This window comes from Aedes albopictus, chromosome 2 (genome assembly GCF_035046485.1).
Source record: "Aedes albopictus strain Foshan chromosome 2, AalbF5, whole genome shotgun sequence".
Classification (NCBI taxonomy): domain Eukaryota; kingdom Metazoa; phylum Arthropoda; class Insecta; order Diptera; family Culicidae; genus Aedes; species Aedes albopictus.
This window is the reverse complement of record NC_085137.1, coordinates 201,754-273,842: the sequence shown is the minus strand read 5'-3', so window position 1 is coordinate 273,842 and position 72,089 is coordinate 201,754. Positions and strand designations below refer to the sequence as shown.

At 41.6% G+C, this 72,089-nt stretch overlaps 3 protein-coding genes across 3 annotated transcripts; all 3 read right to left on the bottom strand.

Moving 5' to 3' along the window:
- Positions 1 to 24,015: 24,015 nt before the first annotated feature.
- LOC115262030 (odorant receptor Or2) lies at positions 24,016 to 25,382 on the bottom strand. The gene is made up of 5 exons (XM_029863963.1): positions 25,160 to 25,382; positions 25,017 to 25,100; positions 24,444 to 24,959; positions 24,172 to 24,381; positions 24,016 to 24,117 (listed from the first exon to the last, which is right to left on the bottom strand). Exons 1-5 carry the CDS (start codon positions 25,379 to 25,381, stop codon positions 24,016 to 24,018), a joined length of 1,134 nt encoding a protein of 377 aa, XP_029719823.1. The 5' UTR covers position 25,382.
- A 16,973-nt stretch (positions 25,383 to 42,355) lies between these two features.
- On the bottom strand, positions 42,356 to 44,672 carry LOC134288809 (uncharacterized). The gene is made up of 2 exons (XM_062854693.1): positions 42,509 to 44,672; positions 42,356 to 42,451 (listed from the first exon to the last, which is right to left on the bottom strand). The coding sequence occupies exon 1, from the start codon at positions 44,511 to 44,513 to the stop codon at positions 42,750 to 42,752; it is 1,764 nt and encodes a 587-aa protein (XP_062710677.1). The 5' UTR covers positions 44,514 to 44,672; the 3' UTR covers positions 42,356 to 42,451; positions 42,509 to 42,749.
- Positions 44,673 to 44,696: 24 nt separating this feature from the next.
- LOC134288949 (uncharacterized) lies at positions 44,697 to 48,770 on the bottom strand. Its single transcript, XM_062854881.1, has one exon. It carries the CDS (start codon positions 48,768 to 48,770, stop codon positions 44,697 to 44,699), a length of 4,074 nt encoding a protein of 1,357 aa, XP_062710865.1.
- Positions 48,771 to 72,089: the final 23,319 nt, after the last annotated feature.

Below are 72,089 nucleotides of genomic sequence, written 5' to 3'. Positions count from 1 at the left end.
TAGTCCGTTCATGGACTGAAGTACGCAGTAATCCATATAGGATTTATTGCAGAAGTATCTACAGAATCCTCTGAATACATCACTACAGTAGTTCCTGTAGAAATTACTGGATAAAGTCCTACAGGAATACCAGCAAGAATTTCTGAAGGAATCTCAACAGGAGTTCGTCAACCTGGGGGTATCATAGGAAGAATGCATGAATAATTTTTAGGGAAATATCTGAAAAGGTTTTTATAGAAATTTCCAGAAATTTTCTTGGAGGAACTCCAGCAGAAGTTCCAGGACTATCCAAACAGATATGTATGGAGAAATGACAGCAGGATGTCTTGAAAGAATCGCTAGGGAAATCCCTGGATAAATCCACGTAGCAATTGTAGAAGGAATTATTGGAGATATCCTTGGAGAAACCCCTGGATGGATCGCTGAAGGAGTTCATGTAGAAATTTTTTGAGAAAAAATGCTGTCAGAATATCAGCAAAACTTTTGGAGGAACCCTAGCAGGAGTTCCAGAACAAGTCTCAAGAACAGCTTCTGGGGAAATTACAGGAGGAGAAAATCTTAAAGAGACACACTTTATTGAATCGTTATAAAATTCCCGGAAGAATTCATTCAAAAATTGTCGGCGGAATTCTTGGTGAAATACCAGCAAAAATTCTCACAAGAAACCACGCAAAAGTTCTTGGAGGAATCGCAGCAAGAATTTTTGGGGGAATCCCATCTCGAATTCCTTAAGGGTTTCTAATGATTACAATTCCCACAACAATTTTTCAAGCAATCCAAGTAGGAAATCTACAATATCCCTTTCGTGACGAACCAGCACAATTGTGCTGTTGAGCAGTAACATGTTTGCATATTTTTTTCATCTGTTTAGACTTTGTTTTAAGTGATGTAAACTGTTTCCATAATTCTGCCATCACTTGTACTTGTATGTGTGTAAATAATCTTTTGTTTACGTTGCCTGTGGGATTTACCACAACAAGGTAAACAAAAAGTGGACAAAAACCGTAAAACATGAAAAAGTTTTATCTATCGCATATTTTTTATTTTCGATTTATAAAGGCAATCAAAGCTAGAAATCGAAAGATAATGAGTAGTTCTTTTAAATGAGGAAAAATAATTGTTGGTTTGTTGGGATATCTAAGAGTTCTGGAGATCCAAAGTTGAGCAATTTGTATGAAGATTTAACTTTTTTGCGCTCCGTCACGAAAGGGATATACATCTCATAATAAATCTAAACCAACATGTAAGAAAGGGCGGAACAACCATTACATGTCTCAACCAGGGATGGGAACACTCACTTGCAAAGAGTTACACTCACTTGCAGTTTTCTCAGCTCAGAAGCGTGCAATTATAAAACAATGTATGGACGACTTTTGCCTTGTGATTTTGTCTAAAAGTTTGCCGAATAGAGTAGCGAGCTGCGAAGGCAACTCTCCACGAGGTGAATGTAATTTACACCCACCTCGTGGTGAGTCGCTTTCACAGCTCTGTCACGACTTTGGGATTCGTGAACGACTCCTACTCTATTCGACAAAGTTTGAGACAAAACCACAAGGCAAAAGTCGTACATACATTTTTTTCTTGATTGCACGATTCTGAGCTGAGAAAATAGCAAGTGAGTGTAATTCTTTGCAAGTGAGTGTTCCCATCCCTGGTCTCAACTTCTTCCACCCCGTCTTGGCGTATTTCAATTTATTTATTCAAACTTATCCCGTTATCAGATAGAAAGGAGTCTGCTCTATCTGTTACTGGTCAGAGATTACATGAAAAATGAGCCATGTGCTCAGAAGGAAGGGAGAAGCAAAAATTCGAAATGGTTGTTGCGCCCTTTTCAAATGTTAGCCTATCTGGATCAATCCAAACAAGTAAACCTAGAGGAATCCCAGAGATACCAGAAAGAAGTAAATGGATTGACTTGAAATCACAACAACAGGCAGCGTTTATTGTTTGTTCCGTTCCAGAGAAAATTAAGAAGAATAGTCTTTAAGCGCATTAGTGGTAAGCGCACGTGCAATCAGCAAAACCATGCTGAGGGTGACGAGTTTGATTGCCGGTTAGCTCAGAATTCATTTCATAATCGACATTTCCTTAACTACCTTGTATATCTTCATGACTACCACACGATTTATGTACAAATGCAAAATAAACATTGGCTGTGGGGGATCTCAGTTAAAAATTGTAAAAGTTCTCATAAAATACAATGTTGAGGAGTAGGCTGTGTTCCAGTTGTAACGATTCGCCAAGAAGAGAGAGAGCTGGAATCTTTTAGCAATTTAAAACAATATTGGTTTAAAACATTGACGAGGGTTGGGACAAAATCGGGGGCTGACAAAATCGGGTCTCCACTGTATTACAGAAATTCATACATTTTTTCGATATGTGTATCATTGTTATTATGTGATCCAAATAACGTTGCCATTTTCCAGTTATTTCCACTTTTTATCCACATGATAACTTTTCTCATTCATCAAATTACGATCAAACATTATTTCCGTCACACGTACGCTTAAAACGCCAAATGATCACCGACGTTCATCTTTACGAGGAATTAATCTCTGCTCTTTTCCTGTGTCTGATTCGAATGCTTTGTGAACGGGCCTCTCCTTTTCGATGTCGCGTGCCACACACACAGCAAGTGCACAATCCAAGCAGCCGCCCCATAAATCTTGCATTTCCAACGACAGCCGCCGCATCGCCTACTGAGACACAAAAGATTGTCACTGCTTGTTTTTCCTCCCAAAATGGTTGATCACATCAACGGTTCACACCGAGCGGAAAACTCGCCTCAAATGGAAATTATGCGACCTTGAGACGGAATCCAGTTGCGGAGTTTCCTGCTCGATTTTATTTTTGTCACACGTAGGTATTTTTTTGTCGTTTCCCATCCGGTAGTTTGGCGTTTTTGTTTTTCCTTCGTTTCGAGCCATTCAAATCCAATTAGAGAGACGACGAGGAGGGGAAACGACTTTTCCGATACTCGTCGTCCGGTCCAGCATGTTCTTCGCTGAGGTCAGGTCAGTACACACAACAACGTCCGCATTGCACACAAATTTCAGCCCGAGACGAGACACTCACCGATAATCAGTATGATGAAATTTAATCCAAAATGCATCCGGGTCATGGTAATCCTCAAGTTGGCCATGGATAATCCGCCGTGGCTGAAGCGTAACACCTTTATTCGGGAAAACACTATTGAATTATTTCATTAGAACACTCGTTTTTCTCTTTGGTTGTTTGCACGCCACACGAAAACTGCTCTTTGCCTTGTTATGGTTGCGTGTATTTCCTGCTCGTATTATATCAACACTTATTTGCTTCTTGCAGGCAATCGCCGTGGAAAATTTCACACTTAATTGGATTACAACTGAAGAATTATTACAACGCTACATACACTATTATTATATCACTAATCCTGGTGCACTCATCAACATTCCAAATTTGTATGAATCCAATCTCCTCAAGCCACTATCGACATTAAAACTCAGCAATAACGACAACCTCCTTAAATCAGTATCTCCTTAAACACCGACGATTTCCCGCGCGTTCACACTTCTTCCTCTGAAGAAAAACCAACCAACTTTTCCAACTGTTTTTCCCGCTTCGAACCGTACCGAGTGAAAGTCCAACCGATACTGCAGGACTACTTCGTCGTAGTGTGGCGTGCATCCTGCTGCCTTATGCCATGTGCGGTGAACGAGTTTTCATTTTCCATGGCGTTCCTTGTTTCGGCGATGCGGAGCGAGGCGACGATGAACACCCGACGACCGATTGGGTGATAATCGTCACAGCATGCTGTGGAAAATTGAGTGTGATTTGGGATGTCGAAGGAAATGAGTTACTTCGATTTATTGGTGGTGTTCTTCCAGACAGCTGATTGACAACGTGAGGGGTGAGGATATGGAATGTGAATGTGAAATACGACTTAGAGCTGCGACGATTGGAATTGCAGTTGTACTCATGCTCTCGAAATATTTGTGGTATATTCCCACTAAACTACACACAATATAGCGTTATTTCGCTGTAAAACGGTGATCGACCCTACCAGTCTTCAGGAACCAGTTGTGAACAATTAATTGATATCCAATATCGAATAATCTATATATATGAAAATGAATTTCTGTCTGTCTGTCTGGCTGTCTGATCGTTATGCATTCGGAAACTACTAAACCGATTGGCGTGAAATTTTGTATGTGAGTAATCTTAGGGCCGGGGAAGGTTTTTAGCTTAGTGTGAGACCTCTCCGGTCTCTGAAACGGGAGGCTTCCATACAGATGACTTTGCGAGGAACGTCCCTATAGAACTGTTTGTTGAAAAACACAGTAGGCAGGCAGTACGACGTTTGTCGGGACAGCTAGTTGTATATAAGACATAATCGTGCTGCATATCAGTAACTGTTAATAATCGTTTTGGTAATCATTTTGTTATACAATATCGTGACCCTGTTCTAATCGCACCTCGCTTTTACTGAAGTTTTTTTTGAACGCGAAAAAGAAAATTCTTGCAGGAAGTTTTTGAATGATGTCAGCAAAAATTTCTCCAGTGATTCCTCCAGGAATACCCAGGAGTATTTCTGACTATGCATTTCTGAAAGGTTGATTGATTGATTTGTCTTTATTAAAGAGACTTTCAGCCCCTTTCTGAAAGGTTTCTTTCAGGAATTGCTCCATGAATGAGGATATCTTCATAAATTTCAATTATTCAATAGATTCTTCATGAAACCAGGTCACCCGTTTCTACAGATATTAAGAAAATGCAATGCCAGTGGAAGTTTCTTTACAGTATCGTGCAGGAATTTATCCAACGATTTCCTTCATTTCTTTAGAGTATATTGCTGGTATTCCTCTAGGAATTTCTCTAGGAAATCAAATGTTTCTAGAAATTCCTTCAGAAACTCTTGTTGGAATTCCTTCAAAAGTTTCTGGCACCGTTAACCAAAAAGTTAACAGTCTGTTAACATTGAAGCTTGAAAATTTAACGCGTTACCGTTAAATCGTTAACATTTCATAGAAATTTAACGCTCGTTAACGTTGTTTTCCTTTTTAACGAGATTTTTAACCCTAGGCTAGTTCATCTCGGGACCCACGTTTTACTTCCCTTCCGAAGGAAGAACCCACATTTTGTGAGTATGTCGGGAGTGGGATTCGATCGATCGTTAACGTTAACCGTTGATGTTGAATTTCACTTGGTGAAAACAAATCGCCAAACGTAATCTATAAATAAAATGAATGTGCGGATATTAGGACACTGATGTTCTTGTGCATGCGTACAAATTGCGTACAAAGTTGAAAATTTTGAATAATAAAAAAAAATAATAAAACAATATCTGAAATTTAAACATTTTTAATTGATGTAAGCCGGATTTATTTCCTAATTAGTCATTTTATTTTTATTGTCTTTATTAATTTTATGAAGCTAAATGAAAACAAATCTGTAACAAATGAGAAGATCTATAATGGAAAAATAACGTTTGCTTTAACAAGCACGTCGTTATCGTAAATCGGATTTTCAAAAAGTTAACTGAAACGTTAAATCGGTAAATAATATTTAACGCCGTTGATTAACGGTATATGGTTTAACGGAAGTGTGCCCACCTCTGGTCTCTAGGGATACCTTCAAGAATTCCTGCAGAAATTATTCCCAGGCATTTTTCAAAAAAATTCTCTAGAAAATACTCAAGAAATTTTCTGGCAGTTTCTCCAAAAATCCTTCAGGGATTGTTTCATAAACTCTTTAGACCTTAATTCTCCCGAGATTCTCTCTGGAACTCTTTCACAAATTACTCCACGGCTTATTGTTTGGCAGCTGCACGGACTTACTGAAAATACTTCAATTCTTTCATTTAGTCATTCAGAGATTCCTCTAAACATTTCTATTCATTTAGAAGTTTTTTCAGTGATTGCTTCAAGGATTTCTCCAGTATTTTATCTCTCAAGTTTATGCAGGATTCTCTTCGTGAATTGTTTAAGTCATTCCTTTTGAAGCTTTTTATACATTAATTTGTGCAGGAATTGTTCAAGAAATTCTTCTAAGAATTTTACCAGAGGTAATCCCAGGAGTTCTTCTAAGAATTCCGTCAGAAAATCCTCCAGTGATACCTTCAGAAATATATTCAGGGTTTCTTCCAATTTTTTTTTAATTGTTTTTGTCTGTAATTTAACAGGAATTCCTACTAAATGCTTTTTGAGAATCCTTCAGAAATTTCTCTTCATTTTCTTTAATTTTTTTTCCTTGTAAAAATCTTTTCAGGATTCTTTTTCCAAAAATTTATCCAGAAAATATTTCAGGATTTGTATCTCGAAATTACTTCCAAAGTACCCCCATCGTTCTTCAATGAATTCCACGAGAAGAATCTAAAGGATTTCTTGATGAATTCCTTCAGATTTTGTTTAAGGGAATCTCATCGAAAAATTTTCTAGAATTTCCTCTGGGGATCTCCAGAGGTACACTCCCGATCAAAAATTTGGGGTCACCCCCTCAAAAACATGTCATTTTTTAGGCCCATATCTCCGCCAATTTGCGTCCGATTTCAAAACCCTTGGTTTCATTCAAAAGATAATAAGTCAAAGAAACTTTGAACATGATTTAAAAGAAACTTTTTCAAAAAATTATGTACCGTAAAATGGGGTGTTAAGGGACGGACAAATTTCTCGTCCTCATTGCATGGGTTCTACTTCTTTAAACTTTCAGGAAATGCAGTCCGATCATTGTCTTGCTGCCTGCTACGCATATAGATTACAAAAAATGACGATTTTTTGGAGAAATTGAAGATATTTAACAAAATGTGCGAATTTTTAGAAAATTTTAAAATGGGGTGTTAAGGAACTTAAGGGGATAAATGTAAAAGCTCTTATATTTCAAAGAAAGATAAAAATTGATTAATTGTAAACAGTGACTGTAATATTTCTTGAACATCGCCGAGAAAGATTATCATAGTCCTAAAAAAACAGGAAGAGTTTTATTGTCATCTACCTTTGTATATGTGTTTTTTTTTGTTAAGCCTCGAAATCTGAAAAAATACCGTCAATTGTACCTGAATGGCTTCAATTTTGAACATACACATTATGTACAGTTACTATTCAGAGTAACCAAATTGAAGAGTTCAGACTGACCAACAGATTGTAAACCAAGGGTGTGTATTAGCAGTTTTTTGTTCACTTAAAAAGTTTTTTATATTGAAATGCTTTACATGCAAGCATCGTTAGATGGCCCAATGTGTAAACTGTGTATTCAATGCTGATATTTCTACTCTGGAGCATCGCTGATAGGTCATATTTTAGATGTTGGGATATTTTAGCAGCCATGCGTCATCTTCGTAAATACTTGATTTTGCAAGAGTTAGTGACAGTCTGGTTAACATAATATATGGAACAAGTGAGCATAATCCACATTTTCAAAAGACTGTCACGTTTTTTCGCCAATAATTAATGTTATTTAAATGAGAAAACAGATGGAAAATCTATTTTGAAGAATACGCCTCCGTTAAAACATAACATAACACGTTAAGAACACAAACTTCTGTAAAGAGGGGACTACAGCGGCATTGAGTATAAACATTTGATCAATTTTCTAATTATATGTATCAATCTAACACTTGTTTTTAAAGATCTATATTGTATTCGTTGAATTTATCATCCATAGCAACTGTTGGGACGCTTATGACCCAAAATGAAATCCGTAATATGTCATTCAGAAAAGTTACTGTTATACAATGGATCAATTGCCTCAAAACTTTGTGATACAAATAAAAAAGTTATATAAGAAATGTCATCCCTTAACACCCCACCAGTTTATAAAACTAGACTTTTTTCTCAAAAAATGTTGGTGTTCGAAAACTACGTTAGTAACATCAAATATTTTACCCTTGTTTCGTTTGAAATTAGTTGTAGAACACCTTACGTTTACTCACATATTTTTCCTAATAATATTTCTGACCTCACAAATGAATGTTTCAAGGGTAGCAAAATTGAGAGAAAGCAATGCCGTTCTATTTTTGATGTCTAGTATCCAGTTAAAAACGTATTTTCATGAGTCGTAATCCTTATAGTATGCCTTTATTTCCAACACACATTTTAGGCGAGTTTTAAATTAGTAAATCCATTTTTATACGGTTTGGCGATTTTTCAAAGTAGTATGTGAAGATGAATCCCTTAACACCCCATTTTACGGTATGTAAACTTAACCCAAAGTTGGCAAATTTTCTAAAAAATGAATATAAACTTACGGCAGTGCCGCTGGAAATTGGGTCGACCAAATTTTAAGATGAGGGCGATAATATAGCCCATTTTCTATTAGCTTTCAACTGCTTTTAACAGAAAAAATCTAGAAAAAAATGATGTTAAGTAAGTTAATTCTTCATGCCATCGCCCAAAAGTTTGGGGTCACTATAGTAAAACATGAAAAAGTGATTTGTTGATATCTTTGTCATCTTGAATTCAATTTTAATTCTTCTTGGCTTATATATATATATATATTTCTATATGTTACCATTATTTGTGAAATGATTATAAAAAAGGAACAGATGGAAGAAGAATAACATATTATTGTAAAAAGATTATCACTACAAATATTAATGTATATGTTAAGTTGACGATGTATTTTTAACGGTCTACATTGATTGACGGCAAATAAATAAATAAATAAATAATCAAACATGTTAATACGTATATTAGGGTGTTCCAGAACAAAATTTATCAAAAAATCGACTTATTAAGGTTTTTTTGATAACAAATGTGATAATTACACATGTTTGATTCTATTTTATTGGCATGCGTTGTTTGGAGAACTTGTAGCAAACAAGTATATCTTTCAATTTCTGCTGAAAGAATTAAGTTTTGACATGTTTTAGTGTAGTTATGATTTTTTGAAGTTCGAAAATAGTCGAAAAACAGAAAAATGATTTGATGCACACCTTTACTTCAATGGATTTGGCTGAAATTCCGACCAGTTACTTCTTTCAGGATGCCAATCAAAATATGGGGGTGGACTTGAGAATCAGAGAACATTTTTGAAAAGCTGAACAGGTCTATTGTGCAAGGATTCCTTTAGAAATTTGTTTAGTAATTCGTTCAGTATTTTTTGTGCTATGTCTACGAGAGTTGATAGGCGGTACAAGAGCAAAATATTGATTTTTAAATATTTTGAAAATGATCTGTTTCAAGCAAACCGTTTATTCTAAAGTGTTATGTGTTTCGTTAGACTTATCAGATACACAGAACACATTAGTTTTAATATCAAAAATCCAAACTAAGCTATTTCTCTTAGAATGATAGATTTGGGATAACTTTAAGATTTTTAAAGGATTAGTCTAACTTCTTGAATAGTTAACTTTCAAGTAATTAAATGCGTTCAGTTAAAATTTGAAGTCAATCTGTGCATAAGAAGCTTTTTTCATTTTGAATGAAAACCGGGTAATGTGTACTTTATGGGAAATATCACTGAATTCTGGAATGATTCTCGGAGCAACTTTATGGAAAAGTTCTTAAGAGATTTGGATTTGGATAAGATTCCTGAAGTTCGTTCAAAAGTGGATTTTAGAGTTCTTGCAGAAGTTCCTCGGGAAATTTGTCAAGAAGTTTCATTTAGAATTCGTTTTAGAAGTGTTAAACCAAAACCTCTTCAAGCAGCTATCCAAAACTGCCAGAATTATGCCGTAAAATAAAATTCTGAAAGAGCTCTAAGGAATTTCAAAAGAAATTTCTTGAAAGGGATATTTTTCAAAAAATCCGGAAACAACTTCTCCTGGAATATTTTTCGAGGAACTTTCAAAAAACCCAGTTTCTGAAGGAACATCTGGATTGATTGCCTTATATAATTGTGCAATGTCTTCGAGAGCTGCCAAAGAAATACCTGGAGAAATCTATAAAGTAGTGTCAGGAGATATTTGTGACAGAACCACAGAAGCACTTTCAATGTATAAATTTCTGGTGGATCCCCTGAGGACCCTCATAAAAAAAAAAACAAAATATGAAAAACTTTACTGTTCAAATTCTCGAATGCTAAAAATACAAAAGGAGTGTCTGGAGATACTTCTGAAGGAATTCCTCAAGAAATATCTAAATAAAACCCCTAAGCAATTTCTGAGGAAATTTACAGATGAATTCCTTTTGAGATTCCTGGAGGCATTCTGGGAAGAATTCTTGAAAGAATGTCTGAAAAAATCCTCAAGGAAAATCTGGCGAAACTCTTTAAGAAACTCGTGCTTGAATTTCTTGAAAAATTCATTGAGAAATTTAGTGAAACATTCTGAAAAGGCTCATAGAGTGGACGTATTTTCTATTTTTTTTAGAATATCTTGAGAAACAAATAGCAAAACGACTGAAAAAAATCCTGAATGAAATCTTGAAAAAATCGGTGTTTACTGTAGAAATTCCTAGGACTATTTTTGGACAAATCTCTGAATTATTTCCTTCAAGAGCTCTTGAAGCAAATTCTTGAAAATTCATGTAGATATGCAAGGCAGAACTTCTGAAGGAATCTCGGTATACATTTTTGCAGGTATCTCTGAAGAAATTTCTGATTTTGGGGATTTTTTTATATTACCGTACGGGTTTGGGCCGAAGGGTCTCAGATTTTCATGATTTTTTTTCCACAGGCAAGTTTCATGGATATATGAAAAAAATGAGAAAAAATCAAGTCCACCTATTTTTCCGGATAACTTGTCCGGAAAAACTATGCCCGAACTCGTCGAAAATTTTCACAAAAATATTTTTGAGAATGTAATTTCAGCCTGAGCTTTAATCACTGAAATTTTTGGAATGCATTTTTTTCGTTCCTGAGTTATGGCCAATTTGTGAAAAAAGACCATATAACATAGGCTTAGAGGATAGGGTCATAATGGACACCCTAAGCAAATGAGTACTTTAGGCCTGTATAGTAAAGAAAAACATAACATATTATCAGTTGGCTTACAACTACGTATTTCAATGATTTACAGTAGGTATAATGCCTTTTTTCTGTAGAAATTTATGAAGGAATTCGTAAAAAAATCTAAAAGGAGCCCATTTTATACGAATTTCATGGAGCAATTTCGGTAGAAATGCATGAAAGTATTTATTAAGTTATAAAGCTCTTAAGTAAATTTCTGGCGAAAACTTCTGGAAGAATCTCTCGAAAATTTGTTAAAAGAATCAATGCCAGATTTACTTAGTACATCATTTGGAAAATGTACGGGGAATGATTTGTGGAATTTCTAAAGATCGATCCTCCGAAAAGCAATAAGATGCCCTTTCATATCAAAAATAACGACAAAGAAAGTTTTCTCAAATCCAGGAGGGCGGAAAACAAATCTCAATTCCTCTACGGACAATTTTTCCTTACACGTCAAATCGCATAGGTAATTTTTATTATTTTTTCAAGGGCGCTAAAAACTTAAAAATATCTGAAAGGCTATATATGTATTATTTCTACTACAGGTCGGACTCGATTTATCCGGAATCAGTTCCAAACTGAAACTGAAATTTCTAACTGAAATTTTGACATTTTGTCAAACTAGTTTGATTAATACTCAGTCAAAATTTCTTCTTTGTACAGCATTTCGTTCGCCAGATAAATGTTTGAGAAGCTTCAGAACTCGACTCCGGCGAATCGAGTCCAACCTGTATCTAGGAAAGTTTTTTTTAAATTTTTTTTTAAATATTGCAGAGACGTTAGCGCAGAACCATTTCAAGATCCACATAAGTGAAATTCTTGCAACTAAGGAGGCCCATTCAAATCATTAAGGGGGTTCCTTGAATTGAAGTAAGAAGTATTATGTTCAAAATTAAAAAAAAAAGCATTTTCTCACATGCATAGAGGTGCAAAAAATGGAAAACTCACAACGTTTATTAAGCAAATCGAAAAGTACAATTATCCATGGACAAAAAAAGGATAAGACAACCTTCTCAAACAAGTGCACTTGGAGTAAAAACTTTTTATTTCTAAAGAACTTAATAAGCTGTACTTAATCAGTGCGTAACTTGGAGTAACCTCGAAGATACTGAAAAGTGTAGAGAAGAAATTTGTGATAAAAAAAAACGCAATCTGGTGGGATTCGAACCAACGACTCCGTATTTGCTAGACCGGTGATTTAACCAACTAAGCCACAGAACAGGCAATGATTATGTGGGATAGAAAGCCAAACTGACTCCGAAGCCACACCGTGAACACTCCTTTTTCACAAACCCACCTCTCTTTCGGCTTAGATGCCAATCTACAACACACCATAATCATCAACAGTCGAAATTCGAATAAACTTCTTGATGAGATGTTTTGAACCAATTTAAATCTTGATTTGTACTGGCAACAGCAGCTCGAACAACTCATCTTACAAGGATCTTTTAATTCTCATGACTATTTCTCAATTGGCACTGGAATCTCAGCCCAGAATGTTAGAACATCTTCACGAATTTTGAAACAAAATTTTGAACAGTTAATCCCCCAACAGCAAACAAAGCAACCACTAGCGCAGTCTGTAGGTCAACACTACAAGTTAGCCCCGTTAACTATGTAGTTCAAATCAAGATAACCTGGTGTGATGGTTAGAACACTTGACTATCACGCCGAGGTCCTGGGATCGAATCTCACTTCCGACAAACTCGCAAAATGTGAGTTCTTCCTTCGGAAGGGAAGTAAAGCGTGGGTCCCGAGATGAACTAGCCTAGGGCTAAAAATCTCGTTAAAACAGATAAAAAAAAATTATCAAAGCCTACTAACTAATTAACCTAAGGTTTGCTTATCAACAGTTTCTTGAATGAAGTCAGCAAGAGTTTCTCCAATGATTCCTCCAGAAATACCTTCGGAGTATATTTATGTCCATGTATTTCCGAAAATTTACCTAGGAACTCCTCTAGGGTTGCTTCCAGGAATTCCACCGTGGATTTGGGGATTTCTTCATAAGTTTCACATGAAATTATTCATAAGAATCTTCTTGGAATCAACTCACGATTTCTTACGAAAATGCAATTCTAGTGGAAGTTTCTTCACACTATAATGCAGGAATTCATCCAGAGATTTACACAGAAGTTTCTCAATAGATTTCTCCAGAGATAAGAGCAGGTATTCCTTTATGAATTTACACAGCAAATCAGACTTTATCCTCCAGAAGTTCCTACCAAGGTTCCTACATCTATTCCTTTTTATGACTCCATGAATACCTTCAAGAATTCCTGCAGAAATTATTCCTTGGTAATTCTCCAGACATTTCTCTAGAAAATATTTAACATATTTTCTAGAAGCTCCTCCAGAAATACTTCAGAGATTGCTTCAGAAACTACTTATAGGATTTATTCAGACCTTTCTTCTCCCGAGATTCTTTCTGGAACTTTTTCACAAATTACTTCACGGCTGCGTTATTCATTCAGAGATTCCTTTTAACATTTCTATACCATTAGAAGTTTTTTTTCAGTGATTCCCTCAAGTATTTCCCCAGTACTTAAGCCTGTATCCGCAATAATCGGGACACAGAAGTAAAGCTGTAACTCTGCAATAGATACATTAAAATTGCTCAAATTTGGCCTAATAACATCTTAAGATGTCCTTCGAATGAGTGTAATCAGTTTCGTACCTTTTAATTCCGCCCTAATTGCTTATCCTTTGACAGATACACGCATTTCAAAGGATAAGCAATAGGGCGGAATTAAAAAGTTCGAAACTGATTACACTCATTCAAAGAGGGTATTCTGCTTAGAGGGTTCGAAAAGTCGGTACAAGATCTTAAGATGTGTTGATTTTACCTGCAAAATTTTATGTGAATCGGTGCAGTACTTTTTGTTGTAGCAATGAAAGAGTAAAATTTTGTATAGCCTCTAGATTGGCTTATTAGCGCTGTAACTTTTCAACTTGGCAAAGGAAATAGCTGAAATTTTGAACACAAACTTCCCAATCTCATTTGATACTTCGGCAAAATTTCAAAAAATCGATCTAATTTTTAGTCAAAAAATGTATTGGGACTGAACGTGATTTTAGCCCCTCAGACAGCAATTAGTCAGCACCCTTTATAGTTTCGAGTGTACTATTGAAAGTAAAGGGTGATACGGTCAAAATTTGGTCAAACAATTTTTTTCATAACTTTAGACTGCGTACACCAAAACAGCTGATTTTTGTACCAGTAATGCTACATTATATGTAGCTTATACCATAAAATTTTCATCAAAATCAATTAAGTAATGGATGATATATAGATAAAACCATCGAACTACCTTTTTAAAATTTTGTACAAAGGCGCTCCATAGTAAATTTTCGGAAATTTATGGTCAGTAAAGCACAATTTTGATTATAGAACTACCAATACTGCTCCGATTTTTCTCAAAATTTTACAGTATAATACTATTATGTAAATATGTTCTTAGTAAAATTTTGAGCCATTTTGAATGAATACTTTCAAAGTTGTAACAGTTTGAATATGAAAAAAACTGACCGGGAGCCACTTAAGCAAATATAACTATGTTACGGCTGGATCAAATTGAATTAAATTTTTACATTACATTTTGATATGCATACTTCACATACAGAAAAATTTTCATTGAAATCGGTTAAGTATCTCTGGCTCTATAAATAAAACAGTAAAAATGTGTGAATCCTCTTTGCACAAAATTTTAAAATTGCCGATCTCAGGGACCGATACTAGACCGATTTTGATGAAAATTTTATGGTACAAGCTACATATTATGTACCATTACTGATCCAAAAATCAGCTGGTTTGGTGTACGCAATCTAAAGTTATGAAAAAAAATTGTGTGACCAAAATTTGGCTTGACTTGACAAAATTTGACAAAATTTGACCACCTAAACAAATATAACTTTTTAACGGCTGGATCGAATTGAATGAAATTTTTACACAACATTTTGATATGTATACTTTACACACAGACAAGTTTTCATTGAAATTGGTTCAGTATGTCTGGCTCTAGAAATAAAAGAGTAAAAATGTGTTCTTATTTTTTAATCCTCTTTGTACAAAATTTTAAAATTGCAGTTTTCAGGATTCACAATATCTCCGCAAATACTGAACCGATTTTGATGAAAATTTTATGGTATAAGCTACATATAAAGTACCATTACTGGTCCAAAATTCAGCTGTTTTGGTGTATGCAATTTCAAGCTATGAAACAAATTGTGTGACCAAATTTTGACCGTATCACCCTTTACTATACCAATAACCATCAAATATTGTAAATATAATATACACATAATCAACTACCTTCTGAGAAAAGCAGCCGGTCTTCTGTGTCCGGATTATTGCGGATACAGGCTTTATATTTCTAAAGTGTATGCAGAGTTTACTTCATAAATTATTTCAGACATTGATTTTGGGATTTTTGTGCACTAATCCGTTTAGGAATTGTACAGGAGAATTTCTAAGAATTTCCCCAGAAGTAACCCAAGGAGTTTTTCTAGGTAATCCGTCAGGAAATCCTCCAGTGATCTCTTCAGAACTTTATTCAAAGTTTCTTCCAAGATTTTACCCATAGCTTTTGTCTGTAATTTGTACAAGAATTCCTTCTAAATGTTTTTTGTGCAATAATTCAGGAGAATGTGGCAAAACCACAGAGCCTATTTAAAAGTAGAAATATCTCTAGTTTACCCAATGGGTTTTTTTTATGGATTTCATAGAGGAATCTAAAAAACAAATCCAACAACTGAGGAATTACCTTGTTGATATTCTCGTATGCTTAAAATTTAAAAAGAGTCTATGGAGATATTTCTGAAGGAGTTGCTCAAAATGTTCTAAAACTGCCTTAATCAATTTTTGAAGAAATCTCTAGACGAATTCCTTCGGAAATTCCTGAAGGAACTTTTGCAATAAGGGAACGTTCAAAAATTACGTCCAACATTTGGGGGAGGGGGGGGTCTACGATAGTGTGACAGTACGTGTATTAGGTATAGGAAAATAGCGTGACAGAGGGGGGAGGGGGGGTCTAGAAATCCTGGAAAATGATGGACGTAATATTTGAATCTTCCCTAATTACTGGAAGAATCCATTCTCGACGGAGTATCTGGAGAAACTCTTAGGGAAACCCGTGGTAGAATTTGTTATAGAGTTCATTGAGAAATAAAAAAAAATCCTGCAGAAGTACTGTAAAAATATAACCAGAACTTTCTAAAAAGGCTCATGGAGTGGAAGTATTTTCTTATCTCTTTTGGAATATCTTAAGAAACAAGTAGCAAAACGTGTGGACAAATCTCTTGAAAAAATCGGGAATTACTGTAGAAACTGCTTATTTTTGGATAAATTTCTTTAAGAGCTCGTGATCCTGAGAAATACATGTAGATAAGCAAGGTAGAACTCCTGAAAGAATCTCGGTATAAGTTTCTGCAGGTATCTCTGGAGAAATTTCTGCTGGAATCACTAAAAATAAATATAAAAAATCTGGAGAAATATCTGCAGTCTTTAAAGACATTTCTGGAGACAATCCTGCGAGAGCTTCCACTGGAATTTCTGAAGAAATCTTTCCCGGAGCGGATTCTACGAAATCTCTGGAAGATTTTCCAAAGGAATATGAGACAGAATTCCTGAAGTATTCTCTGGCAGAGTTTTTGGGAGGAATCCACGCAATACTTCCTTAAAGAAAAAATTCTGAATGTTTAAGGGAATTCCTGTTTGTATTTCTAAAGGAATTAATAAAAAAAAAAATAGAAATTCTGAAGAAAACTTTGAAGACGTTTCTGACGGAATTATGGTGACGATGGGTATCATCGGCAGGTTTGTTCTCTTCGTCATGGGAGGTTTTTGTGGGCCGAATTGCCTGAAATTTGGGCATATAACTCTGGTTGGGAAGGATTTGAAGCAAATTCTGAGACCTACAGGTTAAAAAAAAACTCATAACGAAGAGAACAAAACTGCCGAGAATACGTAAGTTCCCCTAATTAATTTTCTTTCAGGAATTGTACAAGAAATCCTTCTGAGAATTTCCCTAGAAGTAACTCCAAGAGTTCTTTTAGGGATTCCATCAGGAAACCCTCCAGGGATCCCTTTAGAAATTTAATTAAGGTTTCTTCCAGGATGTTTTCATAGTTTTTGTTTGAAATTTGCAAGGAATTCCTACTTTTTTAGAATCCTTCAGAAATTCATCTTCGGTTTGTTTCGAATTTTTCTTCTTATAGAAATCTCTTCAGGATTCCTACATTCCATGTAGGAAATTCCTACATAAATTCTTTCAGGATTTTGTTTCTCGATATGACTTTCATAGTTCCACAAGAAATTTCTCACAACGTTCTTGAATGAATTCCTCCAAAGAAATCTTAAGGACTTCTAGATGAACTCCTTCAGATATTGTTTCAGGGAATCCTTTCAGAAAGTTTTCAAAAATTTCCTCCAGGAATCTTCAGAGATATATCTAGGAGTTCTACCTGTGATAATTTTAAAAGATTGTACAAGGATTCCTTCAGTATTTTTTGAGCAATGTCTACTAGAGTTTCCGAAGAAATACCTGGAGAAAGCTGTAAAGTAGTGACAGGGGATAATAGCGACAGAACCACAGAAACAGTTTCAAAGTATAAATTTCTGCAGGAATCTCCAGACGAATTACTTTGGAAATTCCTGGAGGCATTTTTGGAAGAATTCCTGGAAGAATGTCTGAAGAAATTCCTGAAGGAATATCTGGAGAAACTCTTTGGGAAACTGGTGAATTGATGAACAATTTTTTGGGAAATTTACCGTTATTTTCTGAAAAGGCTCATGGAGTGGGCGTATTTTCCAATCTCTTTTGGAATATGTTTAGAAACATGTAGAACAATGTCTGCAAAAAATCCTGTACAAATCTCTTTAAAAAATCTGGAGATACTGTAGAAATTGCTAGGACTGTGTTTGGATAAACTTTTTGAATAATTTCCTTAAGTTATTCGTGAAGCAAATCCTGGGTGAACTCATGTAGATAAGCAAGGCAGAACTCCTGAAGCAATTTCGATATGTGTTTCTGCAGGTGTCTCTTGAGAAATTCCTGCTGGTATCACCGAAAAAAATCAACAAGTAAATTTCTGGAATATTTGCAGGATTTTCTGGATAGGGACCCATGAGAAATTCTTGGAGACAATCCTTCGAGAACATCCCTGGAACATTTTCTGGAAGTCTTCATTTCTGTAGAACCCTTTGGAGAAGGTTCTGAAACAAACTCTGTAGAAATGTACACATGAAGAAGTTCTTGGAAATTTCTCTGAATGAATGCATTTTAAACGAATATTATGAAGTAATTTCAGTAGAAATGCATACAAGGGGCCATATAGCCGAGGCGGTAAACGCACGGGTATTCAGCATGACCATGCTGAGGGTGACGGGTTCGATTCCCGGTCGGTCCAGGATCTTTTCGTAAAGGAAATTTCCTTGACTTCCTTGGGCATAGAGTATCTTCGTGCCTGCCACACGATATACGCATGCAAAATGGTCATTGGCAGAGGAAGCTCTCAGTTAATAACTGTGGAAGTGCTCATAGAACACTAAGCTGAGAAGCAGGCTTTGTCCCGGTGAGGACGTTACGCCAAGAAGAGAGAAGAGAGAGCATACAAGGGTTTATAAAGTTATGGAGTTCTTGGATAAATTTCTGATGGAAATTCAAGTAAACTTCGGAGGAATTTCTTAATGAACCATTATAAGATTATTTTAAAACATTTTTCGAAAGATTTTTTTAAGGAACCGCAGGAGGAATACAGAATAAAGAAATACATGGATGCTTTTCCCAAGTAACATTTTTGGTTTTATGATGTTCTACTAGTGGTTCTCCCGACCAATTTTATAAAACTGCTAATAAAGCCAACTATTCCATCATAACCTTCTGACAACCGCTATAAGATCGTCTTTCGACCAAGTGGACCACCTTTAAAGTGGCTTTCCAAGCAAGATTTAGAGTGACAATAAATCGACAATAAAACTAGCATGTTGTTCATTCGTGCTCGAAAAGTTTGACAGCCGGAGTTCATTTTTCATCAGCGGAAAAAATAAAATAACAATGTTTACATTAATAGCAGCATGGAGTGGTTTCTTATCACAAATTACCAGTGAAAATCTAATTAAACATGTGACTTTGTGGCGATACCTGATACATTGAGGTATGTGCGAAAGCAGATTTCCGGTGAAAGTTATAAAAATAGCCGTGAAAAATAAACGCGCCTCTCAAGAATTGTGATATTGTTGAATAAACAGTTTTTATTTAAAAGTGCAGTGGATTATTTCTCAGTTATTTCGCAATAAAGCGCTTTTTCCCGAATGAGTTTTTGTCCAAGCACGCAAAAATCATCATCTAATATTCAAGGTATGTACTATTTTGTTAAATTTTCAATTGAAAAAATCAAAGTGCTGAAGAAAATTTACAATTGCAATATGGCAGCAGCAGCAGAAGGCATTCTCTTCGTCACATCCCCCATATGTTAAATTTGTCGAGCTGTTACCATTTTAAGATTACTATAAAGCAAATTTTGATTTCCGCTATTCCATATGAGATGGCGCTCCTGTCGATAACGAATGACATTTCACTGTGGTCGTCTGCAAACGGCCAAAAATATTTTATCAGTTCAACTCGAGGATGTTATTGTGTAATGTAATGTAATATAATGTAATGTCAAAGAATGTATTTCGAGGTAACAAATAATCATGCTCATTAGAATATGTTTAGAAAATAAAAAAACAACGATTTATTGTAATTATTAATTGACGAATAAGGAATATTATTCAAAGCAAATATTTTTCAGTTCTGGCCACCTAATGTATCACAGTGCACTCGCTGACAATAGGAAGTAAGCAGCTGCGCCTATGCTAAAGTGCCGGTAGTGGCGCTTTTCTGATAAATGCGGTAAACGTGATAACAGTGTAAACAAGCAGAAAAGTTTGCGCTATGGAATTATAGACAGCGCTCGTGTTCCATGTGTTTTTCACATATACAGCGGCGCCGCCTGGCACCTATCCACTCAAAACATCATGCGCAACACGGGTGAAAAATGCCAGTCAGAAAAAAAGAAGTAAACAACTTGAAATTTGTATGGTGATGTAATCAATTCTCTGTTACTGCAATGAATCCAGAAGAAACGCGTAGGGATAATGATTTTGTTTCTAATTTGCAACTTTTTGCCCCAAGCCACAAATCGCTGCGATGCGGAACAAGTGCAAGCCAGCGATTTGTCCATACAAGAAAAATGATTTTACTTTTAATGTGGTGGCGCCATCTCTGAGAAAAACAAGCTTTGATTTCCTACTATTCTGGTACATTATACTTTTGTGAGGTTAATTTTATAGTGTTCTTTACAACCATCATAAAGCATATTATAAAACAAATAAGTAGTTGCTTTGATTAGTTTCATCACAGTTACATGAAGGTTTTATAGAATTCTTCAAGTGCCTCATAAAATAACTTTTGATAGCATTATTTATTACTTGCATAAATTCCTATTGAAACTTAAATAAATCTTATCAGTTTTGAAAATGTTACTTGGGTTCTCAATGAACTCTTTCAGAAACTTCTGAAAAAAATTCTCGAAGATTATTTTGAGAAACCCATGCAAGATCTTCTAAATTATTTATTTAGGAAATGTTGGAGGTACAGTTTGTGGAAAATGTGCTTCCTCTGGTGGAAAATGGTTGAAATCTGGGATTTTGATTAGCTTGTTTTCCATGAAAAAAGCTTATTTCATTGCTTTACAATTCAATATTCCAGATTATATTACGGAAAGCTGTTCCCGAGGGAACACCATGCAAATAGCAACTTGTGCTCTAATACCTCAAGTTGGTATTGCTATATTATTCTACGCAATGATATGAGAACACCACAATAACAAATGGTGGTATTTGAGCAAAGTTAGGTATTGATGTGGTATTGTTCCCAGTCAACCAGTGATCGTATAACATGTTTCATAAGATGTTAAATTGGAGGGGATATGCGTATGTTTTACATGCACCTAAATGGAGGCATGCACGCATATTACCTCCACTTTATCATCTTATGCAACAGCTTATACGATTACTGGTTATCTGGGTTGATTTGGCTGGAAAAAAAAACTGAATAACGAGATTTGTTATAACATCATGGAGCTATCGAAAAATGTTCAATTTAATAGCAAGACATGTTATTACTTTGTTATTTCATACCTTCTGGATAACAAAAGGAGCACTTGAAATTTATGGTATGCATTCATTATTGAAAAAATAAGACTTGTTATTTTTCAGGTGATATTTATATAAAATTATGGTATTCATTTTTACTCTAGCTCATTCGAATTGAAATAGGGCAATTTTGGGTATAATCGGCAGGTTTGTTCCCTTCGTTATGAGGGGTTTTCCCTCGGCCAAATAACCTGAAACTTGGTCGTATGATTCAGCTTGGTTGGGAAAGATTTGAGGCCAACTTTGAGTTCAATCGGTTTCAAAAAAACGCCCCTTGACCAAGAAAACTAGACGGTCGAAAATACGTCAGTTCCCCTATGTCGCACCAACGCGATTCGTGCGTTCAGCTAGAAATGCTCTATAGATCCATAGCGACTGCTTAGAAGTTTATCCGAAATAAATCGTAAGTTGATTTTATCTAAATGCTAGAATTACATGAAGTAAAAAATAAAAACGGTTCTATTTTCGGCCCTGTTTTCTTCGTCACGTAGGACATGTAAGACTCATCATGACTAACAACAAAACTTCAGACTCTAGTTTAATTTAAAAACACTTCACTAATACTTCACTATTGCAAAAGAAAAAAAATGAATAACTCTTTTAAAGAAAAACTAGAAAGGACGAGCAAATTCCTTTTAATTCTACTACTGTGCTTATCTTCGGACAGATAGGCCTATTTCGTCTGTGAAAGAAAACAAAACTTATTTTTTTTTCACAAACTGGCAAACATCCTCTAGTAATCTAGTCCGCAGAACGTAATATTCTTGAATTTCTTTTTGAAACATTCCATCAAAAGTCATTTCAAAGAAACTGTTCCCAAAAAAAAAATCGTTCATGCTACACTTCCTCGTGCCGGCCGAAACAAACTAGATCAAAAAGAGCATTTCAACAAGACAAGCCCCAAAAAAAACAGCAATATAGAATTTCCTCTCAACCACCCCAAGTTATTCGGCGACAATATCCTTTTCGTTGTAACAACATTCAGATCAGAAACTCTCTGTGTCGAAAAGTAGTCCGTAGTCACTTTTTTGTGTATGGCCAGAATGCACAAGATTGAGTGTCGATGTCCGTCCGCCGCATGGAAGGCTTAACATTGGAGCAGAGAAGTTTAATAATACCCATGGCGATGCGATGATGTGCTCCAAGCGCCGAGTCCTTGTGGACTCTTGTCTGTGCTGTTGGAAAGAAGTTTCACCAAACTAGTTTTCCCGGAGAGAAATTGTTTATCCATATTTTGCCCTCGTTCAAAAACTGCTCCTTATCACTTTCTTCGACACAGCACCCCAGGCTCTAGAAGCTGCTGCAGCAGCAGCAGGCGGCGAGTATGAAATGTGAGAGACAAACTTTGGTCAGAGTTAGTTTGCGGGAGGATCTTTTTTGTTTTTCGCCTACTGCGATGATAGCGCGCTGCCAGGCGGCTCGAGGGCACAAATATAAATATGAAGAGCAACTTGAGAAAATTCCATTGTTTCTGGCTTTGGGGATTTGGCGGAAGTGACCACAGCGAAGGTCCGGTGTTGGAATTGTGTTTTGAATATTTATGAGCTGGTTGAAATAATCAGTTCGGTCGAATGGTACCGGAAAATTTGGTACAGCCGATGATGCGTTCATTGGAATTATTGATTTTTCGGTAAGCCTTCTCATAACAGATGTCTTGAAGTAAGCAGCAGAGGGTTAACGCAGCAATCGTAGCAAGCACGAACTCATAACAAGATAAGAAGCCATAACAACAGCTAACACCGAACGGAATGCGAAGCCTGCTTGGATGATACGGTTTTCTTAGCCAGTCAGTCAGTGGGACAACGAGGCACGTTTTCTTTGAAGGGTGCTCCGATCAACAGATAACTCTATTATCCTTTCTTCGAATCGCTTGGCTTGGCACACTTTCCCTCTATGTATATGGGGGGCGCCCGGATGGTGGAGAGCAAATATGAGTAAGGGCGCCTGACTGTCGCCAGGAAATTGCATCACGAGGGAAGCCTTGTGGGAGTATTTTTTCTGAAGTGTGGTTTTCTGTAGTTTCATTCCAGAGAAAGATAAGCATTGATCTCTTGGTGCGGTTTTTCTCGACAAAACTGTTGCAGTGGTTTGCTACACAAACAGTTCTTTATGAATGTAATCTCTTTAAGCTGGTCTCCAAGTTTGTTGTATTTTCCTGTTCAAGCATTTATGTATCTCTTTTGATGGTACAAATCTTCTATAATGGCAAATTGAAAACGAAAAAAAAAAGAACTGAGAAACAAAAACAAATCAAATTGCATTGGCATATTTCCATAAACGAGTTTCAGGAGTTTTCGTTGGATTTCGGAGTGATTCGTGAATCAGTTTCAGTAGGATCCAAGCGGTTTCAAGTGGACTTTCCGAGGCTTCCAGAAATTTACGGGGGTTTTGAAAGCGTTTCAGAAGAGTTTGAGGAGCTTGAAGTTTCTACGATAAGTAAGCACTCTTGCAATGTAGAGATAAACCGCACATCTTCCCAAACTAATTTCACAGTGAGAAGTAACCACAAACTATTAGTATTGTCATAAATGCTTCGAACACGAAACTGTAGCAGGCTGTGCGCGCGAGAGGCTGCGTTTTCAAAATCAGCTACTTCGCTTTAATTCCAATTAATTCCATGTATTTTTGAACGGTATAGCTGGAGACCCGAAAACTGCAAATCGAAGTAAAAAATGTGGTCTCCGGACTACCAAAATTTGTACAATTTGGTGAGTTCGTTTTAAGACTTCGGTACCTGAACGTTAATCAAACGTATCTAGTAAGTTTTGGCTAGGCCCCCTAAAATATAGGCAGCACCGCCTCGATCGATTAAAAAAAAAAACACTAAACCACCAAGAAAAGCAAAGTTATGTTTACTATACCTATGCTAATCGGTTAAACTGTTCTACAGGTTTTGAGATACATTTATTTGAAATTTAGTTCAACGCAATACTTATCATAAAACATTTCAATGTTTAACCATACACACGTTTCAGTAGAGTAAAATATGAATAAGAAGCATTCAACAATGATTGAAACATTTCCAATGTCATGGGATAAACATTACCGACGGATATCTGCAAATACAAGAAATTTTAAAGTAGTCGATTTTGATTTCATAACATACATACTTCTAGTGGAACCTGCGAACGAAGAATGACCAGCAAAAGCTTCTTCTTACTCGCTTGATCCATATCAATCCATGCACCACTGTAAGCAGCCTCACCAATCGCCATACTTTCTTCGCGGACCTCATTGGCATGCCAATAGAAAGCAAAAATCTGCGAGATTATCATAAAAATATACGACACGACGATAACGAGCTGAGCGTAGTGGTCAATCTACGGAACATAATGAGATATTAATCGAATCAAACGATCTAAAAATAACATTCACAGCTTACTATGACAAGCAAAAAGAGCAAAGCGCACAGCATCATTCCGAACGATAAAAACTCCACCAGACAAATGTAAGTCACCAAACCATTCAGCTCGCCGACATAGGCAATCACCCTCTGATGGTCACTGATGATGGCTTCCAGCTGCGAGCGTTGTTCTTTATTGGATTTCCCACTGCCATGTCGCTTGAAGTTTTCCAACCGATGCTGCAGTGATTTGATCTGAATCAATCCGAACAGCGACGTCGAGGCAAAGAAGCTCGTAAACGGAATGTACATACAACAGCCCGGAAAGGTGAGCACAGCTTGCATCACGTACAGGATTTCATACAAAGGCGATTCGAATTTATTCACGCCGGGAATGTGCATCCCGTACGGAAGTCGACGCTCGCCGGTAAATAATGGATAAACCACAAAGCAAGCGCTGATAAAAGCACCCAACGCTAGATTCGATATTGACATCATACGAGCGCGTTTCGTGAAAAGTTGAACCATTTCCTTGATTCTTTCATCCGGCATTGACTGACGGGGGGAAATTTCGTTATTGCGGTACTCCGACAGCTAAATCACATTACTTACGTTGATTTCCTCGTAAATGTCAGAGATTTTCTCCAAGAACGACTCGTACTCCTCGTGGTAGCGAACAATGATCAGCACTCGCAGCTAGAAACTCACACAAAAACTGTAGAATTCGTTTATCCAATGAAACACACAATACTTACCACAGCGTTGAAATAAAGTACAGCAAAGTAGCCGTTGATAATCACTTCGCCAATGTTTCCCCACGCACGGTACAAATCCGTAAACATCAACACGGTCATCGCAGTAACCGGGATGATGCTGATGTACCGCATGTAGTCATGCTTCAGGAAAAACGACCAAAAGCGCCACACGCGGGCGTTGATCGAAATGATTGGACAGGCGAGAATCTTTTCGGCGGACATTTCTGACAGCGCGACCCGGGAACGAATGGATTGAGTCATTATGTTGGTTTGGGTTTTAAGGTTAGGAAATTTTGATTACCTTCCGGAAATCATCACCTTTGAGTGGTGGGCGTGGCAAATTGCCACGTGTGAGCTACATTTGAGTTGATATGTCTTATAAAGGTGATAATTTGGGGAGTATACCGTTAATAATAATTGATAGGTGAGTGTCACAAATTGCTTTATATTATGGTTTCTTTTCATTCATTTTATGACAAAGCTCAATTGAATGACAATAATATCACTTTTAACAGTACAGTGAAACCTCTTTATATGCCTTATTCAAGGCTTTAGAGGACGCCAAGGCGGTTTCCTGGGTTTCAGGGGTGGCTAAAAGGAGAGGGTCCAGGGGATTACAGGGTGCTTAGGGTTCATTTAAATACTACGTAACGCAATATTTATCAATTTTAGACCCCCTCCCTCCCCCACGTAACAACTTTTGTATAGAAAATTTTGGATTTTTGTATGAGGCGTAACACAGCGCTAGACCCCCTCCCTCCCCCCTTAGCGTTACGTAATATTTGAACGAACCCTTAGGCCCCAGAGGAATTTAAGAAGGCTTAAGTTGGCATGAATAAATTTTAGGCTCGAGGAGTTTGAGATTTTTTAAAGAGTTCAGTTCTCTTTCTGAGGCGTTTCAAGAGATTTAAGGGGCGTTTCAGGGGGTTTCAAGGAGCATCATGGCCGTATCAGAAACACTCTGAAACACTTCTGAAAACCCCCTGAAACTCCACTGAATAGCCCCTTAGATCTCCTTTTTGAAACGCCTTTTTTTCTGAAACGCTCCTGAGCTCCTGAAGCACCCTGGAATTCCTCTGAGACTCCCTGTTGCCCTGTTGTCCCTGAGACCCCTTGAAACGCTGCTGAAAACTCCTGGGCTATTCTGGAAAACCCATCCCCCTTCCCCGGAATGCCCCTAACTTCGCTTGCTACCACTAGTATACAGTTAGCAAGTAAGTTGAAATACACATAAATAAAAATTAAAAAAAAATCCCTAAATGCCTTGAAGTTCGTTCGATTCGGTCCCTTGAATTGCCCTTAAGTACCCTTGAGGCCTGTGAAACGCCCCTAGAACCTTCTTTACATCTACCTTGTAACGACGTACCTCTGAAGCTTGGAATTATTGTGGGCAAGCGGGTGCCCCAGGAAGTAACTTGTGTTTACATTTTGACGTTCGCGAAGTAGCGACGCGACGACAGTTTGCGCGCCTACTTGCTTGAATTCTATTTGATGGACGATGAGCTACCAGCGTTCATTGGAAGCTAGGATAGGATACGACACGTAGTCAGGTTGAGGAATGAATGTTTAGGGGGGGTCTGCTAAAAACCTAACCGCTAACGGAGCCTGTGGATAACCAGTGAATCAAAATTCAACCGTCGCGCAACAATAACGACAATGTCGCAACCTGAATTTGTTGCGACATTCTACCAAATGCGACAAAGGTTTGTCCCAACTTGAACAGAAAAGGACAAAGATCGTGCACCACGAGTTTAGAGATTTTTAAGGCTTGCTAAAGATGTATCATCAAAAAGTATCGATTTTGGGTTGGTAATAATTGATTATTCACGAGTTGAAAAGTACGCAACAAATTCAGGTTCCGTTTTGTCTGCAACAAAAAAATTCGAGATCATGTCATTATCTGTTACCAGTTGGGATAAAGAGTAATCGCCGCGTCTGCTTTGTTGCTTGTTTTGTGCCTCTTTTGTCTGACAATTCTCTTCACTGATTTACACAGTATATTTTGTGTATCCTCGCCTTTGACGTTTTCCAATCGATACCAATCTGGTTTTATTGCTGTTGTTCTTTGTTGTGCTGTGATTATAAAGAGTTTAATATTGCCTAGGTTGGGTAGTGGCTACGGTTAGGATAGCTTAGATCAATCTTCAGCATAAAATAACAGCAACGATCAATCTTTGCAAATTTATGCAAAATGGTACAGCCCAAATGGCCTTAGTCCAAGAACCTTACTTTCGTAAGGGTAGTTTCTATCTAGGAAACCTTGTGAACCCGGTGTTTGCTACTTTCAGTAAAACTGAAATGACAAACTCGCGTGTCATGCCTCGAGCCTGTGTGTCAACAACGCAATCGTTGCTACACTCGTCACTTAATTAACTACCAGAGATGTATGTGCTGTCACAATTGATGTATCTGTTGGAAACTTCAACAGGAAATACGTCTATTGTTCGGTTTATTTACCGCATGATGAACCATCCCCTACGGATGCTTTCAAACACGTCATCGCATACTGCACTTCAAAAGGCCTTCCGCTAATTGTTGGTAGTGGTGCTAATCATCACCATATCATCTGGGGCAACTCAGACATTAACTTGAGAGGTTCTAGTTTGATGAAGTACTGAGGTAGTACAGATCTTGCATGACTAAACATAATCAACCGCCCAACCTTCATGATAGAGAGGAAGTGTTAGATATAACGCTTTGCTCTAGTAAAATTAGCCACGAGTTGAACAATTGGCATGTGTCAGATGAAGAATCTTCATCTGACCATCGCTACATCTTTATTGAACATGTGAATGTTACTTCGCAAACTTTGCGTTTCAGGAATCCCCGGTCAACCAACTGGGATCTCTTTACCGATTTGGTTGCAGCCAAATTTCATGAATACTCATCATCAATTGACACTCCATTTAGATGATGCCGTTGATACTACAACGGCCATCATCATGGAAGCTTTTGAAGAAGCTTGAAAGAGTTGGAACAGACGACGTTCTGCTGGATCGGAGGCTTTCAGGTCGGCTCGCAAGGCCTACCAGAAAGCTCTTCGGTCTGCTAAACGATCCGGTTGGAAAAACCTATGTACAAATGTTTCCAGTCTGAGTGAAGCCAGTCGGTTGAACAAAATCCTTGCAAAATCTAAGGATTTTCAAGTGAACGAACTTCGTTTGCCGAATGGTGATTTCACTTCCTCTGATGAGGAAGTTTTGGAATGTTTATTCAGAACACACTTCCCCGGATGTGTGGATATTACATCTTCGGATGAACCTGATGTCTTTTCTTGTAGTTATGATTCTTTAGCTTCGGCTCGGAGTATCATAACTTTAGAATCGATTGAATGGGCACTTAATAGCTTTGCTCCTTTCAAATCTCCTGGGGCAGATGGGATTTATCCTATTTTGCTTCAGAAGGGATTTGATCATTTCAAACATGTTTTGAAACAACTACTTGTTTGCAGTTTTGCTACAGGGTATATTCCCAAATCCTGGCGGGATATTACTGTGAAGTTTATTCCGAAAGTGGATCGTGCGTCGTATGAAGAAGCAAAGAGCTTCAGACCTATCAGTTGGACCTCTTTTCTTCTGAAATGCTTAGAACGCATTGTGGATCATCACATCCGTGATGTTCATCTGACCAACGTGCCTCTTCATGTGAACCAACATGCCTACCAATCTGGTAAGTCCACTGTGACGCTTTTACACAAAGTTGTTTACGATATCGAGAAGGCATTCGCTCAAAAGCAATCCTGCTTGGGTGTTTTCTTAGATATCGAGGGTGCCTTTGACAACGTGCCTTTCGATGCCATATTGGAAGCCGCACGGGGTCACGGTATATCTCCAATGATTTCCAATTGGATTCACCAAATGCTCAAAAACCGACATCTCTTCTCGACATTGCGTCAAGCGGCGATTAGGAAATTGAGTGTTTGTGGATGCCCCCAAGGGGGAGTCTTATCACCACTTTTGTGGAATCTCGTAGCAGATGCGCTATTGAGGAAATCCAATAATAGCGGTTTTCCTACTTATGGATTTGCCGACGACTACCTAACATTGTTAGTTGGTATGTGCATCAGCACCCTTTTCGACCTGATGCAAAGTGCACTTCAGGTAGTTGAGGGTTGGTGTCGCCAATATGGCCTTTCGGTTAATCCGAGTAAAACATCTATTGTTCTTTTTACGGAAAGGCGAAACCGTAATGGCGTTCGACCTTTGCGTCTCTTTGATTCTGAAATCGATGTGACTGAACAGGTAAAGTACGTTGGAGTCATTCTTGATTCCAAGCTTTCCTGGACACCTCACATTGAGTTCAGAATCAAGAAAGCTTGTATGGCCTTCGGGCAATGCCGGCGAACCTTTGGTACAACTTGGGGTCTAAAACCCAAGTATATCAAATGGATTTACACAACTGTTGTTCGGCCAATATTGGCTTATGGATGTCTTGTGTGGTGGCAAAAGGGCGAAATGAGAACGGTTAAATCAAAGTTAGGCCATCTCCAAAGGATGTGCTTAATGGCGATGTCTGGACTGTTCTCTTCAATTCCCACGGCAGCGTTCGAAGTTCTCTTTGACGTTGCCCCATTACACATTCATCTCAAACAAGAAGCCCTTTCTTGCGCTTACCGTCTATGGGTACTCGGTCTACTAGAGGAAACTCCTGTGAACCGCACATCAACACACACTTCGTTGTTTTTACTTTTGGTGAATAGGGACAAAGTTGTCCTTACTCCAAGTGATTTTACAATTGCCGGTAATTTTCCATATAGGATATTTTCCACGAAATTTCCTTCCCGGGAAGAGTGGACATCTGGTTACATATCAGGAAAAAAGGATTTCAGACGGCATACACTGATGGCTCCCTTCTCGAAGGTCGAGCAGGTGCTGATGTTTATTCTCGTGAGCTAAGGCTGTATCAGTTTTATTCACTTGGTAGACACTGCACCGTTTTTCAGGCCGAAATCTTTGCTCTTATGTGCGGAGTGCAATCAGCACTTCAGCAGCACGTAATGGGCAAAGTAATATACTTCTGTTCAGATAGCCAGGCTGCTATTAAATCACTTGCTTCGGCCAACTCCAGGTCGAAGGTAGTTATCGCTTGTCGAACTCAAATCGAGAAGCTGAATTCAGCAAACGCTGTTCACCTTGTATGGGTACCTGGCCATTTTTTCATCGCTGGAAATGAATTGGCTGATGAGCTAGCTCGCACTGGAGCATCACATGACTTCATTGGCTCTGAGCCAGCTATTTCGATATCGAAGTGTTGGGTAAAGCTTCAGATTCACACCTGGGCTGCCACTCAACACAGACAATACTGGAATAGTTTGGAGTCATGTCGTCAAACCAAATTGTATTGTACTGAGCCATCTCCAAGGGTGGCATCATATCTTACAAATCGGTCAAAGCAGAATTGCAGCATTCTGGGCAAAGCATTGACTGGCCACTGCCGACTCAGCTATCATATGGCGAACATTCAGCAAGCTGATTCATTTGCATGTGATAGCTGTGAATCCGATTATTGAACTTCGTATCATTTGATATGTAACTGTCCAGTTTTCGCGCAACTGCGTTTCCGAGTATTCGGTAAACACTTATTAAGTGAAACTGCCTTCAGAAACCTGAATATTCAGGATATTCTGATGTTCTCAACCCGCTGTGGTAAAGAGCTATAGGCTCTATTTCGCTTTATGCGTTATTACAGTGCCCTTTTCAGGGCGCTGTTTGAACCCATTGTGGTACGCTTGTGCGTTAGTACCCTCTTCCAGGGTATTTTTTCCTGATTCCCTACATGTCCTTATCCCCATCCTTACCCTAATTTCCTTGCTTTTCCCTCAGGTAGATGATGAAATTGGCTATTATTATGGCGATGTCACAAATGTCCCAAAAGGAGGATAGTCGGCCTTCTGATACCTGAATATTTGATGAAATATTTCAGAAAATGTTTTGACCGAATCTCACCCTTCTGACCCATTGTCACTCCCAACGACGATATCGATTAATGCAATTACACCGTTTAATATTCAGTGCAAAGAATAAAAAGCAAGTCTTGCCTTTTGAATGTTGAACTAAAAGATATACTCAGCTCTAGACACGATTGTTTCAAGCTTTCAAGGTTGTGTAACTTCCTCTCAATGCGACTGTTGAACGATCCTGATGATGAAATAAAAAAAAAACTTTTAACGAGACTTGCTGGCGTCATCTCTGACCTAGAATAAAGTCAGCGGGCTGGCGGTAACGGCGATGTAGCTAGTGTGAAGCTGCCTCAATTGAATAGTATCCAGATAAATGTAGCTCTTTTTTTTCTGGTGTTTTCTACCGCATTTGCTACCCACAGAACAAACATTTGCAAAAGCAGAAAAAAGTGCTTCATTTGCAAATTGCCATAAATTTCTATCTGAATGGCGAGTAACTGCTTTGTACTGCAAATTGTAATGAGTTCGATGATCAGAGTTCAATCATGTGTAAAATTACGCCAAACTAATGTTTTGCATTAAGCATTAGCTCTCACGATATTCATATCCGGCGCTGCTTTTTGGTTTTCAAAATTTAATTACTTCTGACATTATTGTTGGGATGTGCGTTCATGCTTGCGTGCACACGTGCGCGCAAAACAATTGCCTATTTTAAAACTGGGTTTAATACTCTGGTATAAGTGGAAAAGTATCCAGTTTTGAATAATAAATAGAACATGTTTCCGCGTTTAACAGTTGGAAAAAACATATCTGTTGCCGTGGGAAAACCGAATCATTATGTTTTCCAAAATTTCTGCAGTTTGGAAAAATGTTGTTTGGTGGCACTTCCAACAAACTTCCAACTGCTTTTAATTTCTTCAATTTTTATAGGGCATCAGAGAATATCTCATCATAGATCTTATAACCCCTGCAATAAATTGTCCATCCAATCCGTGCTTCAATGTACCAGTTTTGGCTTTAAAATCCAACCCTTTTTCGTAAAAGTGGACAAAAAAAAAACAAAACACATCATGCGTTGAACGTTCCCACACATATCAGAAAATAAAATGTGCTTTCAACACCCACCACCGCATCGTCACGCAAAGTGAAAGGTGGTGCGCGAAATTCCGGTTGGCTGCCCTTGGCTATGCGGTCGGATTCTTCCTTTATTGCGTTTCTGATGGCTCATTCATTCGGGCGTGATGATGAAGTGATGGACATTTCTGGTTCACCGTTTTTTGTCGTTTGTGGTGTACTTACAATCTACATTTATGGTTACCAGTAACAAAAAGCTTCTTCACATATCGATTCATCAGAGCTCATTATTGGGGCTTCGATATTTTAATTAACCGATTTTTTCATTTGGATTTGTTCATATAGATATTTTCAATAACTTACCAAAAGCAAAAACAACTATGCACGTCAATACTGGCAATGTAGAAGGACATTCACTAAACAGTCTTCAAATGGATATCTTTTCCATTACACATAATTCTCTTAAATCCTTCACAATATTTTTTAATTTTTTATTCATTACTTTTATTGAAAAAAAATATCTGAAGGTTAAAATTTACAAAATAAAAAAAAAATAAATGATTTTCGCTCTCTTTTCTTCTATTTTTTCAATCATCGTTTCGTGCGAATGACATTATGATGAGATTTTTCTCCGTTGATTTTTCTTCCATTTCCAGTAGGTGGCAACCAGAGACAAAAATGCAATTTTTATGAGAGCTGAATTTGAATAATCAATGAACTCCACCTCAATCTGAATGCACAATTGCACACAGCATTTGAAATAGAGTTGATCTTTGATTTTTTTTCAGGTCATGATAATTTGAGCAAGCTGATAAATATTTATACCATCCCGGTTGGGTCATAGTCAGTGGTTGATGCTAGTTTATTGGCAAAGAATGAGCGTGGGATGAAAAAAAAATGATCACTACCATATTCGCCAAGAATTTTTCATAAGATTGTTCCAAGAATTCTAATAATTTCTCAGAAGAATAACTTTTGGAATTTCTATGAAAATTTCGCTAGGAGGTTCTTTTAAGACTTCTCTAGGGATTTATCGAAGGGTTCCTCCAGAACATACAAGTGTTTTTCCGAATATTTTTTGAGGAATTCTTAAGAGGATGCGTTCAGAAATCTTCTTAACTGTATACAAAAATGGAACAAAACAAAGGGACAGAGCACAACCAGTACAGAGCATAATTGTCTAATTGTTGTTTTAATTCAAAACTTGTCACTGTTATGCTATTGTTGATGAGTTGATCAATAGAACAACAATAATTAAACTTGTACTTCAACAAAACATGTTATTGAAATCTAATTTAATGAATGTATATCAATAGCTTGATTGTATCAAAATGAGATTGTCCAACAAAATTTGTTATGGAAAAGTTATGCCTTGATATTTTATTAATAACAAAACAAGATATAAAAACAGGTTATGTGATTTCGTAGTTATTAATTTGATATTCTCCTCTGCTCGGGATTCAACTGCGCTCTTAAGATGCACAAATCTCAAAAAGCAAGCTTCGAACAACAATGTAATTTTTATTTTGTTCATACTGACTTGTAATAAGCTTGAAATAAGAAGATCAGATGCGCTGGTTTTGTTTTTCATTAGATTTGCGCGATTAAAATCGTGAGTAGGTGCAAAAGTTGGCCATTGTGGTGGCCATTTTGGATTTCTAACAAGTCTATCCTTAACCTTCACGTAAAGCGGCGTCGGTGGTGTAGTGGTAAGCGTGGTTGCCTCTCACCCCAGTCGGTCTAGGTTCAACCCTAGCTGACGCCGTCGGTATTTCTGAGACAAAAATATCTGATCACGCCTTCCCTCGGATAGGAAGTAAAGCCGTAGGTCCCGGCCCATGTGTTGATGGGTTCGATATGTAGGGTGTCAGGTGTGTGTGGATGTCTCCCTGACCGTCCGTGTTTAGGCTTAGTACCAGAAATAGGCGGACGTTAAACTAGAGCTGATGCCGAACGGTGTCGGCTCGCCAGAAATAAGAAGAAGAACCTTCACGTACCCGACACCCAACATCTAATTGAAAATGTTCAAAATGCTGGCATTTCGTCAATTTCCATCCAATTGTTTTGAAGTCACCCTCAATCGATCATACATTGGTGCAAGTTTATTATACCCAAGTGGCCATGCAATATCCGGAACCATTCAGGAGATATTCCGGAATGTACTGGGGTCAGGGGGGGTGCCGAGATGGCTAAAAGTAATTATTTCATGTGTTATTGTGTTTGAATCATCGATTTTCAGCGGAACTTTTATTGCGAACAATAAATCACAACTTCGATAAGCAGAATTTAATAAGTTGGCCCATCCGGATCACCATGACAGGTTCCGCGGGGGCCTCGTTGGGGGCATTTCTGGTTTTCATCCAAAACATGTCGTGCGACATATCAAACTTCATGATTTCGAATGATTGAGTCAGAAACGATACTCTGAAGTCTGTATCAGCTAATATGGCCACTTCGGAACATCTAGCACAGGTTCCATGGGGGTGTCATCGAGGACATTTCTGGTTTGCAACCAAAACATGCCGTGCGAAATGATTTCGAGAGGATGGATCAGAAAAAAATTGACTGTAGTATGTATCCACTGATGTGGCCGCTCCGGAACACTTGGAACAGGTTCCGCGGGGGCCTCTCAAACAAAATAACACACACTATAAAATCACTTTTAGTCATTTGGCAAAACAGACATATCCCCCACCGCCTGAACCCAGTACAATCCGGAATATCTCCGGAATGGTTGCGGATATTACATGGCCACTTGAGTGTAACAAACAATCACCAATTTATGATCGATTGAGGGCGTCTTCAAAAAAATCGGATGAAAATTGACGAAATGCCAGCATTTTGAAAATGAGTTGTAAGGGGTCGGGTACGTGAAAGTTAACCCCACGTCTCCACTAGACCGGAATGTCTTGCCATTTTGCTGCCAGAGAGAGAGAAAACGTTTCAGAAATGTACAACACCGCTGCTCATCTTGCCAACAGCGGGAGAACATTTCAGGTCAAACATTTCAATAGGTCCTCTTTGTATTTGAGAGGCTCTCTTTATTCACTTTCTCTTTCAATGTTTGCAATGTAATGGTACATTCTTCAACTATTTTTGCAGCACAAATCAAAAGACGATTGTTTTGACCATCGTTCAATGCAAGGAGACAATCATAATACAAATAAACAGCTGAGATATTAACGAAAGAGAGGGGAACCAAAGAGAACCTCTCTTCTGCAGATAGGACCTTTAGACACATTTGGCCTGATTTCTGTCATGACACATCTCTGGAGCAACATTTGAAAAGGGCATACAAGCATTGGTAAACAATGACTTCACACGTCACTGCTGAGCCCCCCCCCCTCAGCTTATTCACACAAACTAAGACCGTTATCAGATAGAGCGAACATCGATCTTTCGGATAACGGTGTTCATTTGCGTGGGCGGGCTGCTGTTATGCCCTACGGAACGTTTTAGAAAAAAGTCACAAGACCACTTGGGCCTTTTTCAAATGTTGCTCCAGATCTATCCTGAAAAAAGCAATATAGGGTGCCTGTACCAGTTATCGCACTACCTAAGAAAAACTATTTCTACAAAAATAAGAAGAAGACCAACGAATGTAAACAATAAGTCAAATGATTGATTTGTTTCAATACTTTACAGGAAAAATATAGAAACGGAGCCAAAACTACTTTCAGTATTTATTACGGCGTGTGCCAATGATAGGAACCCTGTACCAGTTATGGACACATTTGTTAATTTGGGTTCCACTTCGCACTATTTACATGCATTCCTTATGGGAGTTGCCATAACTGGTACACTATGGCGAAATAGGGTGCAAGAAGGCCGAAAAGTTAAGGAAAATGATTTATTTCTACCATAATTTGAGCAAATTGTGAAGTTTGAATGATTGCAATCATCTTTTGTGATCGTGATCTGTTGTTCACGATTTTTTTCTTGTTGATTTGTATCTTTAATGGTTGAAAATCAACTATGGCGAATTTGAGGTACTATAGCCATAACTGGTACACTGAGCCTATTTCTGTTTAGTGGAGACGTCGGATAAAGCATGGAGGATGATAACGATAACGAAAACATCAACGGCGAAAGTGTGGTGAACCCGTTTGCAAGAAGCGGCTGGTGAAGTCGCCGACACAGCAGAACCCGTAAGAGCAATAACAGCAGGTGGAGCAACAGGAGCTGGTACAAGAGCTGCACGAGCAGCAGAAGCAGCAAGGAAGTGAGAGCAGAAGCTGTGCGGTCAACAGCAGCGCGAGCATAAACCAAGCGAAAAGCAGCAGCAACGGCAGTTGCGTAGCACATGGAATTTGCTTCCAAAGCATTCAAAGGTAGAAGCTGCGAAAACGGTTGCGAACGAGCTCCGCAAGTTCGTCGTGCACAAGGACATTGAGGATCTCGTGGCAAGAATCCAAGGAAGCCTTGGGTCAGCCATCAAAAACTGGAGAAGACTGATGCAGAGAAGCGGATGCCGCTGAAACCGAGTTGGCAGTGACCAAGAATGCCCTGGCGGCAGCGGTACTGCAGCAGCCGACAACCGATACAGCTCCAGGTAGAGGTACCAAGGCGAAGGGAAAGTCATAGGGGACGGAAATCAGACCAGTTTTCACCCCGAAGAGAACCAGATCATCAGCTGGAGACGAAAGGTTCACACTTAATTCAGATTGCCGGGATATCAGCATTTTTCCATTCTTTTGCCGAGATTTGCACAGCCGAGTAATCAGCAAACAACAATTTTGCTGAGATCTCAGCAATTTTGACAGTTAATTGCTGAGCTTCGGCAATCGTTTTGCTGAGAGTCAGCTAACAAATGTCACTTTTTGCTGGGATATCAGCTGATAGTTTTACTGAGCAGACGGCTGTGCGCGTTTTTGCCGAGCCCGCAAATCTGTTTTGAGTGTGTTGGCAGCACACAAAAAAAAAAACAAATAAATGCCAGAAGGATGTCAAACCGGCGAACGAAACGATCACCGGCGAAAGTGGCGACACCCCTTGGTGTGAGGTCCGAAACAGGAAGGACGGAAGCAGAAAGCATAGCGTCAAACCTATCGCAGGCGGTGATAAAGCATCCAGTAGACGAAACCAACCGGTAAAATCAAAGTAGGCTGTTCAGTATGCCCACTGATATATTCCCAGCGACCTGAAGGGTGCTACACTGCCGTGAATCGCATATCTGTCCCATTTGCATAGGAAATCCAGCAAAGATGGGACTGATATGCGATTCACGGCAGTACAGGAATCTAGAATACGACCACCTGGCGCGGAACTGCAAAGAAATGGACAGAAGTAAGCAGGTGGTGCGGGGTCAGGAAGGCGTAAAACTGCAACAACTAACAGAGATGTCTGTTTTGTGTCGACAAAAGTCGCAACAGACACGCGACTGTAGGCCGTAGATGTCCGGCCTTTAAGCAGGCGAGTGGTACTAAACCTCAGTGGAGATAACTCAACTAAACCTCAACCACTGCGACACAGCACTGCAGCTGCTGTGGCAATCCGTTGCGGAGTTGAAATGCGATGTGGGTATCATTTCTGAGCCGTATCGTATACCAGCTGGAGACGGCATCTGGATCGCGGATAAGACGAAGACAGCTGCTATTAGTTTGTAGCTGCTACGCACCCTCTCGATGGACAATAGCATAGTTCAACCAGATGCTAGATGAGCTAACCGACGAGCTAGCCGACCGGAGACCGGTCGTAATCGCCGTTGACTGTAACACCAGCCGATTCACCAATTCAACAGGGCGTGCTCTGGTAAAAGCACTACTAAAGCTCGACGTAGACTTGGATAACAACGGAAGCATTAGGTATTAGGTGGTCGAGAGCCGATTATCGACGTCACCTTCTGTTGCTCCGTGCTCACGGGAAACATGAACTGGAGCTTTTGTGACGGATACACGCACAGCGACCACCAGAAGGTCCGGTATAAGATCGGAGTACGGTCACGGAGTGCACGGACAGGAAGGCAACCTCGCGATTGAATGTGGAAGACGAAGCAGTTCAACAAGGAGGAATAGGATCTGAGGCCCGAGGAGTTGACGGCAGTGCTGGTACGAGCATGCGATACAACCATGCCAAGGAAGATTGAGCCGAGTCACAGACGTCGCCCTGCAATGAGATGAAGCGATTCACGATCTGAAAATGCCTCAAAGCCAGGAGACGAATGCAAAGAACCAGAAACAATGACGAGAGAGAAGAACGAAGAGTAGTGGTGCGAGCTGCGAACGCTGTTTTGAAGGAGGAGATCAAGCGGAGCAAGAAAATGAGCTTAAGGTGAAACATCAAGATATCCCGTTGCAATTTTGCATACAAACTTTAGAGGCACAAATCTGACGAAGGAAGCATCGAACCAAGCCGCACTTGATTTTTCTTGGCTATGCTCACTTGCAAAAAGAAGCAGCATTTCCAAATCGAGAGCATTTGTTTACGAATTTCCAAGATTGGTGCTCTTGAAATCGTGAGTAGGGGGCCAAGTCGGCCATTGTGGCAGCCATGTTTGTATTCTCTGAAGTTTCTCCTTAATAGAGTTGTGCCATGATGTGAATGCAAGCCCATAGGGAGACGCATAGTTGTTCCCTCAACACGAGCCTGCGATTTGGCCGCCGACACCATACAGCCATTCAGGAGAGGAGAGAGTGAGTATCGCCAACGAAGAGATCATGACATCGACCAGGAAGTTGAAGGTGAAGAAATCGCCCGACGCAGGTGGTATTCTTAACATATAGCTGAAAACTGCTATCGAGGCTAACCTAGACATGTTCTGGACATCTCTGGAGATCTGCTGCGGAAAAGACAAAGACCGGTACTGCTACCGAAACCAGACAAGCCCCCTCGGTGAACCAGGTTCGTTCGGGCGATATACTAGCTGGATACGCTACTGGAAAGAATCATCCTCAATAGACATACGGCTTTCACATAAGGAGAGCAGGGTCTGTCGGAGATACAATTAGGATTCCGAAGAGGAAAGCCGACGATACATGCCATTCAGACGGTTGTTGCTACAGTCGAAAAAAAAAACGATGGAGTAAACGCTTCTGTGCCATCGTCACGATCGATGTGAAGAATGCATTGAACAGCACAAGCTGGGAAGTCATCGCAGCAGCACTGCACGAGATGAAGGTTCCTGACTACCTCTGTAAGATTCTCAGCGACAACTTTGACCGACCAATAGAAATACACTAGAACTCCAATGGCGCTGTAGTCACTTTTCTCATTTAATTATTTTAATAACTTTAATTGCAATAACTTACTATTACTAAGAGGCCATCTTGTAGAGGACCTTTTGTTTTGGTAAACACTTGTGAAAATAGTTATAACGTACAAATTGCCCGGTGGTGCTTAACATTTAACATGTAAAGGAATAACATCAATAATAAAATCTCAATTTTTGGCCTAAGTTACCAGGCGAATAACTATTTTCACAAGCGTCGGATCACTTTGCGGTCTTCGGTAAAGTTTTTCGGCATATCCTAGGCTATACTTTAACGGCATTGGTTAGATCATTTTAGACAAAAAAAATCAATTAATGAGAAAAATGCAAAAAAGTACGTTTTCCCGTACTAACTTCCATACCAATTTTAATCGCAATGCGGAATACGGGGACGCAACCAATCGCTCCCAAATTTTGCACAGCTGTTTTGGACACTTATATAGGTTGAAAAAGCTTTGTTTCGGGTTGATACGATCAAATTTAAAGTTTCTCCATACAACGTTGACCCACTCTAATGTATAGGTGCGTTTTAGGAGAAAGCAAATGCACATCATTTCGCGTTGTTCAAAATTATGAAATTCACCATAAAACCATAGGTAAATTTTCATACATTGCCTCGGAAAAAATAAATTAGAGTGTTAAACTGGTAGAAAACAAACCAACGTTTACACGACGATTCTCGACATTAGTGTTTGTGTGAGAAATGTCATTAATCCTTATAGATCAATATGTAGCTGCATCACTTGTTCGACAAGGCAGGAAGGTGTTAAAGCGGATCATCCTCAACTAGAGAAGAGCATTGTCGGACAAAAGAAGCACAAAATAAGGAACAAACAAGGCGTGGCAATTACTTTTCATCCCAACTGGTAACAGATAATGACATGATCTCGAAAATGTTTGTTGGAGACAAAACGGAAGCAGAATTTGTTGCGCGCTTTTCAACCTACGGTCATTAATTGGCTTGGTAGCTTAGTTGGTAAAGCACTTGTTTAGCGAATAAGGGTCGTGAGTTCAAACCTCACCTGAGCTGTGGATTTTTTCCCAATTTAACCAATAATTTACCCATCTGTACATATGTACGTTGAGTTATTTGAAATTTCATACTTAAAAATCTCTTAACTCGTAGTGTACGATCTTTATCCTACTCTGTTCGGAAAAACCTATGACGCACTGAGTGGATTGTCGCAACAAATGCAGGTGGCAACTTTGTCATTATTGTTGCGCGATGGTTTAATTTTGATACTGTATCAACACAGGCGTGGTAGCGAGTCACCTTTTAGTGATTTGGTCAATATTTTCGACTAAGTTACTAGAACGTCACTATTACCATGTGAAACTGCCAATGACATCCGCACGTCTGGGCAGCGGACATCCGAATGTCCCTAACTAGCTCACCTCGTGGGGTTTCTCAGGGTCGGCTTCTACCTGCTCAAGGGATCCTCGAAGGATAACGTAGCAGAAGTGGACAGAACAACAATGGTCAGACGCACATGCATAGGGAACCTTGCCAACAAAAATATAAGCTTAAAAGTACATTTTAAGTATTTTTTTATTTCGAATCCATGATGGGGTTAAATGTTAGTGGTTTAGGATTAGTCAAGGAAACGTTGCGGCCGATAGATGATGGTGGGGCTCATTGCGGACCAACGAATGAAGAGCTGAGCTCCGGGTGACATACCTTAACGCTTGGAGCCGGGGTCCAATTGATGGCATGGAATGGGATCGGCACTTTCCGGCCACCGGTGAGTGGCCCGTTGCTCCGGGTCCGCGTTCTGATTCCGTCCCAGGTCACAGAGTGGGTGGCGGGAGATGGTGCGAGGGGCCGGGGTCCGCTTGCAGGCGTGGGTAGAGGATGTTGAGGTGCGTCCCGTCGGGTGCTTCAATCCGGGTTTCCGAGACGCCTGCTTTCGAGGTCGCGACTCGGGTGACCAGGTGGACTGACCTGATAGCTTGAAACGGTGCCGTTGATGGAAGGGTTCGTCCCGCCGTTCCGATGTACTGGCCTAGTGGCTTGAAGTGGCCCGGATGGAAGGTTTCGGCCGGAAGGATTCGCCCGTCGCCCCGGGTCGGGTAGCCAGGTGAGCTAACCTGAAGCTGATATTCGCTTGATTGCTTGCAATGGCTTGGAAAAGTGCCGCGGATGGCAGGATTCGTCCCGTCGATCCGATGGACAGTCCTGGTATCTTGAAATGGCCCCGGATAGACGATTCCGGCCGGAAGGATTTGCCCCGCCGCTTCAGGTCTCCGCGACGCCTCGGATCGGGTAGCCAGGGGGGGGGGGGGGGGCAACCTGGAGCAGACGTTCACTTGATGGCTTGAAATGGAATCGGGTCCACGTGGTTTCTTCCCGTTTTTCCGGCCGGTGAAGTAGTTCCTAGACGGACGAAGTTCTGCCACAATTCCGGGGATCCGGCCCAGCCACTAACCCGTCGAAGAATCTCGTAACCAAAGAGCACAATGCGTTCCTCTGCCGGCGAAGAAAACTACTTCACTGGGAAAATCCTTAACTTGGACAATTCACTAGCTGTGTCCTCTTCGGAGCTACGTCCACACTCTATCGCTGCTCGCCATCGACTCTCCTTTCATCTTCATCCTTCTTTTCGTTCACCCCTCTTTCATCTCTCTCCCCTCTTTTCACTTCGCTTCGCCGAGGATATGGTGTTGCCACTGCCGAATTCGCCCGCATTAACCAGGTCCAGAAGTAGCGTTAGTAGTTGTGTACATTTTATACCCAGAAGAGACAGGTTAGCATTAACCCTTTCCTGTCTCTTTTGGTTTGGGGTACTTCGTGCATAGTCTCACATGTTCTTTTTTTTTTAGTTTTGTTAATTGTACCACTCGTGCAGGTGCGTCGCTAGTGTTCATTGTTATCGTTTACGGTAACACATGAAAAAGTAAAACAGCAATTGTTCGCGTCAAAAGTTTCGGAGTAATTTGCGAAACGTAATTTCCACAGCAGTGTTTATTGTACAGCAGCTTGAAACTAAATTTATTCATTAGCAATCTTCAAACATTCTTAAAACTACTTTTATCAACTTACATTTTATAGTTTCTTTAATCCCTTTTTACCCCTTTCAGGTTATCTTCGACTGCTCGGGACTCGCTTGATGATCTACAATTCGTGACAATAATAAATGTTTGATAATATCTCATTTGCAATCTTACTTACAGCTGTATCCGAAATACCCTATCTAGCTTCCCGGATCTCCAGCTCGTTCTCAATATCGTCCGCTTTCACTCAAACAAAATCTTTAACAAATAGCAAACTAAAACTTTGCACTAGAATTCACTTTTCTATTTCACCAAATTTGCAATGGCCACAATCCTACTAAATGTACAAATCATCTACTACTCTCTCTCTCTCTGTGTTTACATTTTCTGCCTGTCGGAATTCGACGACCTCAATTCGCCTACCTATCACGCACACCATACCGCTGCCCAGCTGTCACCTTCATCTGCGCCGTGCGGACGGTTGCTCGATGTTGGGTTGTCCTAACATACCCCCTCCCCGTAATTCCGGGGGGGGATCTTCCATCGCCGCCAGAGTTACGCGCTTGAATTTCCAGCACAGCCAACTTCGCCACCGGACGCCTGAACTCCCCTTTCGCCGTCTTGACCAGTGTTTGCCGTACTCGTCCATCAGGGCCTGGGTACACCTTGCTGACCACGCCTCGCGTCCAACTCTTCCTCGCTCCTTCGTCCGCTATATACACCAGGTCGCCCTGGCTGATCGGTTGTACCTCTGCGTGCCACCTGGTACGCTGGTTGATTGCTGGCACGTACTCCGCTACCCATCGCTTCCACAGGCGGTCTGCCAGTGCCTGCGATCGCTTGTAGAGGTCCCGCAACGCTTCACCCTCGTCTGTCTTCCGAACCCGCTCTACCGCCACCTCTGGACCTTTCACGAAGTGGTTCGGTGTCAACGCTTCGCTTGCTTCCGGACCAAGTCCAGAGTACGTCAACGGACGCGAATTCACCAGATCCTCTGCTTCTGCCAACGTAGTCAACAGCACTTCGTCCGTCAATCGTCTTCCGTCATTTAGCACCGCCAGTGCTGCTTTCACGGAACGAACTAGCCGCTCCCAAACTCCGCCCATGTGGGGCGCGCTCGGTGGATTAAAATTCCACCTGGTCCTCGCATCCGTCATCGCTTCTTCACAGTCCCCCTCTATCTTCCACATAATCTCTTTGCTCGCTCCCTGGAAATTCGTTCCGTTGTCGGAGTAGAATTCCACCGGTTTGCCCCGCCGACACACAAAACGCCGGATCGCCATCAAACACGCCTGCGCCGTCAAACTGTGGGCCACTTCCAGGTGAATCGCTCTCGTCGTCATGCACGTGAAGAGGCAGATCCATCGCTTTTCCGACCTACGCCCAACAGTAACTGTGACCGGACCGCAATAGTCCAGCCCTGTGAAGCTGAACGGCCGCCAGCCAGGAGTGATCCGCGCCAACGGAAGGGGAGCCATCCTGGGAATCTTCGGCGCGCACTTCTTTGTTCTGCACCACACGCAAGCCTTCGCCACCGCCTTCAACTCCGCTCGTAGATTCGGGATCCGGAAACGTTGCCGGACATCGTTGATCACTGTCTCCGCGTTTGCGTGAGCCGCCTGCTGGTGATAGAACTCAAGCAACTTCCGAGTGGTGGGATGCCGCTTCGGAAGAATCACCGGAAACCGCAATTCAAAAGGGAGAAATGAACCCTGAGCCGCTCTGCCTTCCATCCGGAGCACACCATCCGCGTCCAAAAACGGGCTATCGTTGTACAGGCTGCTACACTTTTCTATCGGCTGCCACTCGCCGCGTGGAACTTCACGGTTCTTCGCCAACGTCTTGATTTCTTCTCCGTAGACATCGGCCTGCGCCGACCGCCACAGGTACGTTTCCGCTCGCTGATACTCCTCTCGCTTCAGTGGGACTGTTATCGCTGGTATTGCCTTCTTCGCTGCGCTTCGCACTCTTGGTGGTGCCGGAACAGCCTCGATCGCCAGCCCTTTCCGCTTCCTGACGCAGTTAGATTTGAAACGGTACACGCATGCTACCGTCCGGACCAGCACTTTCCAACGGGAAATGCGGGACACGTCGACCATCGGCTCTTCTGCTGAAAGGTCGTGGAACAGATGGCATGCCCGAACCTCTTCTGGCGTGTTCGGCTCTACCACTTCCTGCTTCATCCATCGCTGTTCCGGCTGATAAAGGAATCTCGGACCTCGAAACCACGGTCCGTTCGAATCCAAACTGCTGCCGCTCTTCCACTTCGTCAAATCGTCGGCGATATTGTTCTTCGTGGAAATCCACCGCCACTCGCTGTGCTTCGTGAGGCTGAGAATCTCGCCGATCCGGAAAGCCACCAACGGTTAGTATCTACGCTGCTCCGAATGGATCCATGATACGACTGTTCTGGAATCTGACCAGATGAACCGCTGCTTGATTTCCAGCGAGTGCGCTTCCACGACGGTTTGCAGCAACCTTGATCCGATCACCGCCGCCTGCAGCTCCAGCCTCGGGATAGACATCATCTTTAATGGAGCTACCTTCGACCTCGCCATCACCAGCGCGCAAACTGGCCCGTTTCCCGTGAGCACACGGAAGTACGCTGCTGCTCCATACGCATCTTGGCTGGCGTCTACCAGCACGTGAAGCTGTACAGTGTTGTAATCCACTGACCTCGAACCTTCGAAGTAGAAACGGGGAATTTTCACGTTCTCGATCTCCGGGAGCCGAGCAATCCACCGATCCCACTTTTCGCAGCTTTCGTCGTCGATTGGTTGGTCCCAGTCGCTGCCACTACGCCACAGATCTTGGATCATCATTTTCCCGTGGATAACGAAGGTAGCCAGCATTCCTAGCGGATCGAACAGGCTCATAACGCTGCTCATCACCACTCTTTTTGTCGGTCGACGTTCGCCGGAGAAATACGGCGCCAGATCTTCCCGGAACTTGGCCAGGAACGTGAATTCGTCGCTGACTGGATTCCACACTATTCCCAGGACTCGCTCTAGATTTGACTCCTTGTTCTGAAGAAACTGAACGCTTTGATCAGGTGCACGCTCGCCGATGCCTCCCAGAAATGCGCCCGAATTGGACACCCAGTTCCGGATCTCGAATCCGCCTTTGGAATGGACGAACTTCACCTCTTGGGCCCGCTTCACCGCTTCTTCGACCGTGTCCGTGCTATCGAAATAGTCGTCCACGTAATGGTTTTCCACAATCGCTTCGGCCGCTTCCGGAAACTGTCCGGCATACTCTTCTGCGTTCCGGTTCTTGATGTATTGCGCCGTACACGGAGAGCTTGTCGCGCCGAACATCGTCACGTCTATGATGTAGACCTCCATCTTCTCTGACTCACTTCCACGGAATACAAACCGCGCTCTCTTGTCTGCGTCTCGCACTCGAACTTGGAGGTACATTTCCTTGATGTCGCCGCCGAAGCCTACTACTCGCTCACGGAATTTCGCTAGGACGTTGGGGAGCGGAGTTAACATGTCCGGTCCCTTCAGCAGTTGTGAGTTCAGCGATACTCCGTTGACCGCCGCTGCTGCGTCCCACACCAGACGCACTTTTCCCGGCTTCTTTGGATGCACCACCACGCTGATCGGCAGGTACCACACTTCGTTCGGCTCGAACCGCCTCAGTTCGGCCTCTGTCGCTACGTGAATGTAGCCTTTCGCTGCATAATCGTTGATCAGCTCGCTCACCTTCTTGCGCAGCTGGTCGTCTTTCGCTAGCCGCCTCTCCAGACAGCGGAATCGTTTCGCCGCCATCGAATAGCTGTCGGGAAACCGCACCTTGTCCTCCTTCCACAATAGCCCCGTCTCAAAACGGTCGCCAACTCGTACGGTCGTACTGTTGAGGATCGCCTTCGCTCGCTTGTCTTCTTCGGATTCCGGCAGTAGCGCTACGGAAATCACCGACTCTTCCAGGGTGTAGTGGCTTCGCAACATGTCGTGCAACTCTTGATTCGTCACCGTTTCGCAATCATGGTGACCAACAATGCCGGGCTCGTTCCGGCTTGCACACGTCGGCCCGTAGATCGTCCAGCCTAGCTTCGATCGGACGGCGATCGGTTCGTCAGGCTTACCAATCCTTGATTCCAGCGGGGCGTAGAGATGGATATCCTTGAGACCGATGAGGATTTGTGGAGCTCCACTCGGAAATTCGGTCGCTGGAAGTCCACGCAGGTGAGAATGCCCACTGATGATCTCCGACATAGCCACGTTTTGCTGTGGCAACTTCAAACTCTCCACCGTATGAGCTGCCTTGATGCGGAAACGCTGCGTCGCTCCTCTGGCCGAGATGAATAGCTCCACCTTCTGGGAATGTTTCTCCACTCTGGATACTCCCGCTGTCCATGTCACTCTAAGCGGCTGCGTCACTCCTTGGACTTGTAACGCAATCGCCAGCGACTTCTCCAGTAGCGTATACGACGACCCCTCGTCAAGGAAAGCGATGGTATCGATAGCATTCTTCCCGTTGTACAACGTGATCGGTATCATCCGGAAAATCACCGACTGTCGATGGAGATGCACGTTGCAGTTCGCGCCAACGGATTGGTCGATGTGAAGCAGCGGATTATGTCGCTCGGTGCACTGGTTCACGTTGCATCGCAGGTTGAGCTTGCATCGGGCGCTTCCGTGTTCGTTGAGGCACAGGTAACACAGCTTCCACTTCCGGACCGCCTCCCATCTTTCAGGCAATCGCAGCCTTTTGAAGCTCTCACAGTTCCGGATCCGATGATCGTAGCGACCGCAGATCCTGCACGGCTTCTTCTCCCGACTCGGGACTTGAATGGCTGCACTGGCTTCGACACTGTGCGTGTGCAGGAAACCTTCCTTCTCCTTCCTTCCGTTCTTCTTCCGGAACGCTTGGTCCGATGCGACGGACGCCGACTCGCAATACGGAGTGATCTCGCTAGCATCCTTGACAATCCTCGAGAGAAAGTTGGATAATGTCCGGAGCGTCACGAGTTGGGCCTTCCTCCGATACCGCACCCATTCCAGCTGCGTACTGGCCGGCAACTTCTCCGTCAACTCCTGGATGAGCATCGGGTTGATGAGATGCGCTGTCAGACCTGTCGCCTCCAAATGATCGGTTAACTGCTGCACGACGACACCGAACTGGATGAACGACGCCAACTTGTCCGCTCTTGGAGACGGTGCCTTCCGCACGTTCGACAGCAGAATGTTCAGCAACTGCTCAGGCCTGCCGTACAGCATCCGCAAGGTTTTGATGATTTGAGGTACTGCACTCGGAAGTAGGAGCCTGCTTCTTACCGCTTCTAGTGCTTGACCCTTCAAACACTCTTGAAGTCGCGCCAGATTCTCGACGTTCGAAAACCCGCACGCCGTTGTGGACGTCTCGTAGGCGCTGATAAACATCGGCCATTCCTCGAGCCGCCCCGTGAATGTCGGAAGCTTCTTTGACAGAAACTGCCGAGCGGAGAGTTGGGCCTTCGTTGGACCACGCACCATTACCTCGGATTGCATTCCGAAGTCTTCTTCCTGCGACGAACTCTCTTCTTCCGACTCTGAATCAGATTCTTCGGACTCCTCTTCACTTGGTTCGCTGACTTGGTACGAGCGTAGAGCGACGTCTTCTTCGAACTGTGGCCTCTTCTTCTTCTTCTGCACCTCCGGATGGCCGAGCGGAGTTTTCTTGTGGCTCACCGCTGGGAGCGAGGTTATGTCCTGCAGGACGGGTGGTGCAATTCCAGATGCCTTCGGTGTGGAGAACTTGCTGAAGGCTCCACGGTAATCCTCGCGGTCTGCTTTGGCCGGTTTAGCTAGTTTCCGGTCCGATTTGCCCGACTTTCGCTTCTCAGGCTCCTCTTCTTCCGGCTGTTTCATCCCCGGCTTCGCTTGCTTGGACTTCCTACCTTCCTTGGCTCCTCCTTTTTCGCCTCCGGATGCTCCATCTTCCTCCAGTTCCGCTACCTCTTCCCTCGCCGAATCGAGCTTCACTTTCTCCAGCCTTTTCTGCACCTGCTTCAGCACTTCGTCGCGCTTCTTCCTGTGCGCTTCTTCTTCGGCCGCTTGTAGCTCCATTTGCTCCTTCTCGTACGCCAACTCCATTTCGCGCCTTTCTCTTTCCGCTTCCTGCCGCAGCAGAAACAGCTTCTTTTGGTGTTCCAGCCGCTTCCTGTGTAGGATCGTTTGCAGTTCCATGGCCTGTCTCTCCTTCTCCATCTCCTTCTCGAGTTTCTCGCACTCCTCTTCCAGGCCGGGAGGCCCCTCTTTGTCCGCCGATCGCCGCAGACACTCTTCACAGGACCACGAAACATCCCTCACTTCAGCCGAAACACCGGCGCACCCGAAATGGTACCAACGTTGGCAATGGTCACAAAACACCATCTCACTTTCGTCGTCATCCGGACGACGACATCCCGCGCAGTTGAAACCCGTCTTTTCTGGATCTTGATTCAGTCGCGACATTATAAAATTTTCAAGAATGTTCGCGTCAAAAGTTTCGGAGTAATTTGCGAAACGTAATTTCCACAGCAGTGTTTATTGTACAGCAGCTTGAAACTAAATTTATTCATTAGCAATCTTCAAACATTCTTAAAACTACTTTTATCAACTTACATTTTATAGTTTCTTTAATCCCTTTTTACCCCTTTCAGGTTATCTTCGACTGCTCGGGACTCGCTTGATGATCTACAATTCGTGACAATAATAAATCTATATATATAAAAATGAGTTTGATGTACCTTTGAGGCAACAAAACTCACGAACGGGTGAACCGATCAGCATGACTCTTGCACGGTTCGATTCGTATTCATGGTGGCTGTGTTTATATGTATAAAAAGTTATGAAAATAAACTAGAAAAGTAAGAAAATTGCTAAAATACTGATTTTCGTGAGCTGGGAAGGAAAACAATACGACCGAAATGAAATCAATCTAGAGTGCGGCGCTATTTTGAGCTGAACAGTTGTCAAACCACCACAAGACGGCAAGACAAAGTTTGCCGGGACAGCTAGTGTTTGATAATATCTCATTTGCAATCTTACTTACAGCTGTATCCGAAATACCCTATCTAGCTTCCCGGATCTCCAGCTCGTTCTCAATATCGTCCGCTTTCACTCAAACAAAATCTTTAACAAATAGCAAACTAAAACTTTGCACTAGAATTCACTTTTCTATTTCACCAAATTTGCAATGGCCACAATCCTACTAAATGTACAAATCATCTACTACTCTCTCTCTCTGTGTTTACATTTTCTGCCTGTCGGAATTCGACGACCTCAATTCGCCTACCTATCACGCACACCATACCGCTGCCCAGCTGTCACCTTCATCTGCGCCGTGCGGACGGTTGCTCGATGTTGGGTTGTCCTAACAGCAATGTAGGCGGAACGCATGGCTCAACAAGAGGTGCAGACATTGGTGCAGATCAGGGATGCCAGATTAATGTTTAAAAAATCTATATCACTCTTCAAAAATCCATATCCCAAACAAAAATAAAATAGTCCCTGTAGCTCAAAAATCAATTTGTATGTCATATTAATGTATTAAATGTGTTTCATATCAAACGAAATCTGTACAGATGCTGAAAAATCTGTATAATACAGATAATAAGATGTAGATATATGGCATCCCTGGTGCTGAGTGGTTTTGGAGGAGATAAACGCGGTGCGGGTGGTATTGCTACAGCTAGGAACATGGAATGATGAATACAGAAGCAGAAACAGCAGAGCTGCCATTTTCTAGAGAAAAAAAAACTTCTCTGCCTTTCCCAAGAAACATGGAAGTTATACTAGAAGCTTAACGAATCTCGCAACGGCTTTATGTCGTGAGCCGAATTGTGAAAATCGGCATAAGAACGGGAGCCTTTCGACGAACGGACGCAAGGCGATTGGAAAGTGAAAGTAGCACTTCCACGAACACTTGAATTGCAAAGAGACCATGGGCACTGATATGCAGCTGGAAGCTGACTACTTGGTAATTGAAACAATGTTTTATTTGTTTATGTATAAAAAAAGTGCTTTATTTTAGGTAGTGTAGTAACTAATCTTCTCAATCACTCTGAGGAAACTAACTGAGTCACTTCCACGAAGCCATTAAGACGCGAGACGACCGATCACACCGAGCAGTGCAAAGTTACAGACAGACCGAGTGCGGAGCCTGCGGTAGTATTAGTGCGCATTCACTGTAAGCAGACATCGAATAGAGATTGTCAATAATAGACCCGTCTACAACAGGTAGTATAAATATATAAAATCCTTTTTTTTTGCGAAAATACAATATTTTTTATCCACTGCCGCAAAGTGGGAGTTAAATTAATTAATTATCAATAGTTTGTTACAAAAAAGAGAATTGAGCAATCAATTATTTCAGTCATTACGTAACAGTAGTGGTGGAAGCTATGAATTACTGCGATTCTTACATTTTGCAATCAATCTGCTTTCAATTCAATCACTACCGACCACAAAACTTCTCAAATATATAATGATCGTTATCCGACCTACCTCTACATCTTCATCTGAGGGTATCAATACACAGATGCCGGCGCTACCGGTGTACATGCCAGAATAGAAGACAATTTTCCGAACGGATTACTTTCTCGAATTCAGCTGCAGCATCGACCAAAGTTCTTTCCTTTTGGCCAAATTCATTCGACCGGTTGGTTCTATACGCTTGTGTTATTTCAATTAGCAAGAGAAGCAAAGTTTGATCGGGTGAAGTTAGTCCACCAGTTAGTCTTTCGTGTGACGCAACTTTTAGTTCGACTGGGCTAAACTGGACAAAAAGATTCAAAGATTTTGTTGTGCTTGTTTGATTCCTGTTGTATCGAAATTTACTCAGGAAGGAAGACATTAATTTCACGAATGCAACAAATAGAAATGTTTATATCTGATCAGAAAGCTTACATGAATAAGTTTCTAATTGTTAACAATTGAGTCCATCTAGATAAAAATTGTTACTAGCTAGATACATCTTGTTTTTTATAAATGAGAAAATATAAAGTTTATAAATTTCAGTATAAGTACTTGAAATAGAAAACGTCAAACTCCCATAATTACACCTGCCATGAAAGCAGCTTTGAAATTGTTCATTTAAAAGACTTCAACAATAAGCTTCCACCGACAAATAAAACGAGATGCATGCCTCTCATATAGTTTATGAAAGCGTTACCCTGGAAACCACAAATAAAAAGCACCTGCCTGTTTCTCCAAAGGTAGCTACGATGCGATGTGATGGCTGCAACCCGGTAAACGGGTTGTAATTTGAAATTGAAAGATGCTGGGAAAACCATGGCACACTTGGATGCAGATGTGTTCTTGTCTTGCAACGAGCGAACGAACGAACGAACGAACGAATGAAGGAAAGAACGAAATGGTGACATAATTTTCTCCCGTCTTTCTGATGAATGGCTTTTCACATTTGCTGCCGCTGTTCGCGATTTATGGTTGAAAGGATTTTTTTTGTGCTCGGTGAATATTTGCGCTTTGTAAGTGCGAAATTGGAAATTTATTGACATGAAAGGCAGAGATACGCACTTCAATGATGGGCAATTTCTATTCAGAGAAATTCCCTCCTAGTGGTTTAGGACCTTGGGAACCAATCTAAACTTTTCTTTTATTGTAAGTCATCGCAGTTTCTATTCATGTCTGTGGCTAAGACTGCGTACACATCATTGCAATGAACTACATTTTATGCTGCAACACTCAAACATTTGTTTCCGTATGTGGTTGTTGGTATAGTGTCTTTGCGGTTGAACCGGAGAAAACTGCTAAATGGACAAAGTCAACTTACTTGCCCACATGCCAACTTCGGCCAGCACAAAACGAAGAAGTTCCAACACAGAAGGGAAGTGCAATATAGGACTTTCTTTGTGTGGACAGTTCACAGTGAGAGTTATGGCCGGAAGAAAAGTGTGAAATTATGATCATCGTAAAGTTGAAACATTCAGCCAGCAGAAAATGGAACATGAGACGCAGATAAGTTACTGGAGTTTGGTAGTTGTTGAAAGTTTTGAGTTCATTGGACACTATGAAGCTACATTTATGAATACACAAATCAACACAAAAAATTGTTTTCGTTGTTGGGAAAACTTAAACTAGGGCTTTCCGTATCAGATGCACTTTTCAATGAAATTTGACCTTAACTCAGACACGTTGAAAGATCGTTGTAGCCAAGAATAATTGCATGTGTTGAACTAAAACTACTAATAATGTATTTAAGTACTCACTCATTAGTACGACTTATGGCATACACTTCCAGGAAAGCAATTTCCTATGCCTCCTTGGATGGGCTTCCACGATGACATCAAGCTTAATGATGCTTGATTTTGAATCATGATAAAACGTAGGATGGCAAGAAGAGATCGCAGCAGGATCTGCGCGCGAGTGGCAGTGCTTTAAAAGCTGTCATGCGTTTTCTTTGCTTCGCGTTGTTTTGAACATAACCAGCCGCATTGAAAAACGTGGCAATGCCTTCCACTAATTTTACCTTGTAAAGTGCTTGCAAATTGATTTTCGGCGTTCAACATGTTTTCATAACCTGACAAATTAGCAGGTCACGTAGTATTGAGTAGGATAATTCGCGATTTTTATGCGAGTTTTTCTTGTCCCATCGGGGTGCTGAAATTCATCTTCATTTTCACATGACTTCCGTGTAATTTTTAGTAATATTGCTGCTGGGTGTCTGGAAGACGCAAATGGAAGTCAACCATTTCGTCTCGAGAGTACTGGAATTCGTATTATTTGGTGAGTTTGTTCCTGATCTTCGTTTTGGTGCCTAAATGTTGATCAGACCTATCTTTTGGAGTTGACCCTTCCACTAACAACATCCTTATTCCGTGACACCTAGGACTGAGAGGATGTCGACGTCTCTACATACCTTTTTAGGTGTCTAACAAATCCTCCTTTCCATCCCTCAGCTGTCGCAAGCACGTGGCCAGGACATCTTTCGACCGTAGAATTGCACCAGTCTTGTCAGAGTCATCAATTAGCACCATATCTCCTAAAACTATAAGCTAATGCTAAAATAAAACTAAACAACAAAACCAAGGAGACAATGAATACGATGGTCAATTTTCAAAATATTTTGATCGATGTGACAAAGTCTAGCGTTATCAGTCTCATTCTATTATTTCATCTTTTGTGTAAAACCGGTCCAATTTCACCGAATTAACGAGCCTCTCAGAGAATCCCACGACAAACAGTCAATCTAGTAGGCAAGTATACCTAGCTGCCTGCACCTGGTGATATTGTTTGCAAACCATTAATTTTCCACCGTGTACCAGGTGGAACAGCGGAACAGCTGCGCGCTGCAACATTGCCGTGGAAAATTGCTCTTCCGATGGGACTGAAAACGGAAATTATGAACGATACATATTAGCTCACCTTAGTGCTGCGGCTGTTTGCCGTTAACGCAATAATGTTGTTTTTTCATAATTTCGATTTGAGCTGATACCAAGTACCATGCTGGTAAGAAATGCTTTAGGATGTCAAAAGAAAACTTAAGAAACTTCACATTGAAAGTGTTACTATTCTACGATTTAACAACACTCGCTATCGCCAGAACGCCCATGTGGGAATGTAACGTAATGTCGATCCGGCAAGCCTCCGATTCGATACCATCGATTAGTTCTGCTCGGGTGACGATTTCATCCGCACTGGAAGTGTTTGTGCGTCACGCCTGATTACCGGATTTTGCCACGAAGGGTGTAAGTGTTTTCCAGCCGATTGAATAGCTTCTCTTACGAGGTGATGAAGTAATCTTGGGTTTAAGGTTAGCTGATTTGAAATCGTTGTGGGAAATAGCTTTTTAGGGCTTTTCTCAGCAAATAAAAAAATATCATTCTTCTACTACAATTCAGAGTACGGCTTTTGTAATACGATATGATACAAGTTGAAGAAGAATGAGTGCCACATTGAGGCAAATGAAAATTTTATCACGTGCAAATGGATACATCAATCATGTGTGCCTTCCATTCCATTTTTATGATTCATGCCTTATGTGCAAACCTCGAAAATAGTATATCATTTGCACAACGCCAATCATGGGACATCCCTGCTTACGCTTGAAGGAGTCAAGCTTGTTTTTATTTTACTCTTGGTGAGAAAATCAATTGAGAAACACTTTTCAAATGCAAATCATAGAACGCTTCTTGACAGGATTTTGACAGAACTTCAAGAAAAGTCAGATATTTTCCTCCTCATTTCTCCGTAATGTATTGCTTTGAAAAGCTCTTAAAATGTTGCAGGCTCATGACAGAGAGTTCTTCAAAAATATATAGCCATAATTTGTGGCACATTTTTATAGAATCTTTTTGTGCAATTTATGTGTAATGTAGTTTTAAATCGCTTAATTTTCATTGTTAGTATGCTTACGTTTGTAATGTTGATCATCAACATTACGTTATATCGTATTTTAAGTTATACATTGGTTTGTAAATATGACCCTGAATGTTAATGAAGAATTTGGAACGCTCAGGCCATTTCGGGCAATGAATAACTACAATACATGAAAAAACTACTCCTAACACGAACATCAAACGTTTACACCTGTTGGTATTATTCAACAAGTCTTCTAAATGCTTCTTTCTGCTAGCTGATACCATTGTTTTGCCTGTCTGAAAATTTCCCTCTAAGTCATTGTAGATGGTGGACCCTGACGTAGTATTGTGCCAAGTACCATTGACAGTTGTATAAAGGCCCCGCATATCGTTTCGATCCATGCTTTCCAGCACTTCAGTAATCATACTGTCTTCGTGCTATCGTTATCGGGCACTAAAAATCGACTTGTGGCGGCATTATTTAGCAGTGTCAAATTTCTTCGGATGATCATTCGGAAAGCAAATTATATCTAGAAGGAATCTGGTTAACTGGGCTAGAGGAACAAAGGAAGGATTCTAAATCAAGCAGATATTTCCCAGCAAGCCGACGCTTCCGTCATTGATTCTTTCGGGCAATCTTTTAGAAACAGCTCTTGAAATGCCTTGCAGGTTTCCTAGCTAAACTTAATCCGTTTTTTTCACGGCATTTTTTCTTGGTATTCTCCGGTAAATTCCTGCTGTAGGTTCTTCCGGAATTCAAAATTCTAGTAATTCATGTTAGGATTCCTGCTTGAGAATATCCCTGGATTACTGAAAACTGTCCGAGTTCTTGCAGGTTTTTTTTTTCAGTGGCATTGCAACTAGAGTCCCTCGCAAGACTTCTCCAAGAATTTCTCCTGTGTTTTCTCCTATGAATTATCGTTGGATCTTTCGCAGTGTTTCTACCAGGATATTTCTCAGATGTTGTGTTGGAATTTCCTTTATAGTTTCTCGCGAGAATCCTCTTGAATATTTTTACGCAATTCCTTCCGGTTTTCCTGGGATTTATTCCTCCCTGGTTTTTGTTCTAAATATTTTCGAGGGATTTCTCCCAAAATGTAGTTTTGCCAGGATTTTTTCGGAATTTTTTCATGGGTTTTCTTTAGAAGTTCTTCCCTAGATTTCTTCTAGGTATTTTTCCGAAATTGCTGCCAGTGGCCTTTCATTTGCCTTGGATTACTACAAGAAATTATCGTGAGCTTTTCTTGAAACTTGTCTCAGAAAACTGATCTCGGTGTTGTTCCTAGTATGTCGCCCTTATTTTATCCAGGAATTATCCTACACAGAATAAAAATATTCATGTAAAATTCAGCGAAAAATCATGCACATAAAGGGAATACTAGAGTTAGTGCATATTTACATGAGATATCATGTAAAATTACGTTACGTTCGTGTAAATTTCCGCTAATAGTCGCGTAACCGGTTGGTGTCCATGATGGTTTACGCGATGGTTGGCGGAAATTTACACGATGGTAATGCAATTTTACATTATATCTCATGTAAAAGTGTACTAACTCTAGCATTCCCTTTATGTGCATGATTTCTCGCTGAATTTTAATTACATATTTTTTTCTGTGTAGGGTTTACATACGATTTCTTCCGGGGATTCACTCAGAGTTTCTTTTGGAATTTCTACAGAAGTAATTGTTAATATAACTCATATCGTTCTTCCTGCGATATCTTTCAGTGTTTTTTCCTCGAAGTTATTTTCAATATTTCTTATAGTGACCCTCCTAAGATTTTTATGGAGATTCCAAGATGGAGATTCTCCCCAGAATCCCCAACCCAAAATTGTCCAGGAATTACATTGGGTGTTGAAAGAATTTTGCTAGGATCTCCGGAAGGAATCCCCGAGAAACTCTGGCAACAATACCTGGAGGAATGCCTGCAGAAATCTCGTGAAACACATCTTACAAAATTTTAGGAACACCGTTCAAAAATCCCAGATAGAGCACCGAAAAATTCCATAAGCAACTCTAGGAGCAAATTCAGGAAAATTGCTTGATGGATTCTTGGAAGAAGTTTAGAAAAAAATTTAACAACACTCCAGGCAAAATGGTTAGAAAAATTCAAGAAAGAACTTCGGAACGAATAATGGGAAATATGACAAAAATCCAATAAAGAATCCCGGAAGGAAACAAGGAAGAATGCTGGATATAATTTTAAAAGAAACTCTCAGAGAAGTATTGGCATGAATTCTGTAGTTTTTAATTAAATCCCTGAACAGGTAATTCATCTCCGCTAACTGAATGTCCAGCCATATAGCAAGCCAATGCACAGTGGGAAAAATTATGTATAAAACGCGAATAAATTCTATATCTCTGCTCGGAGTGGATGGATTCGAATGAATTTTTGACACGAGCTGCCAAAATCTCTACAGTTTCAGATAAGCAGGGTGTCATTCGCCGCACGATGCTGGAAATCGGTGCATCGGGCCCGTTTTACCGCACTATCTCTCTTTTTCACTTTTTTCGAAAAATCCTGCAGTGCAAAATTCATTATTTATTTAATTCGTGTTTGTGTAAAAACTTCCGTAGTATCGAATAGAGGTGATTTGGCTCACCGCACGGCCTTAAAAATTGAAACATCTTCAAATAACCCCGATATCCCCTATTTCTTTGAAATTTCACATTCATCTCCGCCCGGAGTAGAGCGCAATCCTTAAGAGCAGGACCAACCCTATGTCGAATTGCCGATACTATGTAAGTTTTTACACACATACGAGTTAAATAAGTAATTTATTTTGTACGCCAGTCGGGAATATATGACGATTTTCTCAAAATGATGTGTGTGAGAGAGAGTGGGGTAAAACGAGCTAAACAAACTAGTTTCCAGCATCGTGCGGCGAATGACACTCTCCTTTTCTCAAACTGTAGAGATTTTGGCATTTCTTGTCAAAAAATCATTCGAATCCATCCACTCCGAGCAGAGATATAGAATTTATTCGCGTTTTATACATATTTTTTCCCACTGTGCAATGCTTTACTCCTTCATTAATCAAAGTTGGTTGTAAAAATTGAGGGGTTCAATTACTTGGTGATAAGTTATGCAGCAGACTGCTGAAAATTAAAACACAATTTTACGTTTCTTACCATTTCACTATGTTCTTCCATAGAGGATTTTTTTTATGTAGAAAGCATTAACAAACTAGATGTTTCAGGGGGTTTTCAAAAATTTTTTAAAGCTCAAAAAATACTTGAGAGGGTTTCAAGGGTTTCAGGGGCGTTCGATAGGGTTTTGTGAATTTTAGGCCCCGAAGTACCTTAAAACCCACTTCAATCCTCAGGAGCTTTGGTGAAACTCCCTGAAATGCACTCATTTTTTAAATCTTTTCTATTTTTTACACTTGCAATCATACGTTCCTAAATCTTGTTCTTATATCCTCCGACAATTTCACTTAAACTCCTGGAAATGTCTCTGAATAGTCCATTAGAAACGTCCCTAAAATTCTTGTTTCTAACTCTCTCTGTTCCACCTCTCAGCAACGTGTATGAAATTTCATGAAATTCCCCGACACCCCCTAAAAAGCACCTTTTAAAAACTTCTTGAGATCTGTGGGAACGCTTCTGAAACTCTCTAAAAACAACAAAAACTCATATTGGCCCTCCTGGAACATCCTTGAAACCCTTCAAATTCCAGATAGTCTCAATGGATTTTAAAGGGATTTCAGTAATGTTCCAGCTTGTTTCAAAGGATTTCATGGGCGTTTCCAGCGGATTCAAGGAGATTCAGGAAGTAATAGGAGGGGCTTTATAAGAGTGTTTTAGGAGGTTTTAGTAATGTTCCAAGTCTGATCCATGGATTTTTAAGGGGTCCCAGCTAACATAAAGTAATGTATGATATTGAATAGGATGTTTAAGTGGAGGCTATATGCGTACATACTTCCATTTGAGCGCGTGTAATGTGCACACATACCGCCACCACTTTAGCATCATATTCAACATCATATGCGATCAGGTGTTGGCTGGGGTTTCAGGGGCATTGCAAGGGTGTTCCAGGATATTACCAGTTTAAGGGGCATTCCAGGTGGACGGGATTGGTATCTAGTGGCTATAGCTTCTGATTCATATGCAGAAGATTTCTCTCTTCTACATATACATCTAATGTATATTCGAGTTTTCGTAGCCATCACTAGAAACAGAAAATGGATTGAAAAAAAAGACATTCCTCTCCATTTTCTCTTCTATTTTCATCACAGCACAGTGCCAATCTATCAAATACTGCCTACAACCAAGCGATCTGTGCCGCTTCACAGTAAGCTTCACATAATCTATCACTGTACGCCAGACATCCATGCACCAATGCGTGAACCCTGTGCCAAAAACAAACGCTGATTAGACCCTCAAACATTCCGACAGCCGCATGACCTTGTGCGCCCTCTCCCCACATTAATTTGCAACCTGACGCAGCAGGCGCCATTCTTGCCTAAAATGTCCCCACATAGTAGATGCGTGTTGGTCCCAAGCAGCTATATTATAGGTTCCTTGTGTGAGTGTAGCTAGTCTGGCGATAATGGAGTAGCAATTGCGGGCGGTCAATCAAACTTGAGCTCAAGTTTCAGGGGCATTCCAGGTGGTTCAAAGGGTTTCAGGAGCGTTCTAGGAGTTTCAAGGGGCATTCCTAAAACACCTGAGTTGCAGAAGTGTACCAGGGCGTTGAAGGGGTTCGAGGAGCGTTGTAGGGGTCACAAGGAGTTTCAGGGATTTTAAAAGTATTTCAGGGGTGTTCCAGATCATTTCAGCAGTGTTGAAGGGGTTTCAGGGGTGTGTGTTTCAAAGGGTTTCAGTGGTCTTAAGGTTTTTAAGGAATTTCAAGGAAGTTTTAAGCGATTTCAAGTGGTTTCAGGACTGTTTATGGTGTTTCAGGGCGTTCCGGAAGATCTCAAGGAGTTGGGCCATGGGCATCTCAAAGGGTTTCGAGCGCTTTCCGAGGGTTCCGGAAGGTCTCAGGCGCGAATCAGATATGGTCTATGTAACCGTTGTTGGTTTCAAGATATTTTTTTCCTCTCTGTTTAGATATTCGCATCTAGCTGGCTAATTACCATATATCAAGTAATCAGCTTCTGCCACGACGCGTCATCTCCCAGTCAGGTGCAATGGAATTAATAAACCCCAAGACCTTCCTAGGTTCTGCAGACCAAATCTCACTGGATTGCTAGCAACCACTATTTAGAAATCTTTACCTGCGCGTGTATAAAGCACCACAACTGCAAAGTAGTTTTTGCGAAGTTTCACGTTCCGTACTACTGAAACGACAGATATCACTCTCAATCTGGCCAATGTTTTTCAAATGATACCTGCTCGGGCAGTGTCCAGTTACTGGGCCAGTGTATGTACACAGAGCTCTCCTGTTTAGTTCTAAGAGCTTTTTGATTTTATAAGGATAATTCCAGGAATCGTCATCATCCGGATGGAATCGGGACAAGCGAGTCGCCATTTTTTTTATTCTTCAACCACTTAACCTAATTTACAGCTCTTTTGTCCACTATTTTTTGTCTATTCTAATTCTACTATATAGAACTGGTTGCTTTTGCGCTGCTGTCACTTTTTTACCCTGTCCATTGTGATGAGCACGAGGATGTTGATACATACATACATACATTTATTTGTTCCACATCATTAAGACAAGACATAATCAACAATAGTACGCCACAATACTCGGTTTGTGGCTGCCGCTCTCCATCCTCGGTCACGCCCAATGCTCGCCAAGTCACGCTCCACCTGGTCCGCCCATCGTGCTCTCTGCGCTCCACGCCTTCTTGTGCCAACCGGATCCGTTGCAAACACCAGCTTTGCAGGGTTGTTGTCCGGCATTCTTGCAACATGCCCTGCCCACCGTATCCTTCCGGCTTTGGCCACCTTCTGGATGCTGGGTTCGCCGTAAAGTGCAGCGAGCTCGTGGTTCATCCTTCTCCGCCACACACCGTTCTCCTGCACACCGCCGAAGATCGTTCTTAGCACGCGTCGCTCGAAAACTCCGAGTGCTTGTAGGTCCTCCTCGAGCATGGTCCATGTCTCGTGCCCGTAGAGGATCACCGGTCTTATTAACGTTTTGTACATGGTGCATTTGGTGCGTGGGTGAATCTTTTTCGACCGCAGTTTCTTCTGGAGCCCGTAGTAGGCCCGACTTCCGCTGATGATGCGCCTCCGAATTTCACGGCTCACGTTGTTGTCAGCCGTCAGTAAGGATCCGAGGTAGACGAATTCCTCCACCACCTCGAAAGTATCCCCGTCTATCGTAACATTACTACCCAGACGGATCCGGTCGTGTTCGGTTCCGCCTACCAGCATGTACTTTGTTTTTGAGGCATTCACCACCAGTCCGACCTTTGCTGCTTCGCGTTTCAGGCGGGTGTACAGTTCTGCCACCGTTCCAAATGTTCTAGCGATAATGTCCATGTCGTCCGCAAAGCACACAAATTGACCGGATTTTGTGAAAATCGTTCCCCGGCTGTTGAGCCCGGCTCGTCGCATCACACCTTCCAGCGCGATGTTGAAGAGTAGACATGAGAGTCCGTCACCTTGTCGCAGTCCCCGGTGAGATACGAATGAACTGGATAGTTCACCCGAAATCCTTACGCAGTTTTGCACACCGTCCATCGTTGCTTTAATCAGTCTAGTCAGCTTCCCAGGAAAGCCGTTTTCGTCCATGATTCTCCATAGCTCTGCGCGGTCGATACTATCGTATGCCGCTTTGAAGTCGATGAACAGGTGGTGCGTTGGGACCTGATATTCACGGCATTTCTGGAGGATTTGCCGTACGGTAAAGATCTGGTCCGTTGTCGACCGGCCGTCGATGAAGCCGGCTTGATAACTTCCCACGAACTCATTTGTTTTAGGTGACAGACGACGGAAGATGATCTGGGATAGCACTTTGTAGGCAGCATTCAAAATAGTGATCGCCCTGAAGTTCTCACATTCCAAATGGTCGCCTTTCTTGTGAATGGGGCAGATTACCCCTTCCTTCCACTCCTCCGGTAGCTGTTCGGTTTCCCAGATCCTGACTATCAGCCGATGCAGACAGGTGGCCAACTTTTCTGGGCCCATCTTGATGAGTTCAGCTGCGATACCATCCTTACCAGCTGCTTTGTTGGTTTTGAGCTGGTGAATGGCATCCTTAACTTCCCTCAGCGTGGGAGTTGGTTCATTTCCGTCCTCCGCTGCACTGGCGTCGTCGTTCCTTCCGTTGCCGTGGGCTCCCGTGCCTACGTTCTCCACGCCGTTCAGGTGCTGATCGAAGTGCTGCTTCCACCTTTCGATCACCTCACGTCCGTCCGTCAAGAGGCCTCCGTCTTTATCCCTGCATATTTCGGCTCGCGGCACGAAGCATGTTGATATGTGGCTATTGTTCCTTTTTCAGTCCGATTGGGGGTCCAATATGAGTTTTCGTTAGCCGATATCGAAGTTTCCGAGTCTGTTAGAGCATATGCTCTGTAGAGGGTCAGGTGTAGCCAAATGACCCGGAGCCCGTTTTGGTGCATTAATATTGACCAAGCGTATGTAAAGGTCTCTACATACCTTTAGTAGGTGTCCTACCAATCTTCCTTTCCCATCCTTCAGCTGACGCAAGGACGTGGCCAGGACAGTTTTTAACAGTTGGAGGATTGCGTCAATCTTGTCTAAGTGTCAGTGATAGACTCCAATTCTCTGTGCTTTGGTAACGGACGGGAAGGAAGCAATTTTCATAACAACGGTCTGTAAGTGTAGCAGCTACGAGTTCCTAATGCAAATACTAAAATATGTTTTTATTCTTCATCCACTTAACCTAAACTTACAGCTCTTTTGTCCACTAGGGCACTGCGTGAGCGATTCCAATTGGTAGCTGCATTTACAATTTGCATAACGCCTTAATGTATTCTATTCTAATTCTACTATATCGAATTGGATGCCTTTACGCTGCAGTCACTTTTCCACCCTGTCTATGGTAGAATGATGAGCACGAGTATGTTGATGTGTGGCTCTTGTTCCTTTTCCAGTTCGATTGGCGGTCCATCCTTCTTTGATAAACTCCTTTGCGTTCACATAAATAATTTTGAGTTTTATGTTGCTTTCGATGCGTGAGAGAACTCGATGGTTCTACGAGTCTTAACACAATTGCATAACGACCCTGGGAGCTTTCCTAGTCTCGTTTGGAGCAAGGGATGCCTTACAAGAAGTTACATGAAGAGGTCGCACGGGGTTACATAGCGTCCCAGGGAATTTCAGAGGCATCCCCTCGATCCAACGGAAGTCCATTCGGAACCCTCCTGAATTTTTCATATGGTGGGATGCCATCCAAAGATCAGATGGATGATGTAGCAATTCTAAAGGATTCTGGATTCAGCTCCAGATAAGATCAAGAATCTTTGATGAAAATTTCCTCGATTTCTTGTGGAATGTAGTGCCTTTGTGAATGCCATGCTCGAATGCAAAAAAAAATGTCAGTTGGAAAATAAAGCTCACATTTAATCACTTTAGAAGTGCTCATAGAACACTAAGCCAACAAACAGGCTCTATTCCACATTGAATGCTGCGTCTGAGAGAAGAATCCGGTGTGAGTTAAGCAATTGTTGTTGTTTTCGAATCACAAAGTGTTCTGCGTATAAAGCATCAACAGCCTGGTAAGCTCTCTTGCTATTCTTGCAAACAAACTTCCGGGAACACTGTTGGGAAAGTGGTTCGCACTGCTTGTACTTGTATGGTGAAGCAGCCGTTCTGAGAAAACAAATGGCTCTCAAACTTTTCGACGTAGAATTAGAAAAGTTTCGTACTTGCTTCAAGGTGCTGGCAGTTCAGCGTCGTCTCCGAGCATTTTCAGTCGGTTGGTATGTAATTCAAAAGTGGGTGAAGGATATTTTGGTACGGGTGCATTCTTTGCCAACTTTTCTGTTTTAATTTGCTCACTCAACGGGTTTCTGAGTAATTACTGATGGGCTCGTGTGATACTGTTATACGGTTGGCACACGTGCTTCAAATTGAAGATTGTTTTTTTTTTCAACAATGCCAAGTCAATTTGGCTATTATCATTTACAAGGTTGTGTTCCACGACCAACAAACCAATTTCGTTGGTCAATGCCATATCCAATAAAGTAACAAGGTATTTGATACGAATACGTTTTTTTTTCTTTTCTCTGAATCGGTTGAATAACTCGATCCTCTCTGTGTTCCATGAGATATGCTCCCACGACGACGTAACCGTCCGAAACGAAAAGAATTTAATTTCGATGCATTGTGTCCTTTTGAAGCGCAGAAGTGCATTCCGGAAATAGAGAATGCCATTGTCTCGCTGTTGTCTTACATGATGATGGCACATGGTGCCCGATGTGTAGGTACTAGATAGAAGAACAACTTTTGATTGCACAAATATATCTTCGATGGTCTCTTCGAGAAATTGAAAAGCACAGTAAAACTTTGGCATGGTATGCACCTGTGAAGAATCTCAGTCTCAAGTCACTGTTCCCGACCCAATAAAACCAAAATAATCTGTTGGCATAGATTTTGCTACGCCAATTTGACAATAACTATGTCTAATAGAAGGTCGAATATTTAAAACTAATCTTTTGTAACTACCAAAAAACTGAAATGTACTAGATTTAACTAGCAGAAGCGAACACCACTCCATTTCCAACAACGACAGAGTTTGGCCACAACTCTAAACACCAACTTTGCAGGGTTGTTGTCCGGCATTCTTGCAACATGCCCTGCCCACCGTATCCTTCCGGCTTTGGCTACCTTCTGGATGCTGGGTTCGCCATAAAGTGCAGCGAGCTCGTGGTTCATCCTTCTCCGCCACACACCGTTCTCCTGCACACCGCCAAAGATCGTTCTTAGCACCCGTCGCTCGAAAACTCCGAGTGCTTGCATGTCCTCCTCGAGCATCGTCCACGTCTCGTGCCCGTAGAGAACCACCGGTCTTATTAACGTCTTGTACATGGTACATTTGGTGCGGGGGTGAATCTTTTTTGACCGCAGTTTCTTCTGGAGCCCATAATAGGCACGACTTCCACTGATGATGCGCCTTCGTATTTCACGGCTCACGTTATTGTCAGCCGTTAGCAAGGAACCGAGGTAGACGAATTCCTCCACCACCTCGAAAGTATCCCCGTCTATCGTAACATTACTGCCAAGGCTTGTCCTGTCTCGCTCAGTCCCACCTACCAGCATGTACTTTGTCTTAGCCGCATTCACCACCAGTCCGACCTTTGCTGCTTCACGTTTCAGGCGGGTGTACTGTTCTGCCACCGTTCCAAATGTTCTAGCAATAATATCCATGTCATCCGCAAAACATACAAATTGGCTGGATTTCGTGAAGATCGTACCCCGGCTGTTGAGCCCGGCTCGTCGCATAACACCTTCCAGGGCGATGTTGAATAGTAGGCAGGAAAGTCCATCACCTTGTCGTAGTCCCCGTCGAGATTCAAATGAACTGGATAGTTCACCCGAAATCCTTACGCTGTTCTGCACACCGTCCATCGTTGCTTTTATCAGTCTAGTCAGCTTCCCGGGAAAGCTGTTCTCGTCCATAATTTTCCATAGCTCTGTGCGGTCGATACTGTCGTATGCCGCTTTGAAGTCGATGAACAGGTGATGCGTTGGGACCTGGTATTCACGGCATTTCTGGAGGATTTGCCGTACGGTGAAGATCTGGTCCGTTGTCGACCGGCCGTCGATGAAACCGGCTTGGTAACTTCCCACGAACTCATTTACTTTAGGTGAAAGACGACGGAAGATGATCTGGGATAGCACTTTGTAGGCGGCATTCAAAATGGTGATCGCTCGAAAGTTCTCACACATTAACTTGTCGCCTTTCTTGTGGATGGGACAGATTATCCCTTCCTTCCACTCCTCCGGTAGCTGTTCGGTTTCCCAGATCTTGACTACTAACTGGTGCAGACAGGTGGCCAACTTTTCCGGGCCCATCTTGATGAGTTCCGCTTCGATACCGTCCTTACCAGCCGCTTTGTTGTTTTTGAGCTGGTGGATGGCATTCTTAACTTCCCTCAGCGTGGGAGTTGGTTCGTTCCCGTCCTCTGCTGCACCAACATAGTCATTTCCTCCGCTGCCTTGGTCCTCCGTGCCTACATTCTCTTCGCCATTCAGGTGCTCGTCGAAGTGCTGCTTCCACCTTTCGATCACCTCACGTTTGTCCGTCAGGAGGCTCCCGTCCTTATCCCTGCAGATTTCGGCTTGCGGCACGTAGCCTTTGCGGGATGCGTTGAGCTTCTGGTAGAACTTGCGTGTTTCCTGTGAACGGCACAGCAGTTCCATTTCCTCGCACTCCGCTTCTTCCAGGCGGCGCTTTTTCTCCCGGAAGAGACGGGTCTGCTGCATCCGCTTCTGTCTGTATCGCTCCACATTCTGTCGGGTTCCATGCTGCAGCATTACCGCCCGCGCTGCATCCTTCTCCTCCAGAACCGCTCTGCACTCCTCGTCGAACCAATCGTTTCGTCGACTCCGTTCTACGTACCCGATAGTGCTCTCAGCTGCGTTGTTGATGGCTGCTTTGATTGTACTCCAGCAGTCCTCTAGAGGGGCCACATCGAGCACACCCTCGTCCGGCAACGCTGCCTCGAGATTCTGCGCGTATGCGGTGGCGACATTCGGTTGCTTCAGTCGCTCTAGATCGTACCGGGGCGGCCGCCGGTAATGTACGTTGTTAATAACGGAGAGTTTTGGGCGCAGTTTAACCATCACCAGGTAGTGATCGGAGTCGATATTAGCGCCACGATAGGTCCTGACGTCGATAATGTCGGAGAAGTTCCGTCCATCAATCAGAACGTGGTCGATTTGCGATTCCGTTTGTTGTGGTGATCTCCAGGTGTAACGATACGGGAGGCTGTGCTGGAAGAAGGTGCTACGAATGGCCATGTTCTTGGAGGCGGCGAAATCGATGAGGCGTAGGCCATTTTCGTTCGTCAGCTGGTGGGCGCTGAACTTTCCAATCGTCGGTCTGAATTCCTCCTCCTGGCCTACCTGAGCGTTTAGATCCCCTATGATGATCTTGACGTCGTGGTTTGGGCAGCGGTCGTACTCGCGTTCGAGCTGCGCGTAAAATGCGTAAATTGTCATCATCAGTGCTTCCGGAGTGAGGGCTGTGCACGTTTATTATGCTTATGTTGAAGAATCGGCCCTTGATCCTCAACCTGCATATTCTTTCGTCGATCGGCCACCAACCGATCACGCGCCTCTGCATGTCGCCCATCACTATAAAAGCTGTTCCCAGCTCACGTGTGTTGCCGCAACTCTGGTAGATGGTATGATTACCTCTAAACGTTCGCACCATAGATCCTGTCCAACACACCTCCTGCAGCGCTACGATTCCGAACCCGCGGTCCTTCAGTATATCGGCGAGTATGCGGGTGCTCCCGATGAAGTTGAGAGATCTGCAGTTCCACTTACCGAGCTTCCAATCGCAAGTCCCTTTTCGTCGCTGTGGTCGTCGCCATTGGTATCGGTTCGCATTCTTCTCTTGTTGATTTTCCGGTGCTAGTCTTTTTTACGGCTGGCTCGCAGGGCCTGACACCAACCCACTAACCCAGGGAGCTGGGCTTACCTTCCCGGAAGCTACGGGTTCTGCATTGGCATTTCCTCCAACTACAGTGCTAAATAGCTAGGCTCGAGCGCCAGTCTTCGCCGGGGGTGGTGTTTTTAATGGGCGCCCAGGAGATAATATTTTACCTGAGCTTCCAGATATAAACGGTACAAATTTGGGCTCGATTGGATAACTTTACATAAAATTGGAGCAACTTCAATAAAGTAGTTCATATTTGAGTGTTCTTCGTTTAATTGCTATATCTCTGGATCAAGTGAACCGAATGAAATGCGACATTGTACAATTATGACTAATACATAGCTCTTTGAAAAACCTTTGACTTGACTTAGACACGTCATTTGAATGATTTTGCAAATGTGTAACTAGCGCCGCCTAGTGGACCATTAACTGTAAGCCCTTGACTCACTTAACAACGTTGTCGAAGACACCAACTTTCTAAGTGGTGAGAGTCCTGAGATATATGAAATTTAGAATTTGCCGTTTATTGCTGGAATTTCTAATTAAACGATCCATCACCATCCATCATGGCATTGCAAATAAAATTATTAGAAAGCAGATTTTTGAATCAGTTTTACCAGACGAACCACCCTAACATAACAATAATAGGGATGACCCTATTGAAAATAAACTTTCTAAAACACAATATGTGTCTAAAAACTTAAAGCTGAAGCTTAAACAGTTTTGTCTTCGCAAATACGGCTCTGGACCCATTGTGCAGTGTGGCGGCTGTATCACTTCCATCATCAAGCCACGTTTGTGTTGATCATGATGGCTTTCAGCCTCTTGTCTATTCATGTGCAGTTATAGCCGTGCTGGTTAGAGCGCAGGATACTGTGTATCATCATGATAGTGCCTCGGTTCGATTCCCGTCGCCGCCCGTATTTCTTTTTAAACATGTATTGGTATTTGATGCCGCCGCTGCTGCCATGATCAGTCTAAAAATAGAACAAATAATGAGAAACCAGTGCGACAGAGCACACGCACACATGCGAAATTTTCCTTTTCCAGATTCTAGGAAGCCAATACAATTTTTGGTATACTGCCACCTACCAATTTTTGTATTTGCAAGGCCCTAATACAATATTTGTATATGTTTCATACCCAATTGTATTAGAATCTGCCAATCTCAGGTTGCGTGTAGACTTCTTCTTTTCCAGGAGACTACGTAATCGATTACACTTGTCCACCGCATTGAAGACATCTTCAGCAGTGAGCTTGAGAGAGAGAGAGCTTGATTGACCGCCTGTGGATGCTACTCCAGTATCGCCAGACCAGCTACACTCACACAATGACCAATGAGATAACTGCCGGGGACTAGAGCAGGCATCTTCAGTGTGTGAGCGTTGGTGATCTTCTATTTTTAGGCGACAATGGCGCCTGCCACGTCAGGTTGCAGGCATAGGCGCCAACTTAGGGGGGGCATACATGGTTTTGCCCCCCCCAATATTTGCCAATATTCGAAGAAATTTCGATTTTCCCATACAAATAATCTGAAATACGAAGCTTTGCCCCCCCCCCCCCAATAATTTAACCAAGTTGGCGCGTCTGGTTGCAGGTCAATGTGGGGAAGGGGTAAGGAAGTGATGATTGCAATCGTTTGTATCCACATCTGGCCGAATATACCTCTGCGCCAGCACAAATTCATGCGGATGTTGGAGTGTTGGTGGGAATTGGTTGGCAGAAGGTTCACACATTGGTGTGTGGATACCAGGGGAAGGTGATAGAATTGTGTGTGTTTTTTTTATTATTTTGAAGATGTGCGGCACAGTTCGCTTGATTGCATAACTTATATGCGTTTTCTAATAGGATTGTGACACTGTGCTGTGAAAGTTTGGAAGGAAGGGAAACGGCTTTTTCAACCCGTTCTCCCGACGGCTATGAACATGTTTATATACATGAGTTGTATATGTACACACTAAGATCAGCTCGGTATTTTTCCCATCTTTTTACTGAGTTCTCAACAGCAGATTTAACTCGGTACGCTCGGTTGTTTCTTTTGCGGGTACTCTGTAAATGAGTTACCGAGCTCCGATAATGAACTGTCAAAACTTACTGATACACGGTAAGTATCATTACTGATGAACGGTAAATACGATAACCGAGTGTACCGAGATAAATCTGCTGTTGAAAACTCAGTAAAAAGATGAAAAAAAATACTGAACTCAGTGAAAAAATTACTGAGCTGGCACATCTGAATCTTAGTGTGTAGAGAGCAGAGAGAAAGCATATAGAAAGATACAAAGTAGGAGGAAGGGACGGGCCAGGGATTGAACCCAGGACCTTCTGCATATAAATCAGAAGCGGTAGCCACTAGACCACCAAGCTGAAGACATCTTCAGCAGTGAACACTAAAACTCCAATGTACGATGTATTGCATAGATCAGTGGTTCCTAATTTGAGATCACGGGCCACAAGAATTTCTCAAGAACCGAAAGTTCTAGGAAGAAGTGCAAATGTTGTTCCGATTGCTCGTGTCAAGGATCAGTATCTCTAATATAGATATGTAGAAAAAATCAATGATTTTCAATCTAATCCAAGGAAAAGAAGTAGCTGAACAACAGTTTCTTAAGCTTAAGAGTAGTTTGTTACACTCCTACACAGCGAAAATGTTTGCTGGGTATGGTCATGGGCCACGTGAATTTTCAGGAATCGCAAGTGTGACGATGAAATGAAAATGCTTTTCAGATTCCACAACTTTGAGTCAACTTACTTGAGTATAGCCCAGTGGTTCCCAATATGACGTCACGGGCCACGGGAATTTCTAAAGCATCGGAAGCGGTAGAAAGTAGTGCAAATGTCTTTCGAATTGTTCATTTCAAGGAGCACTATCTTCAATACAGATGCTTCAAAGATCAATGCTTCCCAATTCGTGGTCATGGGTCACGCGAAATTCTTAGAAACCATACATTTCTGGAGCAACATTTGAGAGGGACCCAAGAGGCTTTGTGCCTTTTTTTTCTAAAATTATCCGTAATGCCTTACAGCCCACGTAAACCAACACAAACGAAAAATCGATGTTTGCTCTTTCTGATAACGGTGTCAGTTTTTGTGTGGATAAGTTGATGGAGGCACTGTAACGACATTCTTCTTCTTATTCTGTATGGCTCTACGTTTCCACTGGAAATCGGCCTGCCTCTCTCCAACTAAGTGTTCTTTGAGCACTTCCACAGTTATTAACCTTCATCCAGCCAACGTACATTTTCCACCTTCGGAAAAGCACAAAAATGGTCATAACTTTTTTGTTTTTCGATGGATTTTGATGAAATTTTCACAACTTCCCGAAAAACTCTTCTAGTTTTCGATGCCGGGGGCATGGGTGCCTGGTCCACATGGTTCCGGAGTTATTCCGGATTGTCTTGGGGTACCAAAATTGGCCACATACTTTGCGCAACGTATATCTCAAGATCTCGATGAGGTAGAAGTATAGTGTCTTGGGCGAATTTGTTCAGCAGATTAAGAACTAATTGGCAACGGCGACTTTAGTTCGCGATTCGGCTGCTAGGTGGCGCCAGTGTCAAAAATGTTCAAACCCTCATATCTCAGAAACCTGATAAGATAGAATGATGCTGTCTTCGGCAAACTTCTTCAGCAAGCTCAGAACTATCTGATAGTAAAGTTTTTGGTTTGGGATTTATCCGCTAAGTGGCGCATTGTGTCTAAATAATTCAAACACGTATATCTCGATACCCTAATGAGGTACAAGCATGCCGTTTTCAGCAAAGTTGTTCAGCAGGCTAAGATCTATCTGGCAATGGCGTCTTTGGTTCAAGAATCGTCCGCTAGGTGGCACCAAGGTCAAAAATTTTCAAACTTCTATATCTTAGAATGATGAGATAGAATGATGCCGTCTTCAACAAAGTTCTTCAGCAAGCTAAAAGCTGTCTGATAGTTGAGTCTTCGCTAGGTGGCACCTTGTGTATAATATTTAAATACCTGTATCTCGTTACTGTAATAAGCTAAGAGCATGGCATTTTCTGTAAAGTTGTTCGGCAGGTTGAGATCTGTTCGGCAAAGGCGACGCTAGATGACACCAGCAATCAAAACATTCAAACAATTTTATCTCAAAAATCGGAAAACAACTAGCAAATTGTTCCGCAAGATAAGAGGAAGTAAGACGTATCTGGTGTCCTTGGTTCTGATATTATTCGATAGGTTCCATCTAGTATTAGAAAAATATTTGTATGAACACCCTTATGAACAAGAAGTATTCCATTTTCAGCATAGATGTTCAGCAAGCTAAGAGCCACTTGAAGGATAGTAGACGGTCGAGAACGGTGGTACAAGAGGCAATACTTTAACACCGTCTTTGACCCCCTGCAGACAAATTTTGTCGCCCTACAATTTTGCTTATTTTGCTCTGTTTTTTTTTCCGGGAATTTCTACAGAAATTTCTCCGGGAATTTATCCAAGAACTACACCGGGAATTTCTCAAGAATTCCTTCAGGAATTTCTTCAAGAAATCTTCCGGGAATCCTTCTAGGACACCCTCCAGAAGTTCTTCCGGAAAATCCTCTAGGAAATCCTCTAGGAACTCCTCCGGAGATTCCTCGCAAATCTAAGACTTCCATCAGAAACTCCTTCAGGAATTCCTTCGGCAATTTCTGCAGGAATTCTTCTGGGATTTTTTCCAAGGATCCCTCCGGACGTTTTTTCCAAGATTTTCTCCGGAAATTTCACTGAGAATTTCCAAAGGAATTCGTCCATGAGAGCCTCCGGGAATTCCTCCATGAACTCCTAAGGAATTTCTTCAAGAATTCCTCCGAGATGTTCTATAGGAATTCCTTCAAGAATTTCTCTAGTAATTTATCCGGGAATTTTTCCAGGAGTTTCTTCAGGAATATATCCGGGAATTTTCTAAAGAAAACTGTCGTTTTTTTTAAGAAAATGCTCTGGGAATTTC

Excerpts from the sequence above, each read along its gene's own strand:
- LOC115262030 (XM_029863963.1), bottom strand. The coding sequence starts at position 25,381 with ATGTCCGCCGAAAAGATTCTCGCCTGTCCAATCATTTCGATCAACGCC. Across the intron at positions 24,960-25,016 it reads ACATTTACGAGGAAATCAAC|TCAATGCCGGATGAAAGAAT; the intron begins GTAAGTAATGTG and ends TCCCCCCGTCAG. Across the intron at positions 24,382-24,443 it reads TGCTCTTTTTGCTTGTCATA|ATTGACCACTACGCTCAGCT; the intron begins GTAAGCTGTGAA and ends TATGTTCCGTAG.
- LOC134288809 (XM_062854693.1), bottom strand. The coding sequence starts at position 44,513 with ATGAAGCAGGAAGTGGTAGAGCCGAACACGCCAGAAGAGGTTCGGGCA.
- LOC134288949 (XM_062854881.1), bottom strand. The coding sequence starts at position 48,770 with ATGTCGCGACTGAATCAAGATCCAGAAAAGACGGGTTTCAACTGCGCG.